Source organism: Zea mays, chromosome 9 (assembly GCF_902167145.1).
Source record: "Zea mays cultivar B73 chromosome 9, Zm-B73-REFERENCE-NAM-5.0, whole genome shotgun sequence".
Classification (NCBI taxonomy): Eukaryota; Viridiplantae; Streptophyta; class Magnoliopsida; order Poales; family Poaceae; genus Zea; species Zea mays.
In genome coordinates this window covers 21,800,286-21,872,374 of record NC_050104.1, presented here as the reverse complement: position 1 = coordinate 21,872,374, position 72,089 = coordinate 21,800,286, and the positions used below count along the sequence as shown (strand labels likewise).

Below are 72,089 nucleotides of genomic sequence, written 5' to 3'. Positions count from 1 at the left end.
AGGCCTTGCCAAAGGCGCCACGGCGAACTCCGCTCCGCCCGACCCCAGGGCTCGGACTCGGGCTAAGACCCGGAAGACGGCGAACTCCGCTCCGCCCGACCCCAGGGCTCGGACTCGGGCTAAGGCCCGGAAGACGACGAACTCCGCTCCGCCCGACCCCAGGGCTCGGACTCGGGCTAAGACCCGGAAGACGACGAAACTCCGCCTCGCCCGACCCCAGGGCTCGGACTCCGCCCTGGCCTCGGCCGAACGACCTCCGCCTCGCCCGACCCCATGGCTCGGACTCGGCCTCGGCAACAGAAGACAGACTCAACCTCGGCTTCGGAGGAGCCCCCACGTCACCCTGCCTAGGGCACAGACCCGCCACGTCAACAGGAAGCGCCATCATCGTCCTACCCCGAATCGACTCGGGTCACGGAGAACAAGACCGGCGTCCCATCCGGCCAGCTCCGCCGGATGGGCAATGATGGCGCTCCACAAGCTCTGTGATGACGGCGGCCCCCAGCTCTCTTACGGAAGCAGGGCGACGTCAGCAAGGACTCGACCGCTCCAACAGCTGTCCCTCCGCCAGGCTCCGTCGCACCTCCGACAGCCACGACATCACGCCAGCAAGGTGCTAAGACCTCTCCGTCTGCCACATTGGCATGTACCTAGGGCGCTAGCTCTCTCTCCGCTAGACACGTAGCACTCTGCTACATCCCCCATTGTACACCTGGATCCTCTCCTTACGACTATAAAAGGGAGGACCAGGGCCTTCTTAGAGGAGGTTGGCCGCGCGGGACCGAGGATGGGACAGGCGCTCTCTTGGGGCCGCTCGCTTCCCTCACCCGCGTGGACGCTTGTAACCCCCCTACTGCAAGCGCACCCGACCTGGGCGCGGGACGAACACGAAGGCCGCGGGACTTCCACCTGTCTCACGCTCGACTCCGGCCACCTCGCCTCTCCCCCTTCGCGCTCGCCCACGCGCTCGACCCATCTGGGCTGGGGCACGCAGCACACTCACTCGTCGGCTTTGGGACCCCCCTGTCTCGAAACGCCGACAGTTGGCGCGCCAGGTAGGGGCCTGCTGCGTGCTGACGAACAGCTCCCCGTCAAGCTCCAGATGGGCAGTCTCCAGCAACCTCTCCGGCCCGGGGCGGTGCTTCGTTTCGGGACTCTTGAGTTCATGTCCTTCGACGGCAGCTACGACATGATACTTCTTCCACCGCTGCGCGACAACGACAATGGCGGCCGACAACCCGCTCGCCGGCGGCGGAATCAACGACACCTTCCCCGCGTGGTGGAAGAACAACATTCGAGCTCGCTCCGTTCTCTCCCCCGCCAACGGAGGAGGAGGCGGGGCCATCAAGGCTAGGCGGGAGGCCGCGCTTCTTTGGCCGTCGAACGAATCGACGCCCCCAGCGCCCCGACGGAAGGCACGCCGGACGTCGACCTCGCGTTCAAGACGAAGGCAAGCGCCGTCCCCCCGCGACACGCTGACCCCGAGCAAGAAGACGACGCCGGCGCGCTCGCGGAAAGCCTGCAGGACGTCGCCCTCGTACCTGAGATGACGGTGCAACCAGTCCCCGATGTGACTACGTCGCTCCTCGTCGACCAAAAGGTACCGACTAACTCCCATCTTACGTCATTTCGACTCGGCCTCAACCCGCCAAACGACCTCGCTTTGGCGGGCGCTCTCATTGAGGTGAGTGCAACCCCACTGGGGTTTCGTATACGGTCGCCTTGGGACCGGCTGACGGACGTCTCGACCTACGGGCCCTCTGGGTCCGAGGAAGATGACGATCCCAGCGTCCGTTGGGATTTCTCCGGACTTGGCAACCCCAGTGCCATGCGGGACTTCATGACCGCATGTAACTACTGCCTATCCGACTGTTCCGACGGGAGCCGCAGCCTTGGCGACGAGAGCTGCGGCCCAAGCCGCGAATGTTTCCACATCGAGCTAGGGGATCCCTCCGAAGGCAACCATCTCGGCATGCCGGAGGACGGTGATCTTCCTAGGCTGGTGCCTCGCACCGACATCCCACGGGAGCTAGCTGTGGTCCCCGCTCCGGCGGGGGGTTACGACCCACAACTCGAGCAAGTCCGCGAGGCGCAGGCCAGGCTCAACGAGGGAACAGGAGCGCTTGAGCCGATCCGTCGGGACGTCGGGCAGGTATGGGCGGGCCAACCCCTGGCCAGAGAAATACGTCACCTGCCCCAAGGTCTCCGGCACCGCGTCGCCAACGATGTCAGGGTCAGGCCGCCGCCCGCATCCAGCGGGGTTGGTCAGAACCTGGCAGCCGCAGCGATGCTCCTCCGCGCGATGCCGGAGCCATCAACCACCGAGGGTCGGCGAATCCAGGGAGAGCTCAAGAATCTCCTGGAAGGCGCTGCGGCCCGACGGGCCGAGAGCACTGCCTCCCGAAGGCAAGGATATCCCTCGGAACCTCATGCCGCGGCTTCCCGATTCATGCGGGAAGCCTCGGTCTACACCGGGCGCACGCGCAACACCGCGCCTGCGGCCCCGGGCCACCTCGGCAACGAGCACCATCGACGCGACCGTCGGGCCCACCTCGACGAAAGGGTGCGCCGAGGCTACCACCCCAGGCGTGGGGGGCGCTACGACAGCGGGGAGGATCGGAGTCCCTCGCCCGAACCACCCGGTCCGCAGGCCTTCAGTCGGGCCATCCGACGGGCGCCATTCCCGACCCGGTTCCGACCCCCGACTACTATCCCGAAGTACTCGGGGGAAACGAGACTGGAATTGTGGCTCGCGGACTACCGCCTTGCCTGCCAACTGGGTGGGACGGACGACGACAACCTCATCATCCGTAACCTCCCCTTGTTCCTCTCCGACACTGCTCGCGCCTGGTTGGAGCACCTGCCTCCGGGGCAGATCTCCAACTGGGACGACTTGGTCCAAGCCTTCGCTGGCAATTTCCAGGGCACATACGTGCGCCCCAGGAATTCCTGGGACCTTCGAAGCTGCCGGCAACAGCCGGGGGAGTCGCTCCGGGACTACATCCGGCGATTCTCGAAGCAGCGCACCGAGCTGCCCAACATCACCGACTCGGATGTCATTGGCGCGTTCCTCGCCGGCACCACTTGCCGCGACCTGGTGAGCAAGCTGGGTCGCAAGACCCCCACCAGGGCGAGCGAGCTGATGGACATCGCCACCAAGTTCGCCTCTGGCCAGGAGGCGGTCGAGGCTATCTTCCGAAAGGACAAGCAGCCCCAGGGCCGCCCATCGGAAGAGGCTCCCGAGGCGTCTGCTCCGCGCGGCGCCAAGAAGAAAGGCAAGAAGAAGTCGCAATCGAAACGCGACGCCGCTGACGCGGACCTTGTCGCCGCCGCCGAGTACAAGAACCCTCGGAAACCCCCCGGAGGTGCAAACCTCTTCGACAAGATGCTCAAGGAGCCGTGCCCCTACCATCAGGGGCCCGTCAAGCACACCCTCGAGGAGTGCGTTATGCTTCGGCGTCACTTCCACAGGGCCGGGCCACCCGCCGAGGGTGGCAGGGCCCGCGACGACGACAAGAACGAAGATCACCAAGCAGGAGAGTTCCCCGAGGTCCGCGACTGCTTCATGATCTATGGAGGGCATGCGGCGAATGCCTCGGCTCGGCATCGCAAGCAAGAGCGCCGGGAGGTCTGCTCGGTGAAGGTGGCGGCGCCAGTCTACCTAGACTGGTCCGACAAGCCCATCACCTTCGACCAGGCCGACCACCCCGACCATGTGCCGAGCCCGGGGAAATACCCGCTCGTCGTCGACCCCGTTGTCGGCAATGTCAGGCTCACCAAGGTCCTAATGGATGGGGGCAGCTGCCTTAACATCATCTACGCCGAGACCCTCAAGCTCCTGCGCGTCGATCTGTCCTCCGTCCGAGCAGGCGCTGCGCCCTTCCACGGGATCATCCCTGGGAACCGCGTCCAGCCCCTCGGGCGACTCGACCTCCCCGTCTGCTTCGGGACGCCCTCCAACTTCCGAAGGGAGACCCTGACGTTCAAGGTGGTCGGGTTCCGAGGAACCTACCACGCCGTACTAGGGAGGCCATGCTACGCGAAGTTCATGGCCGTCCCCAACTACACCTACCTGAAGCTCAAGATGCCGGGCCCCAACGGGGTCATCACCGTCGGCCCCACGTACAAACACGCGTTCGAATGCGACGTGGAGTGCGTGGAGTACGCCGAGGCCCTCGCCGAGTCCGAGGCCCTCATCGCCGACCTGGAGAACCTCTCCAAGGAGGTGCCAGACGTGAAGCGCCATGCCGGCAACTTCGAGCCAGCAGAGACGGTTAAGGCCGTCCCTCTTGACCCCAGTGGCGACACCACCAAGCGGGTCCGGATCGGTTCCGGGCTCGACCCCAAATAGGAAGCAGTGCTCGTCGACTTTCTCCGCGCAAACGCCGACGTCTTTGCGTGGAGTCCCTCGGACATGCCCGGCATACCGAGGGATGTCGCCGAGCACTCGCTGGATATTCGGGCCGAAGCCTGACCCGTCAGGCAGTCTCTGCGCCGATTCGACGAGGAGAAGCGCAGAGTGATTGGCGAAGAGATCCACAAGCTAATGGCAGCAGGGTTCATCAAAGAGGTATTCCATCCCGAATGGCTTGCCAACCCTGTGCTTGTGAGGAAGAAAGGGGGGAAATGGCGGATGTGTGTAGACTACACTGGTCTCAACAAAGCATGTCCGAAGGTTCCCTACCCTCTGCCTCGCATCGATCAAATCGTGGATTCCACCGCTGGGTGCGAAACCCTGTCCTTCCTCGATGCCTACTCAGGGTATCACCAGATCCGGATGAAAGAGTCCGACCAGCTCGCGACTTCTTTCATCACGCCATTCGGCATGTACTGCTATGTCACCATGCCGTTCGGTTTGAGGAATGCGGGCGCGACGTACCAGCGGTGCATGAACCATGTGTTCGGCGAACACATCGGTCGCACAGTCGAGGCCTACGTCGATGACATCGTAGTCAAGACAAGGAAGGCTTCCGACCTCCTCTCCGACCTTGAAGTGACATTCCGATGTCTCAAGGCGAAAGGAGTCAAGCTCAATCCTGAGAAGTGTGTCTTCGGGGTGCCCCGAGGCATGCTCCTAGGGTTCATCGTCTCCGAGCGAGGCATTGAAGCCAACCCGGAGAAGATCGCGGCCATCACCAGCATGGGGCCCATCAAGGACTTAAAAGGTGTACAGAGGGTCATGGGATGCCTCGCGGCCCTGAGCCGCTTCATCTCACGCCTCGGCGAAAGAGGTCTGCCTCTGTACCGCCTCTTAAGGAAGGCTGAGTGTTTCGCTTGGACCCCTGAGGCCGAGGAAGCCCTCGGCAACCTGAAGGCGCTCCTTACGAAGGCGCCTGTCTTGGTGCCCCCGGCGGATGGAGAAGCCCTCTTGGTCTACGTCGCCGCGACCACTCAGGTGGTTAGCGCCGCGATTGTGGTCGAGAGGCAAGAGGAAGGGCATGCATTGCCCGTTCAAAGGCCGGTCTACTTCGTCAGCGAAGTGCTGTCCGAGACCAAGATCCGCTACCCACAAGTTCAAAAGCTGCTATACGCTGTGATCCTGACAAGGCGGAAGCTGCGACACTACTTCGAGTCTCATCCGGTAACTGTGGTGTCATCCTTCCCCCTGGGGGAGATCATCCAGTGCCGAGAGGCCTCGGGCAGGATCGCAAAGTGGGCGGTGGAAATCATGGGCGAAACGATCTCGTTCGCCCCTCGGAAGGCCATCAAGTCCCAGGTGTTGGCGGACTTCGTGGCCGAATGGGTTGACACCCAGTTGCCGACGGCTCCGATCCAACCGGAGCTCTGGACCATGTTTTTCGACGGGTCGCTGATGAAGACAGGAGCCGGCGCGGGCCTGCTCTTCATCTCGCCCCTTGGAAAGCACCTGCGCTACGCGCTGCGCCTCCATTTCCCGGCGTCCAACAATGTGGCCGAGTACGAAGCTCTGGTCAACGGGTTGCGGATCGCCATCGAGCTAGGGGTCAGACGCCTCGACGCCCGCGGTGATTCGCAGCTCGTCATCGACCAAGTCATGAAGAACTCCCACTGCCGCGACCCGAAGATGGAGGCCTACTGTGACGAGGTTCGGCGCCTGGAAGACAAGTTCTTCGGGCTCGAGCTCAACCACATCGCTCGGCGCTACAACGAAACCGCAGACGAGCTGGCTAAAATAGCCTCGGGGCGAACGACGGTCCCCCCGGACGTCTTCTCCCGGGATCTGCATCGACCCTCTGTCAAGATCGATGACGCGCCCGAGCCCGAGGCACCCTCGGCTCAAGCCAAGGCGCCCTCAGCTCGGCCCGAGGCACCCTCGGCTCAGCCCGAGGTACCCTCGGCCCCCGAGGGCGAGGCACTGGACGTCGAGGAAGAGCAGAGCGGGGCCACGCCTGATCGAGATTGGCAGGCCCCGTACCTGCAATATCTCTGTCGAGGAGAGCTACCCCCCGACCAAGTCGAGGCTCGGCGGGTAGCGCGACGCGCCAAGTCGTTCGTCTTGCTGGGCGATGAAGAGGAGCTCTACCATTGCAGCCCCTCGGGCATCCTCCAGCGATGCATCTCCATCGCCGAAGGTCGGGAACTGCTGCAAGAAATACACTCGGGGGCTTGCGGCCACCACGCGGCGCCCCGAGCCCTTGTCGGGAATGCTTTCCGGCAAGGCTTCTACTGGCCAACGGCGGTGGCTGACGCCACTAGAATTGTCCGCACCTGCGAAGGGTGCCAATTCTATGCGAAGCAGACCCACCTGCCCGCTCAGGCTCTGCAGACAATACCCATCACCTGGCCCTTCGCCGTATGGGGTCTGGACCTCGTCGATCCCTTGCAGAAGGCGCCCGGGGGCTACACGCACCTGCTGGTCGCCATCGACAAATTCTCCAAGTGGATCGAGGTCCGACCTCTGAACAGCATTAGGTCCGAGCAGGCAGTGGCGTTCTTCACCAACATCATCCATGGCTTCGGGGTCCCAAACTCCATCATCACCGACAATGGCACCCAGTTCACCGGCAAAAAATTCTTGGATTTTTGCGAGGATCACCATATCCGGGTGGACTGGGCCCCCATGGCTCATCCCATGTCGAATGGGCAAGTAGAGCGTGCCAACGGCATGATTCTACAAGGGCTCAAGCCTCGGATCTACAACGACCTCAACAAGTTCGGCAAGCGGTGGATGAAGGAACTCCCCTCGGTGGTCTGGAGCCTAAGGACGACGCCGAGTCGCGCTACGGGTTTCACACCGTTTTTCCTGGTCTACGGGGCTGAAGCTATCTTGCCCACTGACCTGGAATACGGCTCCCCGAGGACGAGGGCCTGCACCGATCAAAGCAACCAAGCTAGCCGAGAGGAATCGCTGGACCAGCTGGAGGAGGCTCGGGACAGGGCCTTACTACACTCGGCGCGGTACCAGCAGTCCCTGCGACGCTACCACGCCCGAGGGGTCCGGTCCAGAGACCTCCAGGTGGGCGATCTGGTGCTTCGGCTGCGGCAAGACACCCGAGGGAGGCACAAGCTCACGCCCCCCTGGGAAGGGCCATTCGTCATCGCCAAAGTTCTGAAGCCCGGAACATACAAGCTGGCCAACAATCAAGGCGAGATCTACGGCAACGCCTGGAACATCAAACAGCTACGTCGCTTCTACCCTTAAGATGTTTCCAAGTTGTTCATATACCTCGCACCTACGCAAAGTTTAGTCGTCAAGGAAGGGTCGGCCTAGCCTCGGCAAAGCCCGACCCTCCCTCGGGGGCTAAAAGGGGGGGAGACCCCCTCTGCGTCGAATTTTTCCTCGAAAAAGGATCTCTTTTTAGCAGGATTACTTTCGTGCTTCTTGACTACTTCGGAAAGCGGATCCTGGAAACGACGGGGTACACGTAAGCAGCCAAGGCTGACCGAGCCGAGGGACTCCTACGCCTCCGGGATACGGATACCTCACTCATCACCTTCTGTGATAAGTAACTCGCGCTCGGATAAAGCGACTCCGTGGACCGAACAAGTCTTCACGTTCGGAAGCTCTCCTGCCGAAGCAGTCTTTCAAGCTTTCTCGACTAAGTCGGGGACAGGGCCTCATGGACGGGTGAAAGTACGCGTAAGCGGCAAGGCCGACCGAGCCGAGGGATTCCCACGCCTCTGGGATACGGATACCTCACTCGTCCCTTCCGCGAGAAGCAACTCTCGCTCACACAAACATCCCTGTTACCGACAGAGTCCAGATGCTCGAAACAAGAGGAAAAAAGACGCAGCTTCGCGAGCACGGCGAGGGTGTGTTTTCCGGCCTCGGCGGCCGCAGAAGGCACACGCTACAAGACGATCTGATCCTGCAGGCTCGGGTCTTCACGCTGAAGGGAGCCGTAGCACCCTCGGCATCGACGACGTCTTCAGCTAAGTCCGACCCAGCCTCGGACGGCGACGCGGTCCAGGGACCACTCCGGGAATCCGGCCCGAGCAGGCGGCTCGGCCGGTTACCCCTGGGGCCTCGGCCAACCGGCTTCCAAGGGCGCCAGCCCGACCCGAGGCCTCGGCGGATTGACTTTGGCGTCGGCTCCGCTGACGGACAACACGGCTAGGCTCCGGCCAACCAGGTTCCCATCTCGAGCCAACTCCGCCTCTGTTCATACTGATATCGCTACCCCTGGCCTCGGCTCATCGAAGGGCGGCCGAGGGGTCTCTTTAACTAAGCTAGAGGAGCCCCAGACAACAAGGCCGAACGGGCCGAGGGATTCCTACGCCTCCGGGATACGGATACCTCACTCGTCACCTTGACACGGGGCGACTCATGCTTGGTAAAGCGGTTCAGATAATCAACAGGCGAGACTTAGTGCTCGAAAATGAGGAAAAAAACACGGCTCCGTGCCGAAATTACATACATGTTCAGGCCCCGACAGCCGCAATGAACAAACACACCGGCATTCGAGATGCCATTACAAACGGAACTCCGGTTCCCCCTCCGCAGGTACGAACAACCCCACTCCGAGGGGGAAGGCCTGCGGAGCAACGGAAGGCCGACGAACGACGCGCCGTCACCTGCTCCAGCAGCGGCGACGACGACGACTTCTGCTCCGGGGGGTCGAACAGCGGCAGCACTGACCCTAGGGCGGATGCTGCTGCTAGGAGGCCCCCGCCCACGACAAAACTCGTGAGGCAAGGACGGACAGAAGGCCGTAGAGTCGGAGGTCAGTCCGTGGCCGGCCCCGGCTATCGCGCCGGCGGAAGAACCTCTTCCAGCTGCCGTGGCGGACGCCGGCGCCGCGAGCGGCTCCGAAGCCACTCGCGTCTGAAGACCGGGCACGCTGCAGCTGCCAGCGCCACGGACAACAACTGCTCCTCCCCCCCATCACTGAGTGAAGGAGCGGGCCGCCGCCCACGCGGGGGCCGACCTCAACTCGGTGCACTCCCCTCCCCAGCCCTGGTGATGAAAATCCTTGAGGCTGAGGGAGGGGCAGAGGCCGCAGCCCGGCTCGCTTTCCCCCACCATCAAGCCGGAGGTCACCATCTCGGGTGACCGCCGGTGGAGGGGAGCAGCCGGGCTGCATGATGAAAATCCTTGAAGCCGAACGATGGCTAAGAGGTACCAACTCCCATGGGGTTGCGTTCCTCCAACGAGGAGGCGGAAAGGAGGCGGATACCCCCCATCCGGGGGCTTGGAAGATGGAAAGACACGACGCATAAGGGAGGAAGAAGACATGGTTGCCTTCCGAAAGGAGTCTCCCTCCTTTTAAAGGCAACTCTCCCTACGTGCGCCCCCAGACGCCGCGGGCTGAGTCTTCTCCAACACGCTCCAAGGCCCTCCCCTGCGACTCGGGGGCTGGGTCCCGCATGTCATGCAAACCAGCTCAGGGCAGAAGAAGCCAAACCGCCGCGCGTGGTGCGCACGACCGTCCAGCGGTTACAGGCGACCCCCCACTTTTGCCCAGACCAACGGGCGGAAGGGGCAGGCAGCCATGCAGGCGGCATGCAACCACGCCAGGTGGACGCGCTTCTCCGACTTCTGACACGCCAGCTTGGAAGCCCAGGCCCACGCGTCAAGCAACCGGCGCGCCAGTTGCTGCATGCAAGCGACCGCACCGCCACTTGTGCCACCGTCGCGCCTCTTCGGTTGCGGAGCCTATGCCGCGACTCGAAGCGACCCGGCGCGCGACCCAGCAGCACCAGCCTGGCGCGTTGGTCAAAGCGACCGAAAGTGGGCCGGCAGTAATGGCGGTGGCAGGCGGGCGGGCGCAGCAGACACGTCGTCAGCCAGGCTCACGTCTCATCCTGGGACAGCAAGAGAGCCTCCTCCCACGGCGTGAAGATGGTGCACCCGTGACCCGTTCCTCGAACGGATCGCGCACGCGCAACGGCCGCCCCGCCAACCACTCGCTCCGTCGCATTAACTCCGCGGCGGGACACGCTGCGCCTCTGGCGGGAGGAGCGCGCGACGCTTCACCTTCGCCGTAATAACCGCGTCAGAAAAGGTACGCCACGTCGTTCGATTTCGTATCCTTTTCCTTTTTCCTCTTTCTCTATCTCTTGCAACAGGGACCGGGAAAGGGGGATGCCCCGAAAAGGATCCTTTTCCGCGAAGGAACCGGGCTCCGAGCCCCCCCTACTGATCAGGGGTTCGAAGACTGGCCCTCCGAAGGGTTCAACAGTCGCCTCAGATCGCGTGGGCCCGACACCCACTACTGGTCAGGGGTTCGAAGGCCAGCCCCCCGAAGGGTTCCATGGCCGCCTCAGGCTACTCGGGCTCCGCGCCCATTACTGATCAGGGGTTCGAAGGCTGGCCCCCGAAGGGTTCACAGTCGCCTCAGACACCGAGCGAGGGATGACCAGGGGTACGTTCGATACATAACCGAGGCTCGGGCTGCGCTCCCGAGGTACCCTAGGACATTTCCGAGACCAGCGGGAACGATCTTGTAACGAAATCCCATCGGAGGGAGGCATCGAGCCCTCGGACCCCGTCGCCAGGGGACCGGGTCCGGCAAATCACCCGCAGGTACTTTTGGGCGTGCCTCTGGGCCCCTAGCCGACCCCCAACGAACGGGGCACGGACGTCCACTGGATTACCCGCTTGCAGCTCACCGGAGACACCATGTTCGGTGCCCATCGAGGGTAACATGGCGCACTCCCCCCCCCCCCTCCTCCTTGAGGAAAGGCGACGTAGGGGCGTATGTAAAAAGTCGAGTCTGTCCCTGATCGTCCTCTCACCCTGTGCAGAGGCTCGGGGGCTGCTCTCGCAAAAACCGGCTCCGGCCAAACCGTTGACAGCGTCAACATACCAGCCCGAGAGCTTGGGCCCCGACCGTGCACCCGGGCTACGGCCAGTTCGCATAAGGGAACGACCAGACCAGCCGAAGCATTACGCAAGGTATTAAGACCTCGAAGGAGTGTAACCACTCCTCCGAGGCCTCGGGGGCTACACCCGGCGGGTGCGCTCGCGCGCACCCACCGGAACAAAATGCAACCGAGAAAGGCTGGTCCCCTTGCAAAAAAGTGCGACGAAAGCCTCCAAGCGAGTGCTAACACTCCCTTCGAGGCTCGGGGGCTACTGTCGGGGACCATAATTAGGGGTACCCTCAAGACGCCTAATTCTCAGCTGGTAACCCCCATCAGCATAAAGCTGCAAAGGCCTGATGGGTACGATTAAGTCAGGGATCAGTCCACACGAGTGACTCGATCACGCTTCACCCGAGCCTAGCCTCGGCCAAGGGCAGCCGACCTCGAGAGACTTCCGTCTCGCCCGAGGCCCCCCTTTTACGGCGGACACATCACCGGCTCGCCCGAGGCCTTGGCTTCGCTCAGAAGCAACCCTGACTAAATCGCCACACCGACTGACCGAGTTGCAGGAGCATTTAACGCAAAGGTGGCCTGACACCTTTATCCTGACACGCGCCCCCCCCGGCAGAGCCGACGTGACCGCCGTCACTCCACCGCTCCACTGACCAGTCTGACAGAAGGACAGCGCCGCCTGCGCCACTCCGACTGCGGTGCCACTCGACAGAGTGAGTCTGACAGACAGTCAGGCCTTGCCAAAGGCGCCACGGCGAACTCCGCTCCGCCCGACCCCAGGGCTCGGACTCGGGCTAAGACCCGGAAGACGGCGAACTCCGCTCCGCCCGACCCCAGGGCTCGGACTCGGGCTAAGGCCCGGAAGACGACGAACTCCGCTCCGCCCGACCCCAGGGCTCGGACTCGGGCTAAGACCCGGAAGACGACGAAACTCCGCCTCGCCCGACCCTAGGGCTCGGACTCCGCCCTGGCCTCGGCCGAACGACCTCCGCCTCGCCCGACCCCATGGCTCGGACTCGGCCTCGGCAACAGAAGACAGACTCAACCTCGACTTCGGAGGAGCCCCCACGTCACCCTGCTTAGGGCACAGACCCGCCACGTCAACAGGAAGCGCCATCATCGTCCTACCCCGAATCGACTCGGGTCACGGAGAACAAGACCGGCGTCCCATCCGGCCAGCTCCGCCGGATGGGCAATGATGGCGCTCCACAAGCTCTGTGACGACGGCGGCCCCCAGCTCTCTTACGGAAGCAGGGCGACGTCAGCAAGGACTCGACCGCTCCAACAGCTGTCCCTCCGCCAGGCTCCGTCGCACCTCCGACAGCCACGACATCACGCCAGTAAGGTGCCAAGACCTCTCCGGCTGCCACATTGGCATGTACCTAGGGCGCTAGCTCTCTCTCCGCTAGACACGTAGCACTCTGCTACATCCCCCATTGTACACCTGGATCCTCTCCTTACGACTATAAAAGGGAGGACCAGGGCCTTCTTAGAGGAGGTTGGCCACGCGGGACCGAGGACGGGACAGGCGCTCTCTTGGGGCCGCTCGCTTCCCTCACCCGCGTGGACGCTTGTAACCCCCCTACTGCAAGCGCACCCGACCTGGGCGCGGGACGAACACGAAGGCCGCGGGACTTCCACCTCTCTCACGCTCGACTCCGGCCACCTCGCCTCTCCCCCCTTCGCGCTCGCCCACGCGCTCGACCCATCTGGACTGGGGCACGCAGCACACTCACTCGTCGGCTTTGGGACCCCCCTGTCTCGAAACGCCGACATATAGGGACTATGAACGAACGATGAACGATGAATAGGAACTATGAATCGAACAAACGAACGATCGGAATTTCGGCAGCATAACGGCAGGAAAAAGATTATTTGGACGAACGAACGGACGAACGATCGAACGATCGGACGAACGGACGAACGAACCATGAACGATCGGACGAACGATCGAACGATCGGATGAACGAACAAACAAACTAAGAACAGGGGGACGAACGATCGAAGAACGACCGAACGATCCTTGTGCTAGTGTGTGCTTGTGTGGGAGGTGGAGTGGGCGTGTGGGGGGAGTGGAGAGAGTTGCCATGAAATGGCTTGGGGTGGGATGAGAGGAGGCCCTTGCCCCTCTATTTATAGCCATGGTGGGGTGATTAGGGGGACGAATGAGAGGATTAGTGGGAGATTAGCATGTATTTGTCTTATATGAGTGTAATTAGCTTGTAGAGCTCACCGTATGACACCGGAGGCATACATATATGTATGAGCATCAGGAAAGTTATGAAGAAAATATTTGTGGGGACTTGAAAAATGATTCTGAAGGTATTTCTTAGGAAGAAAATACTTGGAGATATATCGGTGGAATATTTGGGCAGTATTTCTAGATAGAATTTGAGGGGGTCACTGGGGAAACATTTGTAGGATATTTTGAGGAGGATTTTGGAGAGAATATAGACCACTATATTTTATTTGTTGATATCAACTTGCAAACAAACATTTTGAAATGAAATTTGAAATTCATTTTGAATTTAGAGCAAGTCTGAGAAAATTTCAAGATTTGAATTTTTTGGATGCTACAAATGGTTACTCTTGTAAGCAAACACTACTGCAAATTATAGGTTCAGTTAGTGGAAATCATAGACAGAGCTACACTATGGGCCAACATGGTAAAGGAAACTATGGATCCGTACAGTTTTCGGAAATCAAAGCTAATTTTGGGATGAAATCCACCAACACAATGGCCGAATCTGAGATCCGAGAACCATGGTTAGGACATACCTTATTTGACGATGGCAAACCCTAACTATGAAAGTAGTTCAAGAACACCTAAACCCTAACTGTGAAAGCAGTTCAAGAACACCTAAACCCTAGTGTAAATCGAAGCGACGTATATTTGGGCAAGGGATTCAATCAGAGGTGGAGACATTAGAGAAGACACGAGTCGTACCTTGGAGCTTGCAGATCGAAAGAAGCAGATCTGCTCAACGTAGATATATGCCCGGATCGATGACCTCCCTTTGGACGAGAGCCCGCAGATGACGTGCCGGCTGACAGAGAACAACGGCGGCGGCGTCTTTGCACGGATCTGCTGGCTCGTCGGTCGGCGAAGATAGACGGCGGAGCCCCGTCGAGGTCCCCCACCGGTGGTCAGCGCCCGGAGCAGGAAAACGGAATCGCGGGAGAAGGCGGCTCGACGGGTACCTTTTCCGGCGGCGGAAATGGCGGACTGGGTTCGCCTCCAACAGTCGCCTCGGAGTATTCCGCACCCGCGGTCGTGCGGGCGAAGGAAGCTGTGCAGGGGGGGAAAGCGGCGTAGAATGCCCCTCCATGTAGCGTGAGAGAGAACGAATTGTTATGGGAGAGGAGGAGGAGGAGGACGCCGGTGAATGGAAGGGGGGACTGTAGCCTCTAAATCGTCTACAGTGATAGGGGAGGGCGAGGGGAGGGCTGCAGCAACCGTTGAAGCCAGTCTTATCTGCTGGAGACACCGGTTATCAATTCTGCTACCGCCGTCCCTCGCGTGGGCCCTCCGTGGTCTTGTCAGCGTTGGTTTTCGTGGTGTCCTAGCCTCGCTGCACTGCTTGCGTCTGTCCTGCTGCGTCAGTTTCCTTGGAGATCGATTCTCCTCTTGCTGCCAAGTACCAACTATTTGATTCTATAGTGAAGATCGTTTTTTTGTGCCGGACACAAGTCAAGTAATCTCACGTGAAGTGCTTTTGGGATTTCGTGTCTGTCCAGGACCATCGCACAAGGGAGAAAATCACTCTTTCTTAGATTGCACGCAGATTACTATTTCACTTCGGATTTCTTTATCTCACATCATAGATGTCGACTAAAATTGATATTCCAAAGTTTGATAGAAAAATCAGTTTTGCTATTTGACAAATTCAGACGAAGGTTGTTTTTACCCAGTTATATGTGAGGAAGGCGTTGCAACCGCGACCTGCTGATATGACTGATGATAAATGGAAAAATCTTGATGAAAAAGCTTTGTCCGCTTTACAACTCAGTTTATCTCCTGATGTTCTGCGTGAAGTAATTGTTCGAACCCAAAATGACCGTGCAGACGGTCCGGCCCGGAGGCCGGACGGTCCGCGGTCCGGACCATCCGCGGTGGTGGCGCGGACGGTCCGCGCGTGCGCAGAGTCAGTTAGGGTTCCTAGTTTCTCGCAGGATTTGTTACCTAAAACCGCGGGATTAACTCGGAAATTAGTTGGAAGCGGATCCAGACCTCCCCTTTATATAGATGAAGGGCTACGGCCGATTGAACCCCCCAACAATCGAACCAATACAACTTCTATCTTGCATTTATTTTCAGCACAATTAGGAGTAGTTCTAGTTTAGCCCTAGTTTAGTATTCTAATCCCCAAATTCTCTGCCTCTCCTCGACTCTACGTCGATTAGAGGAGTCTAGGTCGGCCGGCCCGAGCCTAGACAACTCCTAGGATCTCTCCTCCCCGACGGGGTCCCTCCCGGGAGCGAGATCCAGGCGCCGCCGGCGATCTTCCGCCGTCCCTGCGCACGCGCGGACCGTCCGGCCCTAGAGCGCGGACCGTCCGGCCGTCAGGCAGGGAACCCGAGCTCCTGCACCAGGTCGCGGACCGTCCGGCCCTGTGCCGCGGACCGTCCGCGTCTGACCAGAGAGCACCGCCACGTCGCGCCAGGTCGCGGACCGTCCGGCCCCAAGCCGCGGACCGTCCGCGCCTGACCAGAGAGCACCGCCGCTGGTTCTTTTGAGTGATTGGCGCCTCCGAAAAGGTGTCAACATACTTTTGGCGACTCCGCTGGGGAATAGGTGTCTAGATCTGCTAAAAATCGGCCCATAAATGGCCGGTTCTAAGGATCACACCAAGATCTCCACTACCAACATCATCAAGCCGGCCATGGAGGCGCTCCCGGCTGATGACCAAAGGCCCTTTGAAGACCTCGTAATGCGCGATGAGAAGGAGGTGATGCGGCAATGGAACGAACAACGCGACAAGGAAGAGGCGAAACTGCTGCATAAACTCTCCGAACGGCGCAAGGAGGCGGCGGACAAGTACTTGTCACACTTCACGGTAGATCGCCACCAGAAGATCGTCCGTCAAGGGGAGATCGATATGGAATCTCTCCTACCTCCACTTCAGGGTCCCGCTGTAAGTACTCCAGATCTATCTCTTACGACTTTCATGGATCAACGAGGAGATCAGTTAAAGCAATATGTAGATGAATCTATTAAAATGCATTTACGTGCATACGAGAAATCAGCTGCTCCTAACTTTCCATCGTGAGAGTCTAATACAGTGCCACCCGCGTCAAACACATCGGCTATAAATGGGTCACCCTTGACCCAGCCATCATATGGTATGCCGATGCACGCTTTCGCACCACCACCACAGCCACAACCACTAGGCACGCGGCAAGTACTGGACGCGGCCGGACCGTCCGAACATCATCTCAGACAGTCCGGTTATACCGCGGACCGTCCGGCGTATTTCGCCGGACCGTCCGACCAGATGCAGGCCCGCACACAAAACACTCAGGTCGCACCGTACATGGCCGGACCATCAGGATACAACCCTGAACACTTCGGCCCCATCACGGACCGTCCGGTGCATCACGCCGGACCGTCCGGATATGTTGCAGACCGTCCGCCATCTTACGCCGGACCGTCCGGATATGGCATGAACCGGCCGACGTATTACGCTGGACCATCCGACTCTACACGGGTCCATGCGCAGACTGCCCAAGTCACGCCATATATGGCCGATCCATCCGGGTACAACCCTGGACCATTCGGTCCGATCGCGGACCGTCCAGTTCTTTACGACAGACGGTCTGGGTGCGAGACTACCCATGTAGCACCATATACGGCTGGACAATCTGGATATACCTTCAGACCATTTGGCCAGGTCGCGGACCATTCGGCCTCTTACGCCGGACCGTCCGGATATGCATACGCAGAGCCGAGAGCTGCGCAATACGCACAGTTCCCACATTCATCGCAGCAACATTATGGTGCCCCACCAGCAACACATTATAATCATGCCATACCACCTCATGGACATAGGGCTGAATACTATTCGGCCACAAGAGAGCCTGAGGGGTATAGGGCAGGAGCTGGTGACATTAATAGGACACCTAACACACACCTCAAACATACCTGGGAGGAAAGCCGACAGAGTAATGTCAGGCAACCTGAAATCTCCACCCACAAACTCAATGGATGGTCGCCAGACATGGCAGAGAGGGTCAGAGACGAGGTAGCCGGGATGTTCAGGGACAAACTCGGTGTTAGTGTGTCAGGTACAGGGCAATCGTATCGGAAGCCTTATAGCCACCGATTCGACACCGTGCCATACCCACAGGGAACTAGAATACCAGACTTCTCTAAGTTTTCTGGTGAAAGTGGGAAAAGCACACACGAACATATAAGCCAATTCATAGCACACTTGGGAGAATTGGCTGATGGGGAAGCCTACCGCGTTCGTTTATTCTCGTTGTCCCTTACTGATACTGCATTTGCATGGTACGCTGCTTTGCCACCAAATTCTATTAACTCTTGGGAAGAATTAGAGCAGAAATTTCATGAGCACTTCTTCTCAGGAGAACATGAGTTAGAATTGGCTGACTTAGCTTCAGTCCGACAGGGGCCTGAAGAATCGGTTAATGACTATATCCGGAGATTCCGGGACACTAGAAACCGATGCTTTCAGATTCATGTCGCGGAAAAACAACTAACAGGGCTAGCTTTCAATGGGTTGCGACCCTACTTAAAAGAAAAATTAGATGGCACTCAATTCTTTTCGCTAGTGCACTTGCACCAGCGGGCTATGACATGTGAAAGCCGAAGTAAGGAAACATCAAAATCGGCTAGCCATAAGATGCATCTAGTGGGATACGATAACTCGGACGATGAATCCACGGATGTATACACCGCCGAACTGGTTTGGCCAGGGCAGGCTAAACCTTCACCATGTTCTGCTTTACAGTCGATTCGAAAGAATCGACAAGAAGAAGTTAAGCTTACGTTTAATGTTGCCAAATGCGATAAAATATTTGACGAGTTACTGAAAAACGGCAACATTAAATTAACTCATACTATTCCTCCTCCTGATGAATTAAAGAGGCGTGCTTATTGTAAGTGGCATAATTCCTTTTCTCATGCCACCAATGATTGTAATGTTTTTCGTCGACAGATACAATCGGCCATAAATGAGGGTCGATTGGCTTTTCAGGAGATGCAAGTAGACACACAACCCTTTCCTGTTAATACAATAGAACTCACATGCAAAAAGGTCTTGGTTCGGCCCGAAATGGCCGATAAAGGCAAAGGCAAGGGTATCGTCATTGGCGATCCCCGCATGTCAGATATATCACAAAAGGAGATTGCTCGAAAGGCTTCGGACGAGAAGGCTAAAAAGTCCGAAGACACTGGGGGGCAGGCACAGTTAATGAACCAAACACATCAGCATAGCCCGAACATCGTAGATGGTCCGGCACCTACGTGCGGACGATCCGGTGCTCAGACAAACGGTCCGGCTAACTCAGCCGGACAGTCCCCCTATGACCAAAGGCGTCAACCTCTACATAAAGCAAGAAAAAAGACGCAAGGTCAAAGCACATATAATCGGCTGATCAAAGCCGATCCTACTTTTGATCAGTTGCTCTCCAAAAATGCTAGCAAAAAGACTGTTCCACGTGATCGGTCAACAAAGAAACCCTGGCCACCTGCTAAAACAAAACGGTTAAACAAAACGGCCCAAAAGGCGACACAACAAGCATCGCCTATTCATTCTATGAGACCAGGGTACTTTCCACCTATTTACTCATCGTCGGTATATTATCCTGTTCAAACATGGAATGGCACGATGATGAATCCATGGTACATGTATAATCCCTTCGTCTATCCAGACTGGGGGGCACCTCCATTCTATTCCTTTTGATCCATTGATCAAATGGTCATGGCCGAGAAAGATACAATCCGAAACGGCCTTTATATTGGTGCTTTATTGAATAATCTTCATATCGAAAACCCGGTGACTTACATCAGGTTTAGTTCATATGCTTTTGGTTCGTCAACCTTCACCAAAAGGCAGGGGGGCATATGTTCGAACCCAAAATGACCGTGCAGACGGTCCGGCCCGGAGGCCGGACGGTCCGCGGTCCGGACCGTCCGCGGTGGTGGCGCGGACGGTCCGCGCGTGCGCAGAGTCAGTTAGGGTTCCTAGTTTCTCGCAGGATTTGTTACCTAAAACCGCGGGATTAACTCGGAAATTAGTTGGAAGCGGATCCAGACCTCCCCCTTTATATAGATGAAGGGCTACGGCCGATTGAACCCCCCAACAATCGAACCAATACAACTTCTATCTTGCATTTATTTTCAGCACAATTAGGAGTAGTTCTAGTCTAGTTCTAGTTTAGCCCTAGTTTAGTATTCTAATCCCCAAATTCTCTGCCTCTCCTCGACTCTATGTCGATTAGAGGAGTCTAGGTCGGCCGGCCTGAGCCTAGACAACTCCTAGGATCTCTCCTCCCCGACGGGGTCCCTCCCGGGAGCGAGATCCAGGCGCCGTCGGCGATCTTCCGCCGTCCCTGCGCACGCGCGGACCGTCCGGCCCTAGAGCGCGGACCGTCCGGCCGTCAGGCAGGGAACCCGAGCTCCAGCACTAGGTCGCGGACCGTCCGGCCCTGTGCCGCGGACCGTCCGCGTCTGACCAGAGAGCACCGCCACGTCGCGCCAGGTCGCGGACCGTCCGGCCCCAAGCCGCGGACCGTCCGCGCCTGACCAGAGAGCACCGCCGCTGGTTCTTTTGAGTGATTGGCGCCTCCGAAAAGGTGTCAACAGTAATGAATGAAAAAACTGCGGCATAATTGTGGAAGAAATTGGAGGAGCTATATATATGACTAAGAGTCTTGCTAATAAGCTCCGTCTCAAAGAGCGCATTTATACTATTCGTATGGCGGAAGGTACATCTATTCAATCACATCTCAATGAATTTAATTCTATTTGTGTCGACCTTGAGAGTCTGGATGTGAAGATAGATAATGAAGATAAGGCAATTTTGTTGGTAGTCTCGTTGCCCCCCTCTTTTAAGAATTTTAAAGAAATTATGCTCTATGGAAATCATACTTCACTGACATTTGAGAATGTTAAGTCAAATTTATTATCCAAGGAAAAATTTGATGTTGATTCTCGTTTGGAACCCAAAGGTGAAGGTTTAATTGTTCGGGGATCTGGAGATCATAAATCCAACCTTTATTGCTGTTATTGCACAAAAAATACTTATCATATTTCTCAGTGTCCCAAGATGAGAAATAAAGAGGAGAGAAAGAAAAAAGAATTGGATAAGTCTTCTGCTGAAGCCAGTTTTGTTGAAATTTTGGATAGTGGAGAAGCTCTATTTCACTACAAGAAACTAATAAATGTTCGTGGGTTAATTTAAGAACGTGGGTGTCGACGTTCTTAATTGAGTTAAGTTCATGGGTTTGTTGAAAAACGTAGGTACCCACGTTCTTAGTTTAAATCTGTGCGCCCTAGCTAAAACCGTCGAACTTATCGTATTAGAAACGTGGGTACCCACGTTCTTATATTAAGTTCATGGGCCACGTGGACACCGTCGAACTTAACCTAAAAACCTAAATCCCCAACCCGCCCACATGACTCTCTTCTTTCTCGCCCACTGCACGTACCGCGCGCACTCCTCCACTGCGCCGCCGCCAGCCACCGCGCTCGCCGCGCCTCCGCCACCGCTCCTCCACCTCGCGCGCCGCTACCACCTCGCCCAACCACGCCCGCCGAGTCGCCGCCAGACCCGTGCCCAACCGCGCCCGTCGTGCCCAACCGCGGCCGCTGCGCCGCCGCCAGACCCACCGCTCCTCCACCGTGCTCAGCACAAGGCGGGCCGCATCGCCAAAGACGATCTCGATGCCCTCCTCTCGTTCCTCCCACTCTAGCACGGCGAGCTAGCTCCACCCCGTCGCCCGCGGCAATCGAGCGCTCCGTATTCTCGCCGCGCTTTACTCCCCGTCCGCGCCACGGCCACGGCCGCGACTGAGGCGTAGGACCGGCCTTCCTCCTGCCCGCGCGGGGCTCGTCCTGGTGGAGCCCAAGGCGCGCGTCCTGGTGGCCGGCGGCGGCATCGGCGGCCTGGCCTTCGCGCTCGCCGCCAGGCGGAAGGGGTTCGAGGTGCTGGTGCTGGAGCGGGACGTGAGCGCCGTCCGCGGGGAAGGGAGGTACCGCGGTTCGATCCAGCTGCAGAGCAACGCGCTCGCCGCGCTCACCACGCTCGAGGCTCGGGTGCGACTCCCCGCTCGCCGCCCTCGTGCCTCTGGCTTCTGCACCGCCGTCGGCCAGGGAGACACAGCCGACCTCCCTCTCCGTCAGGTGACCTCTCAATTCCTTCTGCCCGCTAGTGAGGCTCAAGGGGTCATTAGTGATAGAAGCTGCAGCATCCATGGTTATTAGATCGTTACCAGAGAAACCATCGAAGGTGAACTCACCTGATCTATCATAAGCAGAGGCAGACAGCAGCAGAGGCACGAGGATGAGGAGGAGATACTGTAGAAAGCAAGGTTGATGCATGTTCATCACATCAGCTAGACAGACGAGGCCTGCTCTTCTCTGCAATATCGATGAATCGAGTCGAGTCACAGGAAGCTATTCAGCTAAATTAATAAAGAGTACTCTCTGGTGGCGAATTTTAATTCACAGGATTGTGTCATTCTCTGCTCAATCGAATGTAGGGCCCGGAGACTTGCACCAGGTCAAGCAAGTTTGCTGTGTCGCCATCAGGATCTTTTAACAGTCGATGGTTGGAACGGACCGACATCAGGTCAAGCTTTGCATCTCATGCCAGTTCAATGCTATCGCAGCTAGGACTAGCAGACTGGTGTTTTCCAAGTGTAGTTATCTTTGCATCTCAGGTATGTTACTGCTGACAATATGTAACTAGGCTCTTTGCAGACATGAAAAGTCCATTAACAGATGTAGTTCTCTCTTTATTTTATTCACAGAGGAGAGGTCGTGCAGGTCGCGTTCAGCCAGGTTTTTGCTATCGGCTCTATCCAAAGATCATTCACGATGCAATGCCATAGTTTCAGTTACCTGAAATTCTCAGGACACCTTTGCAAGAGCTATGCCTTACCATCAAAAGCTTACAGCTTGGAGCAATATCCTCCTTTTTAGCCAACCTTGTTGACATATTTTGCTCACTTCAGCCTACCTTAACACCTGCTGATGCAATTTAATGCACCCTATTGTTTTTTTTGTATGCTTGAATGCTTCCATTTTAGTTGCGTTTTGAATTTACTGAAACAATATATAAATTGCAGGTTCAAGAGCCTGACTTAATTGGGGTGAGTCATTTACTAGTTGACGAAATTCATGAACGCGGCATGAATGAAGATTTTCTCATCATAATACTGCGTGACCTTCTACCAAGACGTCCAGATCTTCGCCTTGTACTGATGAGTGCAACTATAAATGCTGAACTATTTTCCAAGTACTTTGGAGATGCTCCAGTGATGCACATCCCGGTACTGTAATGTTTCATGAACAACATCAAATTGAACTTCTGATTGATTGTGTCTGTATGTTATATATTTACATTGAGGTGTTCTGAGTAGGGGTTCACTTTTCCTGTTGCTGAGTTGTTTCTGGAAGATGTTCTAGAAAAGATACGTTACAGGATCAATTCCGAACGTGATAATTTAGCAGGTAGTTCAAGGAGAAAGAGGTTTTCATCAGTTAAGAGTGATCCATTGTCTGATGTTTTTGAGGTAAACTTCGTTTTTCAACTTCTTTTCCCCTTAATTTAGCACTGATGAGCATGGATTAGTCTAGCTGTGTACTTCTATATATGCATTGTGTCACACTGATTAAGCACTTCAGCTGCAAGTACAGATAGATAAAAAAATCTAAACTGTGAAAACAATTGTTTCAGAAATCATTTTGCTTTAGTTTTCACACAAAGTGCATTTTGGTTGCTCATTTTTTTCGAGGACATTGACATTACTAAGGAGTATGGAAATTACAGCAGTTCAACAAGGCAGTCCCTTGAAGCTTAGTCTGCTGCTGAACTAGATTTGAGCCTTGTAAGTACTGTGCATTTTTTGTATAATTGAAATGCATACATTAATTCCTCAAGTAGCTGGAAGTCATGTTTTTGTAAATGATTCATTAGAGAACCATAGACGTCCCTTCTCTTCATCATGGAGGATACGTTTCTGCTTTCCTGTTTTGTCATTTCATCCAGTCTTGCTTTGAGATAATACATTATAGTATGGTGCTACCGTAGCACCATGTCCATAAGTTCCATCCAAATACTGTCTTGTGTTAATACCTAAACAATATTTTTTTGTTCTGAGTTTTATTTATTTCATGTTGATCCTTGTTACATTAGTTAACTGCATGGCTGTCACATTTGTGCACCAGAACTATTATTTGAACTTAATACACTGCTAACCATACCCAGGAAAAATAGTTGCTGCTAACACCTCTATGTTGACATTTTAGGTGGAAAGTACAATTGAGTATATTTGTCGCTATGAAGCAGAAGGTGCAATCCTTGTGTTCCTTACTGGCTGGGATGAAATTTCGAAGCTTCTGGACAAGATTAAAGGGAATAATTTCCTTGGCAGTCCTAATAGATTTCTTGTTCTTCCTTTGCATGGTTCTATGCCAACTGTGAATCAACGCGAAATTTTTGACAGACCACCAGCTAATATGAGGTGAGCCAGTTAGCTACCCACTGAGAAAATAGTTGTGTTAGGTTCCTGGGACAATGAGGGATGAGATGGGTCAATCCACTTTCAGCATGTGTTTGGTTGAGGGGTGACGAGGGATGGGTCTGTCTCCTAGTGGAACCCTTAGATTCGGGTTCTCCCTGCCTTCTAAAAATGAGCGGATGGGGTAGATCCTTTTCGACACCGTTGTCTTTCTTGGCGTCTTGGGGTAATCCAGAACACAGGTTGGGATCCAAAACAGGGACAGGACAATTCCATTCCCTCTAGTCCCCAAACCAAACACATGCTACAATCTTCAATGTGTTCTTGATATGATCATCATACATAGCCTTAATGTGTTTGCCTTTTAGACAAGGTTTTCGTTTCTTTTATTTGCATACCTTTGGTATCTTTCCACCACTATGTAGACTACTGGTTTGTGACCCATATCATTATCATCATTAGTGCATTTGATTATAGAACTTTGTTATGTTGCATATGTAGCTCATATATATGGTCAGCAAGTCAACTGTGGAAGTTACAAAATTATTTGTTTTTTGGTCACTAAGCATGTAACGCCCTGAATTTGGGGGTAGAATTTTTTCTTCTTTTCTCACACCAAATTCAGGCGTTACCCTTTCCTTTTCCCTTTTTCTCCTCGCTAAGCCTTGATCTTTTCCAAAAGTTATAGCGAGAATTAGCTCGACATCTTGTATACGCAAAACCTAGAACTATTTTTGGTTGTTGCATCATGCCAGATTATGCACCTTTTTTTTATTTGTGGTTGGGTGAATTGGAGAATTAGGCATATGCGAAATAGGGGATATAGAAAATGGAAAATAGGAAAAAGAAAAAAAAACCTTTTCCTTTTCTCTCTCTCCCCCTTTCCCCATTTTGGCCCAGCCGCCCCCCTCCCCCTTCGCACCGGCCCAGCTGGCGGCCCAGCCGCCCCCTCCCCCCTTTCCCCCTTACCTCCCCGTCGTGGGCCGTCCCGTCCAGCCCAACCGCGCCCCCCCCCCGCTTTGGGCCCATGGCCGGCCCAGCCGCCCCCTCCCCCCTTCCCTCCAAAATTTCCATCCCCGCGGGCCCCGCCCGTCATTCTCCCTCTCTCTCCCTCTCCCTAACCCTAGCGCCGCCGCCGCCCTCCCCTGCCCTAGCGCCGCCGCCGCCGCTCCCTCCCCCGCGCGCCGCCGCGCTGCCCTCCCCCGCCGTGGTGAGGCCCCCCTCCTCCCCTCTCCTTTCCCCCTTCTCCCTCCTCCTTCTTCGCCCGCCCGGCCGCTCGGCGAGCCACCCGGCTCGGCCGCCTCCGGCAAGCCCCGCCCCCATGTCCGGCGAGCCCGCCCCGCCCCGCCGCGCCGACCTCGGCCGTCCCCAGCCCCAGCTCGGGCGTCCCGCGCCGGCCCCGCCTCACCGTGCCCCGGCGAGCCCACCCCGCCCCGCCGCGCCCCGACCCCGGCGAGCCCGCCCCGTGCCCCGGTTCGGCCGCCCCCCGGCGACCCGCCCGCCCCCGTGCTCGGCCGCCTCTCCGGCGAGCCGCCCCGCCCGTCCCCGGCCATGGCACCCTCGCCCGGCTCGGCCGCCTCCGCCGCGCTCGTCCCCGGCGAGCCCCGCGCCTGGCCTGGCCGCCCTCGCCGTCGTCCGTGTTCGCCTGCCCACCCCGGCGTGCCGCCGGTGTGCCTTGCTCGTGTCGTAATGGCCCCGGCGCGGCCTCGAGCTCGGCCCAGCGTGCCTTTGGCGCGCGGCCCCGACGCGTGCGCGACTCGTTCGCGGCACGTTAAGCGTGGCTTTGCGCGTGCGCGTGCCCGCGCAGCGCCTTGGCGTAGCTCATCGTGCCTGCGACGCGACGCATAGCGCCCTGTCGCGTCCGCGACACGATCGTCTACCCCCCAGACGCCCCGTCTACCCCCCCCCCCCCCGTATCCTATGCGCGCTAATCACGTTGTTTATATTAATAAGATAGGAGTCTCAATTTGGAAATTGGTTACATTAGTTAATTTGTATAGCTAATCGTCTATCTCATTCAATGTTAATCTACTAAAAAGGATCACGTTTACATTAGTGCATGTAGCTAATCCTTTTGTTGAAGCCAAGTAGAATTAGAGCACGTAACATGTAGTTATTCGTCTACCCGTAGTGCACCTCAAGCATAAGCTTTAACCCTCGCGAGACCTTTCCCCGCCTCTTTCTAACCATGGTAAATTCATTATCGTATGTGATATTCTATGCATATTTACTTTATTTGTTCTCTTGTATGGTGTAATGTTTGTTTCCTAATTTGAATGGATGGATGTATGTATGCTTGCAATCGCATAGAGAACAATTCGGTCGAGGAGCCCGAAGAACTCGCAGGAGAAGCCCCTGAGCAGCAGTCGGTTGGTGGAGGCAAGTGTCCCTTGACCTATCTCTGTCCTATTCATTCTTTAATTCACCTCCCGCATTACACATTTATGCCTAAGGATTGACTAGCTTTGTTATCCATGTCCTTGTTTACCTATTTGGGTTGGATTATTATTGTTTAGCTTTATGCTATTGCTCAAACTCTAATCAATGAACATGATGAGATTATCTATGATACGTTGTTTTCCCTTCTCTTATTATGATGTTGTACTTGTGGCCTTTAAGGGGGCTCGAGCGGTTTCTCGAGTGCCTCTCCGTAAGGACCTGTTCTTTGGATGACCGCCCGGGAAAACAGTGCAACCATGAGGGTGGAATGGGGTACCCTTAGCTGAATAATTAGAGGATCCGGGGTGTAGTTCGCTTAGCCGTCGTGCCGTCAATGGGGCTCGGTGTATGCGGCTCGCTCTGCCAAGCTTGGGTTCGCCCCCTTGGGGAGGAGTGCGGTGCATTTAGGAAACCTAACGGGCGGCTACAGCCCTGGGGAATCTTTGTAAAGGCTACGTAGTGATGCCCTGCTAGGCCACCTAGGTAGTGGTCAATGGGGAGTAGCTCTCTCCGGGCCGAAAGGGAATCACAACTTGTGGGTAAAGTGCACAACCTCTGCAGAGTGTTTGAAAACTGATATATCAGCCGTGCTCGTGGTTATGAGCGGCCAAGGGAGCTCCAGTGATTAGTGGTACTTGATCAGAGACATTTTGGTTTACAGGTGACAATGAGATTGATGGTTCTGGTTATGATTATGGTACTGGTAAGTGGTACTCTTTCCGTTTGGAAAGGGTACATCGGGCTAATAACTTGGCTTAATGTTAAAACCTGGCTTTCTATTAGTAAATAATAATCTGACCAACTAAAAGCAACTGCTTGACTTATCCCCACATAAAGCTAGTCCACTACAGCCAAACAGGATACTTGCTGAGTATGTTGATGTGTACTCACCCTTGCTCTACACACCAAACCCCCCCCCATCCCCAGGTTGTCAGCATTGCAACCACTGCTCAGGAGAAGATGAAGCTATGGAAGGAGACTTCCAGGAGTTCCAAGACTACGACGAGTTCTAGGCGTGGGTTAGCGGCAACCCCCAGTCGGCTGCCTGTGAAGGCCGCGTTTATCTACGTTTCTTTTCCGCACTTTGATTTATTGTAAAGACTATGTGGATGTCTCAGACATATGATGTAATCGACTATTATTTCCCTTTTTAATACTATTTGAGCACTGTGTGATGATGTCCATGTTATGTAACTGCTGTGTACGTGAATTGCTGATCCTGGCACGTACATGGTTCGCATTCGGTTTACCTTCAAAAACCGGGTGTGACATAAGTGGTATCAAAGCCGTGCTGACTGTAGGACCGCTAACCTAAAGTAGAATGGTCGTTCTATGGACTATAGACCTCTGTCCCTGCCTTGACTTTGATATCCCTTCAAAAGTTGGTCATATCGACCAAAACCTATGTTCTACTATATATTATACCTCGCTGAAAATTGTGTTTTATTCTAATCCTTCATTTATTTATGGTTCATTACTTGCTGGTCATATTAATTCTGTTCTCACTCTTTTGCTTGCGGTGTCTTTTGTAGATGGCTCGTCTTAGACACACTGCACGAAAGTCTGTCATCCCCTTCTTACCCTCCCGCCTTGCTGAGCGTCCGCTTCGCCGTCCCGTGGCCGAACAGTCCAGCCACTTGGAGCGGCTGCACCACCGCCTGCATGAGGAGCAGGAACGTCGGCGACAGGAGCAGCAGGGCTCTACTTTCTCGCTCCACCAGGAGATAGAGTCCGTGAGGAGCTGCTCCCCTGTGCTTCCTCTGGAGGCGCCCCAGCCTCTGGATTAGCTGCTGGAGGAGACCCAGACGACGGAGGTGGCGACGACAGCTCGAGCCACGACACCGACTTCTCTGCTGACCAGGAGCCGGAAGGATGGGTTGCTCGACCCATCACTCGCGACGCTGCTCGCGGGTGTCACTTCCATGACGCGCTCGACACCCTGCTACGTCGGGCACTTAATCGGCGTACTTGGTCCATCGAGTATCGCTGTGTGGTCTACCAGCATAGTCGCGGGGTCTACCCGGACCGCTGGGAGGCGACCTGCTTGGTGCGCCGCCCGGAGAACAGTCTCCAGGGTGCGGAGGCCTGCTCAGAGCACTATTCTATCTCTGAGCGGGACTCGGCTGAGGCGGCCATGCAAGATGCTGCACGGCGTGCGCTTTCGCACTACTGCTCGGTTCTCGGTGGGGTAGCTGACGGTCTCAACCTGAAGTACTACCCCCGCCGTCCATCTGGCAGCACAGGAGGCGTGATTGTTTCACCTGTCGGTGAGGACAATCCTAGGTTGAGCAGCACAGTCAACCTAGCCGACGTGCTAAACACGGAGCTGGACCATGCGCTAGACGAGCTGAGTAGGGCTTGTGCTGAGATCGCCCTGCTGTGGGCCGAGCGCGCGAAACGTCGTCACCTGGATGATGGTTCCCCCGCTCCCGTCGGGACTCAGCACCCGTACCGCTCACCTCGGCGTGGACGCCAGTCTTATGGCAATCCCGACTGCAAGACCAAGATAAATCTAGAACCATAGCTCGTTAGAGTTGGATCTTGTAATTAATACAAAATATATACTTAGAAGCTACAGTCTTAGCGTTAGTCTCGCTCTTAGTTAGTCTTAGTTAGACATGGTAGTTTGCTATATCCTGTGCATTTATGTTTGTCATGATGAACTATGTTTGGTTTGGATCTTTGTAATGACTGTCACCAGAGTGTGGGTATCCCCTGCATTTTGGTTTACCTATTATGTTAATGGAGTTAGTTATATAGTTGGGAAACCTTTTATTCCACTTTCCTCTTTATCTGAGAAGATGTGTGGTCTGTGTTGGAGATCAGTGAGGATGCTCATCTGTTCAGTGCTGTTGAAGGATTCTATACTCTTTTCTTATGCTGCAAGATTGGCCAGATCAGTTCTGATGTGTGGTTGCATTATGCAGATGTCAGAGAACAGGCGCAGAGGAGGAAGGCGTGCTCAGCAGGAGCGAGCCGCTCAGCAGGATGAGGTGCCCCAGCAACAGCACCTGCCGCCCCCGCCCCCGATATCGATCGAGCAGATGTTTCTGATGCAGACTCAGGCAGTTCAAGCCATCGGTCAGACTCTGGCCGCCATTCAGCAGCAGCAACAACAACAACAGCAGCAGGCACCACCTCAGCCTCAGATGCCTCAGATGCCCAGAGACAAGCGTGCTGAATTCATGAGAGGTCATCCACCAACGTTTGCTCACTCTTCTGATCCCATGGATGCTAAAGACTGGTTGTGCACTATGGAGCGGGAGTTGCATACCGCTCAGTGTGACGACAGGGAGAAGGTCCTGTATGGTCCCCGTCTGTTGAGAGGAGCAGCTCAGTCATGGTGGGAGTCTTATCTCGCCACCCATGCCAACCCCGACACCATCACCTGGGAAGAGTTCAGAGGTAGCTTTCGTCAGTACCATGTTCCTGCAGGTCTGATGACAGTGAAGAAGGAGGAGTTCCTGGCCCTCAAGCAAGGGTCATCGTCTATCAGTGAGTACCGGGACAGGTTTCTGCAGTTGTCTTGCTATGCTCCTGAAGATGTCAACACCGACACCAAGCGACAGTACCGTTTCCTAAGAGGCTTGGTTGACCCTCTTCAGTATTAGCTGATGAATCATACCTTCCCGACATTCCAGCACCTGATTGACAGGGCAATCATGACAGAGAGGAAGCGTAAGGAAATGGAGGATCGTAAGCGCAAGATCAGTGGACCCCAGCCTGGAAGCAGCAACCGTCCTCGTTTCTCAGGCAATCAACCTCAGCAGTTCAGGTAGAACCAGCGTCCACCTCAGCAGCATCAGCAGTTCCAAAGGCAGTATCCTCAGCACCAGTATCAGAACTGTCAGGGCAATCAGTCAAGAGGTCAGTTTCAGAGGCAGAATCAGCAGGCACCTTGTCTTCCTGCCCTAGCAAACCAGCAGAACAGTCAGGCAGCACCAGCTCAGGTTGGAAACAGGGCATGTTTCCACTGTGGAGAGCAAGACCACTGGGTGATGCAATGTCCGAAGAAGGCAGCCCAGCAGCAGTCAGGCCCCAATGCCCCAGCAAAGCAGAATGTGTCTCAGCCTGGAGCAGGCAACCGCTCTCAGCCGCGTTATAATCATGGAAGACTGAATCACTTGGAGGCTGAAGCAGTTCAGGAGACCCCCGGCATGATAGTAGGTATGTTCCCAGTCGACTCCCATATTGCAGAAGTGTTATTTGATACTGGAGCAACGCATTCTTTCATTACTGCATCATGGGTAGAAGCACATAATCTTCCAATTACTACCATGTCCACCCCCATTCAAATTGACTCAGCCGGTGGTAGAATTCGAGCCGATAGCATTTGTTTGAATGTATGTGTGGAAATAAGGGGGATAGCGTTTCCCGCCAACCTCATAGTAATGGGTACTCAGGGAATAGATGTCATCCTGGGGATGAATTGGCTAGATAAGTATCAGGCAGTTATCAGTTGTGATAAGAGGACAATCAGGTTGGTGTCCCCACTAGGAGAGGAAGTGGTGACCGAGTTAGTTCCGCCTGAGCCAAAGAAAGGAAGTTGTTATCAGATGGTTGTCGATAGCAGTGAAGCAGACCCAATTGAGAGTATCAAGGTTGTGTCCGAATTCCCAGATGTGTTTCCAAAGGACTTACCGGGTATGCCATTAGAGCGGAAAGTTGAGTTTGCCATAGAGCTTCTTCCTGGAACCTCCCCTATCTTTAAGAGAGCTTACAGAATATCTGGACCAGAGTTGGTTGAGCTTAAGAAGCAGATTGATGAGCTGTCAGAGAAAGGTTACATCCGGCCAAGCACCTCGCCTTGGGCCGCCCCTGTCCTATTTGTGGAAAAGAAAGATGGCACCAAAAGGATGTGCATCGATTACCGAGCTTTGAATGAAGTCACCATCAAGAATAAGTACCCTTTGCCCAGAATAGAAGATCTGTTCGACCAGTTGAGAGGAGCCAGTGTGTTCTCCAAGATTGATCTGAGGTCAGGTTATCATCAGCTCAGGATTCGACCTTCGGACATTCCGAAGACGGCATTCATTACCAAGTATGGTTTGTATGAGTTCACTGTGATGTCTTTTGGTTTGACCAATGCACCGGCCTTCTTCATGAACTTGATGAACAGTGTATTCATGGGTTATCTTGACAAGTTTGTGGTGGTATTCATTGATGACATTCTGATCTATTCTCAAAGCGAAGAAGAACATGCAGATCATTTGAGGATGGTATTGCAGAGATTGCGAGAGCACCAGTTGTATGCAAAGTTGAGCAAGTGTGAATTCTGGATCAATGAAGTCCTGTTCTTGGGTCACATAATCAACAAAGAAGGATTGGCTGTGGATCCGAAGAAAGTGGCAGACATTCTGAACTGGAAAGCGCCAACAGATGCTCGAGGAATCAAGAGCTTCATTGGAATGGCCGGATATTATCGGCGATTCATTGAAGGGTTTTCGAAGATTGCGAAACCAATGACAGCATTGCTAGGCAACAAGGTTGAGTTCAAGTGGACCCAGAAATGTCAAGAGGCCTTCGAAGCGCTGAAAGAGAAGTTGACTACAGTGCCTGTCCTAGTCTTGCCTGATGTGCACAAGCCCTTCTCGGTGTATTGTGATGCTTGTTACACTGGTTTGGGATGTGTGTTGATGCAATAGGGAAGAGTTGTGGCTTACTCATCCCGACAGCTGAAGGTTCATGAGAATAATTACCCAATCCATGATCTAGAGTTGGCAGCAGTGGTTCACGCACTGAAGACATGGAGGCACTACCTGTATGGACAGAAATGCGATGTTTTCACATACCACAAGAGTCTGAAGTACATATTCACTCAGTCAGAGCTGAATATGAGGCAGCGAAGATGGTTAGAGCTGATCAAAGACTATGAGTTGGAGATCCACTACCATCCAGGCAAAGCGAACGTAGTGGCAGATGCTTTGAGCAGGAAGAGTCAGATCAACCTGATGGTCGCTCGTCCGATGCCTTATGAGTTGGCCAAGGAGTTCGACAGGTTGAGTCTCGGATTTCTAAATAATTCGCGAGGAGTCACAGTTGAGTTGGAACCTACCTTGGAGCGGGAAATCAAAGAAGCACAGAAGAATGATGAGAAGATCAGTGAGATCCGGCGACTGATTCTAGATGGCAGAGGCAAAGATTTTCGGGAAGATGCAGAAGGTGTGATATGGTTCAAAGACCGCTTGTGTGTTCCCAATGTCCTGTCCATTTGGGAGTTGATCCTCAAGGAAGCTCATGAGACAGCCTATTCGATTCACCCTGGCAGTGAGAAGATGTATCAAGATCTGAAGAAGAAATTCTGGTGGTACGGAATGAAGAGGGAAATCGCAGAGCATGTGGCTATGTGTGATAGTTGTCGATGAATCAAGGCAGAGCACCAGAGACCAGCTGGATTGTTGTAACCGTTGCAAATCCCTCAGTGGAAATGGGATGAAATCGGTATGGATTTCATAGTCGGATTGCCTCGCACTCGAGCCGGCTACGATTCCATTTGGGTAGTAGTGGACCGCTTGACCAAGTCATCCCACTTCATACCTGTCAAGACCAACTACAGCAGTGCAGTATTGGCAGAGTTGTATGTGTCTCGGATTGTTTGTCTTCATGGTGTGCCAAAGAAGATAGTGTCAGACAGAGGAACGCAGTTCACCTCTCATTTCTGGCAGCAGTTGCATGAAGCCTTGGGCACACATCTGAATTTCAGCTCAGCGTATCATCCACAGACAGATGGTCAGACCGAAAGAACCAATCAAATTCTTGAAGACATGTTGAGAGCCTGTGCGTTGCAAGATCAGTCCGGATGGGACAAGCGATTGCCTTATGCAGAGTTCTCCTATAACAACAGTTACCAGGCTAGTTTGAAGATGTCACCATTTCAAGCGCTCTATGGAAGGAGTTGTAGAACTCCGTTGCAATGGGATCAGCCTGGAGAAAAGCAGGTGTTTGGGCCAGACATTTTGCTTGAAGCCGAAGAGAACATCAGGATGGTTCGAGAGAATCTGAAGATAGCGCAGTCAAGACAGCGAAGCTATGCAGACACAAGAAGAAGAGAGTTGAGTTTCGAGGTTGGAGACTTCGTCTATCTGAAAGTGTCACCGATCAGAGGAGTTAGAAGGTTCGGAGTCAAAGGCAAGCTAGCACCCCGCTACATTGGTCCGTACCAAATTCTCTCAAGGCGTGGAGAAGTGGCCTATCAGCTCAGTCTGCCAGAGAATTTGTCTGCTGTGCATGATGTCTTTCATGTGTCTCAGTTGAAGAAGTGCTTGCGTGTGCCGGAAGAGCAGTTGCCAGTGGAAGGTCTTGAAGTCCAGGAGGACTTGACCTACACAGAGAAGCCAGCGCAAATCCTTGAGACCGTAGACAGAGTCACCCGAAGGAAGACCATCAGAATGTGCAAAGTCAGATAGAATCACCACTCTGAGGAAGAAGCAACCTGGGAGCGTGAAGATGATCTGATGGCCAAATACCCTGAGCTCTTTGCTAGCCAACCCTGAATCTCGAGGGCGAGATTCTTTTAAGGGGGATAGGTTTGTAACGCCCTGAATTTGGGGGTAGAATTTTTTTCTTCTTTTCTCACACCAAATTCAGGCGTTACCCTTTCCTTTTCCCTTTTTCTCCTCGCTAAGCCTTGATCTTTTCCAAAAGTTATAGCGAGAATTAGCTCGACATCTTGTATACGCAAAACCTAGAACTATTTTTGGTTGTTGCATCATGCCAGATTATGCACCTTTTTTTTATTTGTGGTTGGGTGAATTGGAGAATTAGGCATATGCGAAATAGGGGATATAGAAAATGGAAAATAGGAAAAAGAAAAAAAACCTTTTCCTTTTCTCTCTCTCCCCCTTTCCCCATTTTGGCCCAGCCGCCCCCCCTCCCCCTTCGCGCCGGCCCAGCTGGCGGCCCAGCCCCCCTTTCCCCCTTCCCTCCCCCGCCGTGGGCCGTCCCGGCCGGCCCAACCGCGCGCGCCCCCCAGCTTTGGGCCCATGGCCGGCCCAGCCGCCCCCTCCCCCCTTCCCCCCAAAATTTCCCTCCCCGCGGGCCCCGCCCGTCATTCTCCCTCTCTCTCCCTCTCCCTAGCCCTAGCGCCGCCGCCGCCGCTCCCTCCCCCGCGCGCCGCCGCGCCGCCCTCCCCCGCCGTGGTGAGGCCCCTCCTCCTCCCCTCTCCTTTCCCCCTTCTCCCTCCTCCTTCCTCGCCCGCCCGGCCGCTCGGCGAGCCACCCGGCTCGGCCGCCTCCGGCGAGCCCCGCCCCCATGTCCGGCGAGCCCGCCCCGCCCCGCCGCGCCGACCTCGGCCGTCCCCGGCCCCGCCGCGTCCGGCCCCGGCTCGGGCGTCTCGCGCCGGCCCCGCCTCACCGTGCCCCGGCGAGCCCGCCCCGCCCCGCCGCGCCCCGACCCCGGCTCGCCCCCCCCCCCCCCCCGGCGAGCCCGCCCGCCCCGTGCCCCGGCTCGGCCGCCCCCTGGCGACCCGCCCGCCCCCGTGCTCGGCCGCCTCTCCGGCGAGCCGCCCCGCCCGTCCCCGGCCATGGCGCCCGAGTCCGGCTCGCCCCCCCCCCCCCCCCCCCCCCCCCCCGCGCTCGTCCCCGGCGAGCCCCGCGCCCGGCCCGGCCGCCCTCGCCGTCGTCCGTGTTCACCCGCCCGCGCCGGCGTGCCTTGCTCGTGTCGTGATGGCCTCGGCGCGGCCTCGAGCTCGGCCAGCACGCGGCCCCGACGCGTGCGCGACTTGTTCGCGGCACGTTAAGCGTGGCTTTGCGCGTGCCCGCGCAGCGCCTTGGCGTAGCTCATCGTGCCCGCGACGCGACGCATAGCGCCCTGTCGCGTCCACGACACGATCGTCTACCCCCCCAGACGCCCCGTCTACCCCCCGTATCCTATGCGCGCTAATCACGTTGTTTATATTAATAAGATAGGAGTCTCAATTTGGAAATTGGTTACGTTAGTTAATTTGTATAGCTAATCGTCTATCTCATTCAATGTTAATCTACTAAAAAGGATCACGTTTACATTAGTGCATGTAGCTAATCCTTTTGTTGAAGCCAAGTAGAATTAGAGCACGTAACGTGTAGTTATTCGTCTACCCGTAGTGCACCTCGAGCATAAGCTTTAACCCTCGCGAGACCTTTCCCCGCCTCTTTCTAACCATGGTAAATTCATTATCGTATGTGATATTCTATGCATATTTACTTTATTTGTTCTCTTGTATGGTGTACTGTTTGTTTCCTAATTTGAATGGATGGATGTATGTATGCCTGCAATCGCATAGAGAACGATTCGGTCGAGGAGCCCGAAGAACTCGCAGGAGAAGCCCCTGAGCAGCAGTCGGTTGGTGGAGGCAAGTGTCCCTTGACCTATCTCTGTCCTATTCATTCTTTAATTCACCTCCCGCATTACACATTTATGCCTAAGGATTGACTAGCTTTGTTATCCATGTCCTTGTTTACCTATTCGGGTTGGATTATTATTGTTTAGCTTTATGCTATTGCTCAAACTCTAATCAATGAACATGATGAGATTATCTATGATACGCTGTTTTCCCTTCTCTTATTATGATGTTGTACTTGTGGTCTTTAAGGGGGCTCGAGCGGTTTCTCGAGTGCCTCTCCGTAAGGACCTGTTCTTTGGATGACCGCCCGGGAAAACAGTGCAACCATGAGGGTGGAATGGGGTGCCCTTAGCTGAATAATTAGAGGATCCGGGGTGTAGTTCGCTTAGCCGTCGTGCCGTCAATGGGGCTTGGTGTATGCGGCTCGCTCTGCCAAGCTTGGGTTTGCCCCCTTGGGGAGGAGTGCGGTGCATTTAGGAAACCTAACGGGCGACTACAGCCCCGGGGAATCTTTGTAAAGGCTACGTAGTGATGCCCTGCTAGGCCACCTAGGTAGTGGTCAATGGGGAGTAGCTCTCTCCGGGTAGAAAGGAAATCACGGCTTGTGGGTAAAGTGCACAACCTCTGCAGAGTGTTTAAAAACTGATATATCAGCCATGCTCGCGGTTATGAGCGGCCAAGGGAGCTCCAGTGATTAGTGGTATTTGATCAGAGACATTTTGGTTTACAGGTGGCAATGAGATTGATGGTTCTGGTTATGATTATGGTACTGGTAAGTGGTACTCTTTCCGTTTGGAAAGGGTACATTGGGCTAATAACTTGGGTTAATGTTAAAACCTGGCTTTCTATTAGTAAATAATAATCTGACCAACTAAAAGCAACTGCTTGACTTATCCCCACATAAAGCTAGTCCACTACAGCCAAACAGGATACTTGCTGAGTATGTTGATGTGTACTCACCCTTGCTCTACACACCAAACCCCCCCATCCCCAGGTTGTCAGCATTGCAACCACTGCTCAGGAGAAGATGAAGCTGTGGAAGGAGACTTCCAGGAGTTCCAAGACTACGACGAGTTCTAGGCGTGGGTTAGCGGCAACCCCCAGTCGGCTGCCTGTGAAGGCCGCGTTTATCTACGTTTCTTTTCCGCACTTTGATTTATTGTAAAGACTATGTGGATGTCTCAGACATATGATGTAATCGACTATTATTTCCCTTTTTAATACTATTTGAGCACTGTGTGATGATGTCCATGTTATGTAACTGCTGTGTACGTGAATTGCTGATCCTGGCACGTACATGGTTCGCATTCGGTTTACCTTCAAAAACCGGGTGTGACAAAGCAAGAACTGACTTCTGCCATGTAGGCATGTCCCTTCCGGTATCCTTTTGAGCAATGTGTGCTGCTTCAAAGTATTTGTTCTTTTCTACAATTTTTTTCATTTCTCATTATTTCTGGGTTTTGCTCAATAGCTATTCTGTTTGTTCTGATTTCTGAATGTTTTCTCTATGCATATTGTTTTGTTTGAACTAATTGCAGCTCTTTATAAATGGTTAACAATTCCTTTCAGATCTTATCGAGTAATTTTAGATCATTTTACTTTTCTTATTGTCTATTAACAGTTTGTTTGTAATTTCAGAAAAATTGTTTTGGCAACCAACATTGCGGAGAGTAGTATCACTATAGATGATGTTGTCTATGTGATTGATTGTGGTAAGGCCAAGGAGACAAGCTATGATGCCTTGAATAAGCTCGCATGCCTTCTTCCATCATGGATATCAAAAGCTTCTGCTCATCAGGTATGTTACTGCTGACAATATGTAACTAGGCTCTTTGCAGACATGAAAAGTCCATTAACAGATGCAGTTCTCTCTTTATTTTATTCACAGAGGAGAGGTCGTGCAGGCCGCGTTCAGCCAGGTTTTTGCTATCGGCTCTATCCAAAGATCATTCACGATGCAATGCCATAGTTTCAGTTACCTGAAATTCTCTGGACTCCTTTGCAAGAGCTATGCCTTACCATCAAAAGCTTACAGCTTGGAGCAGTATCCTCCTTTTTAGCCAAGTCACTGCAGGCACCAGATCCACTTTCTGTTAAGAATGCTATTGAGCTTCTTAAAACCATTGGCGCACTGGATGATACAGAGGAGCTCACTTCTCTTGGTGTGAAATTTTCTAGCTAACCTCCATATAAGGTTTTTTGCACATTTATTCCAGTTGTTTGCATAAACCTCTCAAATCTACTTTGGTTTTGTGCAGGGCGACATCTCTGTACTCTCCCACTGGACCCAAACATCGGGAAAATGCTGCTTATGGGATCTGTATTCCAGTGCCTAGATCCAGTATTGACAATTGCTGCTGCTCTCGCATATCGAAATCCATTTGTGCTCCCAATAGATAGAAAAGAAGAACCTGATGCTGTCAAAAGATCGTTTGCTGGTGACTCATGCAAGTAATTATTATAGCAATTCTGCCACTTCGATATTGATCCCAAGGACTGAGGGAACCTATAAGGATTGTTTTTTCGAGGCACCTGATTAGTTGATATTTCTGCAACCATAGATAGTCATAGCTATGATTTGATTGTTTCATGCCTACTTGAATGTAGCAATTTGTTTCCTACTCTTTCAGTTTCAAATCGTAAGTAGTTAGCTTTTGCTACGCACCTAGATATACATTATGTATACATAGTAAAAGCTATGTATATATAGAAAAGCTAAAACCACTTAAATTGGAACGGAAGGAGTACGATTTCCTTAAGTGCAACACTAGGGTAAACACCTACTGTGGTAGCTATATTATTGTATGTACAAAAAAACAGTACAAAAACTAGAGACCAAAGAAGAGAGAGATGTTGTTAGATACAATTACAAAGGGAAACTGCAGGAGGCTATCTAGCCAAGCCATGTCTGAGGTTCTAGAAGTATCTAGCGATCTACATCATAAGAGAAGCCTTTCTTTCAAGACAAGGCTGTGATGTTTATTGCTCCCTCTCTTCCAAATTGTATAAGTTTAGGTTTGTGTTACATAAAGCTTCTCTAACTTTGACCAAGTTGACTTGTCTACTTTAAAACCTTGTTCTTATATATTGCCAACATGCTTTACTTACTACTGCTGATGGGGCTTCACTTATAGCATCTGTAGGATAGTTCCTTTGGTTGCTAGAAAGGTTCAAAAAGGAGCTAGGCGCTAAGCCATCGATTAGCACCTAGGATGTCTCAATGTAGATCAAACGTGATAAGTGTTTATACACTATAACTACATATCAACAGATCTATAGTTGCACAGATGTGACAAAATAAATAGAAAAGGAAGAGCAATGCCATAACAGCCCATTGAGGCCACTAGGGGAGGAACTTGTGAATGAACGAGGAACTTCCATGAAACCATCTTTCCTAGCTGTCAAGTGCAAGGTCTTTTCCTTTATCTGCCCTTTCGTCTCTTTCTATTGGTAATGTTTTATCAAATGTAAAATACAAAACAGGTCCTACTACACAAAGTACATACAAAGTATAGCAATTTCGATCTATTTTCACTCTCATGTTCATGTTCATGCACAAATATGGAAGCCACATTTTGTGTTTATCATGCTTTCCTATATCTTTGTGTACATGTGATTTAATGCGAGATGTATATTTATGAGAATTTTGGTTTATTTTGTAGGATTCCGGCTCTCATCAAGTGACTCCTCCCCCTCACGATGACTTTGCAGACAGATGTCTCAATTCTAGTGGTGGAGCTACGAACAACAGTCTGATGTCCTGATCGAGAGCGATGGAGCTAATGTTTGAACTTGTGTGTTTGAACTTGTGAACTAAAAATGTGAACTATGGATGTGAACTTGTGTGAATTTGTGAACTTATGTATTTGGACTTATGTGAATTTGTGAACTTATATATATGGACTTGTGTGAATTTGTGATATGAACATATATATATCAATGTGTTTGAAATCTATATTGTATGTGATATTCTGTGTTGCATGTGATATTATGTGTGTCTAATTTTTCATTTCTATATTTTTTATTTTTTTCTAAAAAAGGGTTAAGAACGTGGGTACCGTCGAACTTAATGTGCAGCCCTCGCAGACCCACGCAGGACACATAAGTTCGACGACCACGTGGCCCCGTCGAACTTAACCGTAAGAACGTGGGTCCCGTCGAACTTAGGGGAAAAAATTTGACGGCCCCCGTCGAACTTAAAAACACACGTTCTTACTGTTAAGTTCGATGGTACCCACGTTTTTAATGTTAAGTTCGACGGTACCCACGTTCTTAATGTTAAGTTCGACGGTACCCACGTTCTTACTTCTCTAAGTTCGTCCAAAAATCGTCGTCAGCTATATTCGTCGGTAAACCCACGTTCTTACAGTAAGTTCGACGGCTTATTACAGTAAGTTCGACGGTTTGTCACCCACGTTCTTTAACCAGTTTCCTGTAGTGTTTGTTGCCTCTCCTGAAAAGTGCTCTTCTTGGATTCTCGATTCCGCTTGCACTTTTCATATTTGTTCGCATACAGATTGGTTTTCTGATTATGTTCAGTCTCATGCTGGTGAGGTTGTTATTAGAGATGGATCCACATGTGAGATTATTGGAATTGGCTCTATTTATATCCAAGTTCATGATGGCAGTATTAAGAAACTTATTGATGTCCATTTTGTTCCAAAATTGAAGAGAAATCTTATTTCTTTGAGCACTTTAGAAGCAATGGGATTCAATTTTGCTGCTATTGATGGTGTTCTTAAGGTTTCTTGTGGCAATCGTATTATCTTGAAGGGCAACCATTTGAATAATCTCTATTACTTGCAATGTTCAACAGTTGATGCTGAAGCTGTTTCTATTGCGTTCCAGAAGAGAGGTTATTTTGATGATAAGCCTAATGATTCTTTAGACTTGGTTGATATTCAAATTTAGCATCCTAGTGGTGTTTGGGGAAACAATTTTATAGATTTAGCGTCAAGGGGAGATTTGTTGGATAAGATCATGTGACCCTATCTCTATCTTGTTGGATAAGATCATGTGACCCTATCTCTATCTCCTTTGCCTATATAAATAGGCCCCCTTGTACCCTATACTTGAACAACATATAATAGATCTGTTTTCCCGTGGTTTTTTCTCCTCCATATTGGAGGAGTTTTTCCACGTTAAACTCTGTGTCTCCTTTTTCCCACCTGCGATCCTAACAGTTTATGTAAAACTTTGTTGATGATCCTTTGTGAGACTGGTTTTGCAAGGATCGTGTGATCGAAGACGACTAGGCTTATTACCAGGACGACTATGTGTTGTGTCTCTTTCTATCATGATCCTCTTTAAGGAAAACATGTTTAGGTGTGTAAGCAATTAGGTCATTCCTTCACCACAGCAAGTATGTATTCATGGTTCTCATTGGTCGATCTTGGATATACATACATATGCGTTAATTACTCGAACAATTTCATTATCCCTCTACAATATTCCACATTTTTTCTTGACAGATAGACAGAAGTCGCAGAACTCTATTGGAGAAAAGAAAGCAACATATAGACAAACTCGAATTAGCTAGGCATATCTGATATGATCATCCAGAATGCAGTGAGAAGACAACAGGTTAGAAAACGATGGCAAGTGTTGACGCCTATTTCGGGTGCCAAACACTCAACAAGAACCAGCGGTGGTGCTCTCTGCACAGGCGCGGACGGTCCGCGGCCAGGGGCCGGACGGTCCGCGATCTGGCGCAGGGCTAGGGTTCCCTGCCTGACGGCCGGACGGTCCGCGCCCTAGGGCCGGACGGTCCGCGCGTGCGCAAGGGCGGCGGAAGATCGCCGGCGGTGCCTGGATCTCGCTCCCGGGAGGGACCCCGTCGGGGAGGAGAGATCCTAGGTGTTGTCTAGGCTCGGGCGGACCGACCTAGACTCCTCTAATCGACGTAGAGTCGAAGAGAAACGGAGAATTTGGGGATTGAGAGGCTAAACTAGAACTAGACTAGAACTACTCCTAATTGTACAAGAAATAAATGCGAGAAAAAGTGTTATTGATTCGATTGATAATTACAAATCGGCCGTATACCTCTCTATTTATAGAGGAGGGGGCTGGACCCTTTACAAACTAATCTCCCGAGCTAATTCCGCGAATCTAACTAACAACCGTAGCACAAAACTCGGAACCCTAATCTGCTCTGCGCACGCGCGGACCGTCCGGCCCACAGACGCAGACCGTCCACAGCTCATTTTGGAGCTCAACATATGCCCCCTGCCTTTTGGTGGAGCTGAGCGAACCAAAAGCAACTAACTCGATGTGATCACATCGGTTTTCTTAGGCATCTTGCCACATACTAGGATGGTACTTTTTGAGGAAACGTCCATTCAAAGCCTTGGGTAAATCCTTGCCTTGTAATGTTTGTAGTAAATAAGCGTTACCAGACATTACCTATTTTACTTTATAAGGACCCTCCTAGCTTGGCGACCATTTCCCAAACTTCCGGTCTTTATTCCTTAGAGGCAGTATGGTCTTCCACACCAGGTCCCCTACTTGAAATGACTTTGCTTTGACCTTCTTGTTGTAAGCCTTGGCTACCATGATCTTGTCCTTTTCTATTGCTCCCAAAGCTATCACCCTCTTGTCGGTCACCTCATCAATATTATCCATCATTGAATTATAATAATCAGTGACGGTTAGATCATTTTGTCTAGCGAACCTGACAGCATTCAAACTTATTTCCATAGGCAACACTGCTTCCTACCCATAGACAAGCTCAAAAGGAGATACTTTAGTAGCACTATGTTTAGATATTCTTTGAGCCCATAAAGCTTCAGACAAAATCTTATGCCAATGCTTAGGATTATCGGATATCTTCTTTTTTATCAAGTTAATCAATGTCCTATTACTAGACTCGGCCTGTCCATTGGCCTGAGCATAATATGGAGATGAATTAAGCAACTTAATCCTATATAATTCGGCAAATTCATGTACCTCCTTTGACATAAAAGAAGTTTCTTGATCTATAGTCAAAGTCTGGGGAATGCCGAATCTATGAATAATATGCTCAGTTATGAGCTCAATTACCTCCTTGTGTGTCATGTTCTTCAGAGCAACGGCTTCAGTCCATTTGGTAAAGTAGTCAGTGGCAACTAACACGAACCGATGCCCATTTGATGATGAAGGATGAATTTCTCCTATAAAGTCTAATCCCCATCCTCTAAAAGGCCAAGGCTTGATGATATGATGTAATTCGGCTGCAGGGACCAACTGTAGGTCGCCGAATTTTTGACACACTTGGCATCCTTTATAGTACTTGAAACAATCAGCTATCATGTTAGGCCTTGTAATGTTTGTAGTAAATAAGCGTTACCAGATATTACCTGTTTTACTTTATAAGGACCCTCCTAGCTTGGCGACCATTTCCCAAACTTCCGGTCTTTATTCCTTAGAGGCAGTATGGTCTTCCACACCAGGTCCCCTACTTGAAATGACTTTGCTTTGACCTTCTTGTTGTAAGCCTTGGCTACCATGATCTTGTCCTTTTCTATTGCTCCCAAAGCTATCACCCTCTTGTCGGTCACCTCATCAATATTATCCATCATTGAATTATAATAATTAGTGACGGTTAGATCATTTTGTCTGGCGAACCTGACAGCATTCAAACTTATTTCCATAGGCAACACTGCTTCCTACCCATAGACAAGCTCAAAAGGAGATACTTTAGTAGCACTATGTTTAGATATTCTGTGAGCCCATAAAGCTTCAGACAAAATCTTATGCCAATGCTTAGGATTATCGGATATCTTCTTTTTTATCAAGTTAATCAATGTCCTATTACTAGACTCGGTCTGTCCATTGGCCTGAGCATAATATGGAGATGAATTAAGCAACTTAATCCTATATAATTCGGCAAATTCATGTACCTCCTTTGACATAAAAGAAGTTTCTTGATCTATAGTCAAAGTCTGGGGAATGCCGAATCTATGAATAATATGCTCAGTTATGAGCTCAATTACCTCCTTGTGTGTCATGTTCTTCAGAGCAACGGCTTCAGTCCATTTGGTAAAGTAGTCAGTGGCAACTAACACGAACCGATGCCCCTTTGATGATGAAGGATGAATTTCTCCTATAAAGTCTAATCCCCATCCTCTAAAAGGCCAAGGCTTGATGATATGATGTAATTCGGCTGCAGGGACCAACTGTAGGTCGCCGAATTTTTGACACACTTGGCATCCTTTATAGTACTTGAAACAATCAGCTATCATGTTAGGCCAAAAACCAGACCTTCGCAACAACCACTTCATCTTTGGAGCCGATTGATGGGTACCACAAATTCCTTCATGTACTTTGGCCATGGATAATATAGCATCATCTGGGCCCATGCACTTAAGCAGGACATCGTTGACTGTTCAGCGGTAGAGTTTATCACTCATCAAAACATACTTGAAAGTTGTACGCCGAATGTTCTTATTTGTCCTGATATTGGGATTTCGTAAGTAATTAGTTATGGGTGTCCTTCAATCATTTGCATCGGCTTCATTATCAGCCGAATCAATTAGGAGAACTTTCCTGGTAACCCCGGACAGTCCGGAGTCTCTACTCGGACGGTCCGCGACCTGGGGAATTGGCCCTGCACCGGTTATCAGATTTTCAGTGTTGTGAAATCTCCTTCGCTTTATTCGATAACCTGATGCATCTTGTGCCAAATTGTTAGCTCTATGATTCTCAACTCTAGAGATATGCCAAATACTGAATTCGTCAAAAGAATGAATTATGCCCCAACATTTTTCAAGGTAACTATTTAGAGTACCATCAAAACATTGATATTCTTCTAACACCTATTGGACGACCAGCTGAGAATCACCAAATGCCTTCACATGTTTTATTCCCATACAATTTAAAAGTTCCAAGCCGAACAAAAGGGTCTCATATTCGGCTTGATTGTTAGTGCTATAACTTTTCAATTGGCTAGAGAAGTCGAAGGAGACATCACTTGGTGAAACAAGTACGATGCCAATTCCTTGCCCTTCATTGCAAATCGATCCATCAAAATATAAAGTCCAAGGAGTAATAGTGAGGTATGACATGTCTAGTTTATGAGTATCATTAATCCGATGTTCTACAATAAAATCCGCTACGACCTGGCCTCTCATAGATTTCAATGGTTCATAGGCCAAGTCATATTCTATGAGTGCATAAGCCCACTTACGAATTCTACCACTCATAATTTGGTTATGCAACATGTATTTGATCACATTGGCTTGACCAAAACAGTGCAATGACTAGACAGTAAATAACATCTACACTTGGTGCATGCATAAAACAAGCATAAGCATAACTTCTCAATAAAAGTGTACCTCGTTTCAGCATCCACCAATCTCCGACTTAGATATGTCACCACATGCTCCTTTCCTTTAGTTTCTTGTGTTAGAATAGCCCTAGTGACCTTATCTTTAGGTGCAATGTATAATCAGAATGGTACTCCTGCTTGTGGTGCTTTTAATACGGGAGCCGAAGACAAGTATTTTTTTAATGAGAACAAATGCTTCCTGCTGCTCTGCCCCCAAGCGAATTCGGCATCATTCTCAAGTCGAAGGATAGGGGTGAAGGCATCAATCTTCCCGGCTAGGTTAGAAATAAACCTTTGTAAATAATTCACCATGCTGAGAAACTTCTGCACTTCGAACTTACAGGTCGAAGGTCCCACATTCCGAATAGACTTGATTCGGTCGGGGTCTATCTCTATACCATGTTCATGGATGACAAATCCTAAAAACTTACCAGCCGACACTCCAAAAGCACATTAACGTGGGTTCATTTTCAAACCATACCGACGCATCTTATCAAAGGCTTTGCGCAAATCAGCTAAATGAGAACTAAACTCAGCCGATTTTACTATAATATCATCAATGTAGACTTCCACAGTGTTTCCCAACAGTTCGTGAAAGATCAAATTCATAGCTCTCTGATAAGTAGCACCGACATTTTTTAGACCAAATGTCATGACAACCCACTCAAATAAACCAATGAAGCCTGGACATATAAAGGCCATTTTAGACGCATCCTCTTCGGCCATGAAAATCTGATTATATCCAGCATTACCATCAAGAAAGCTAATAATTCTATTTCCTGATGCATTATTGATTAATGTGTCGGCTATGGGCATGGGATACTCATCTTTAGGAGTTGCTATATTCAAATTGCGAAAATCAATGCATACTCTAAGCTTACCTGACTCCTTCTTCTCCACCGGCACAATATTGGAGACCCACTCTGCGTATCTGCACGGTCTAATAAAATTAGCTTCTAACACCTAGTGAATTTCGTCCTTGATTCATGGGAGAAGATCGGGACAAAATGTTCTAGCTCTCTGCTTGAAAGGTCTGAAACCAGACTTAATGAGCAGTCGATGCTCTACGATCTCTCGGCTTAATCCCAACATCTCAGTGTAATTCCAAGCAAAGCAATTCGAATATTACTTCAATAGACCAATCATCTCATTTCTAGGATCGGTCTCCAGGGTCTTGTTTACAAAAGTCGGCCTCGGAGTTTTACCATCTCCTATGTCAATCTCCTCCAAAGGATCGGCCGATGTAAACCCCTGTCCTAGTTTATCAAGATCTCTGAATTTCTCTATCATGTCCTCCACAGAAGAATCAGATGATCTTTGTGTCATGGCGGACTCTCCGGTCTCGGGGGCCGGATTATCCGTAATACTGTCTTTACGCTGTGGTAGATGTTCGGTCTTAAAGTCCAAACTATTTTATGAAAGACCAGACCATCCGGCCTTAGAAGCTGAACTGTCCGTGACCAAGGACTCATGAATTTTGTGTGTACTCATCATTTAAACTTTATTTAGGATTTAGCCGATTTTCCATCGGCTCTAGCATTACAGGAATGAAACCCTTCTTATCTATACTTATGAACTGATAATCAGAAAAATCTACTCCTGTGAGACATGTAGCAGTCTCATAAGTCCAGAGTACAGGGGCATCGGCCACAGCGATACAGGCTGATACATCAGCATGTACTTGTTCTATATCATCGCCTACCCATTGTATTAACATTTGATGTAATGTAGAAGGTATACATTGGTTGGCATGAATCCAATCTCTGCCTAGGATTAGACTATAATTTCCTTCTACATCAGCGACGAAGAATGCAGCAGCAAGGGTCTTAGTCCCGATGGTTAATTCAACGAACGTGACTCCCATGGCTTTGATCGAACTATCAGTTCCAACACCGTTGAGGGTCATGTTGGTCTTGACAAGTTCGTCATCTTGTTTACCTAATTTTCTGTACAATGAATAAGGCATTAGATTTACATCCGCTCCTCCATCTACCAACATTTTAGCAATCGGTATCCCATCAATGTGACCGCACACGAAGAGCGGCTTTAAATGATTTACTGATTCCTTTGGTTTAGTAAAGGCGGCTTCTTTAGGACCAAAATCAAACTAGGCAACAACAGGTTCATTGTCACCGACAATAGTACAATCGGCGGAAAATATAATAACATTTACATCCATACCTGGGCGCTCTGGAGAAGCTTCGTAGTCGACCAGGTCTTCTCCCAGTAGGTCGTCCTCCTCCATTGATGTCGGTACGTCATCGGAGGCGTCCTGGTGTGGTGCGGACGATCCGGACTCAGGGGTCGGACGGTCCGCGCCTTCTATAGCTGGTCCAGCCTTTTTAGCTGGGCTGTGTGCCATACCTGCAGGGTGCTGCACAAGTGCTGTTTTATTTTCTATTTTTATGGTCGTTTGCTTTTCCTCAACGGCCTTTGGTCTCCATTTCTTTTGCGGTGGTGGGTACTGTGGATGTGTGTCATTGAATATCTTTTCTGCCTCCTTTTCCTGGCTCTCTTTTGCTCTTAGGCATTGAAATTTTCGCTTTTGGGACCGTGTCAATCCCGCTGGGCACCATCGAGGCATGAAATATTTTGGATCGGCTGTTTTGATGGTAGCCGTATCTTCTCTTTTGGTTGTGTTGGCTGCTTCACCAAAAATCATCGGCCCTTCATTATCTTCCTGTATGATAACATCTGCAGTACCTATTTTGATGATATCATTTTTTGTTGTTCTTTCGATCGCTGCAGGTATATGCCCCCTGCCGGATTGGTCGGCCTTTGAGGCCGAGCACTCCGGCAATCTTGTTGGGCCTATGCCTGGTGACCGGATTGAGCAACGCTCAATCGGTCTTGTACTGGAGGTGCCAACCTGTTGAATACAGATGTTTGGGGTGCCCCCCAAGTGGGGTACTGTGGCATCCCAAATGGATATGGTGGCATGCCCCACATTTGATTTGGGACATATGGTGGAGGTAAATATGTGTATGGATATGGCATAGGTGGATAAGGGGGTGGAGGTGTCCATGTAGGTATGTTAGGTCTCAATTGCATAGTATGACCTTCCATTTCTTCCGATTGGTGGGGTGGTCCAATCGGTCTTACCTGACATTGCTCACGAATGGGCGAGCGAGGTCGCTTTGCTAGCCGGTCATTGGGGCCGGCCTTCTTTTTCACATATTTAGACAATAATTGATCGAAAGTCGGGCCAGATTTGACCAGCCGACCAGCTGCTTTAAATGTATTTGTTTTCCATGTACCTATCTCTGGTTGTCGTGGTTTGAAGGTACGTGGTCGTCGCGGGCCTTGAGTGTGATCGGACTATCCGCTGGAATTCTCCGGACCATCCGGTGTGGTCCCGGACCGTCTGCGCCTGTGCGTCGGACCGTCCGAGATGTGCAGCACGGGCTCCTGCTCCTTGGTCTGCGCTTGCCCCCTAGCGCTGGAGGTCGTGATGGTCTCCTTATGAGTCTCCCCTCCATCGGGAGTCTTCTCGACCACCACTTTCCTGCAAGAAATTTTATGATTGCCATCAACCTCTCTTGTGTTGCCAATGATTATCTCTTTGTCTTTGCCCTTATCGGCTGTGTTTGGCCAAACCAGGATCCTTTTGCCCTCAAAATCGACCATGTTCATCGAAAAGGGCTCCGTGTCTACCTGCATTTCCTGAAATTTCAATCGTCCTTCGTTAATGGCCGATTGAATCTGTCGATGGAATACATTACAATCATTAGTGGCATGAGAAAATGAGTTATGCCACTTGCAGTATGCACGACGTTTCAGCTCGTTGGCGGATGGAACAGTGTGATTTATTTTAATGTTGCCTTTTTTAGTAATTCATCAAATATTTTATCACATTTACCAACATTAAATGTAAATTTAACCTCCTCTTGCTGTTTCTTTTGAACTGGCTGCAAGGAGGAACAAGCCGAAGATTTGGCCTGCTTTGGCCAAACCATTTCAGCAGTGTATACTTCTGTTGATTCGTCGTCCGAGCTACTTTGGTCGCACTCTACTATATGGACATTGTGACGAATGGTTTTGGCAGTCTCTTTGCTTCGGCTTTCACAGTCCAAAGCTCTCTGGTGTAATTGTGCTAGCGTGAAAAATTGGATGCCTTCTAATCTTTCTTTTAAATAATATCGCAGTCCATTAAAGGCTAATCCTGCTAGCTGTTTTTCTGCTAAGTGTATTTGGAAGCATCGGTTTCTTATATCCCAGAACCTCCGGATGTATTCATTAACCGATTCATCCTTCCCCTGTCGCAGGGCCACTAGGTCTACTAATCTAACTCATAGTCACCAGAGAAAAAATGGTCATTGAATTTTTGTTCTAACTCCCCCCATGATGAAATAGAATTAGGAGGTAAAGTGGCATACCATGCGAACACAGTTCCTGTTAAAGACAATGAAAATAAACGCACGCGAAATGCTTCTGTGTCGGCCAATTCTCCTAATTGTGCTAAGAACTGGCCTATGTGTTCGCGCGTGTTTTTTCCTTGGTCACCTGAAAATTTTGTGAATTCGGGTATCCTGGTTCCCTGGGGGTATGGGTGGTGATCAAATCGGCTGTCATAATGTTTCCGATATGATTGCCCCTATGTACCATGCTTACTTCGAGCTTATCCCGGAACGCCCCGGCTATTTCCTCCCTCACTATATCGATGGCAGCCGGTGCGAGACCACCGGCTCTCTGGTCAAACATAGGTGGGGTTGGCTGGATATTAGCGTGTTGTCTTCCCCCCCCATTGGTTTGAGCTATGTGGTGCATTGCCATTTTCCCTATATGACTCATAGGATTGATCGTTCCTTTCCGGCCTTCTAGGCGGGGCCGGAAAGCTTTCCTGGGCTCAGGATTTTGTATTAATGGGCTGATGCATCGCATAGTGTGATGGGAAATGTTGCTGGGACGGGTGAGGATTCAGGTAAGAATCCTCCTCAAAAAAGTCATGCGCGGACTGTCTGGACATGTGCCCGGACCGTCCGTGATTATATGTGGATTGTCCGTCGTTGTATGCGGACCGTCCGACTGGGTAGTTTAGATTATGTGCCATATGTGGTGGCTCGGGTGCATGTCTGGGTAACTCATTAAAAATGGGCCCGACTGTTGCTGGCCCGGACAGTCCGCGCTCACGTGCGGACGGTCCAGGCATGTGCAGATCGGCTGATTTATTGCCGATTTGCGGTTGCTCAGGGTATGTGTCCATCGGCATCCCATAAAGGGGTTATGACTGGTCGTGACAACCTATAGCCGATGTATTACGCATGTTACCCCCTAATTCAACCTCGTGCGATGGAAAATTTGCAATACTAGATTTATCGAATGCACGTACTAGTCTCCTATAATCGTTTTGCATACCCCCTATGATATTCTGCATTTGTTCTTGCTGTTCATCTACATAATTCTTAAGAGATTGTAGCCCGTTCGTATTACTTACATTGGGGATATCTGGTGTGGGTCGGAGCGAAGCCGGATCCGTTGCCCGTTGTCGGACGACTTTATTGTTCCTATCCACCTTGAAGTTGGCCAGGAACTTTGCTCTCGCCTCTTGAATCAGCTGCTCCTTATGCTCCTCGAACTGGAGCTGTTCGTCAGCCGGCAAGGTTTCCCAAGTCGGCTCTATGATGTTGCTGGGGGAGACTTCAGAACTATCCACCGGCCATTGAGGGCCGATTTGATGGGTCTAGATGTGTTGTCCCCAGCGGAGTCGCCAAAAAGTATGTTGACGCCTTTTTCGGGCGCCAAACACTCAACAAGAACCAGCGGTGGTGCTCTCTACACAGGCGCGGACGGTCCGCGGCCAGGGGCCGGACGGTCCGCGACCTGGCGCAGGGCTAGGGTTCCCTGCCTGACGGCCAGACGGTCCACGCGTGCGCAGGGGCGGCGGAAGATCGCCGGCGGCGCCTGGATCTCGCTCCCGGGAGGGACCCATCGGGGAGGAGAGATCCTAGGTGTTGTCTAGGCTCGGGCAGACCGACCTAGACTCCTCTAATCGACGTAGAGTCGAAGAGAAGCGGAGAATTTGGGGATTGAGAGGCTAAACTAGAACTAGACTAGAACTACTCCTAATTGTACAAGAACTAATGCGAGATAAAAGTGTTATTGATTCGATTGATAATTACAAATCGGCCGTATACCTCTCTATTTATAGAGGAGGGGGACTGGACTCTTTACAAACTAATCTCCCGAGCTAATTCCACGAATCTAGCTAACAACCGTAGCACAAAACTCAGAACCCTGATCTGCTCTGCGCACACGCGGACCATTCGGACCGTCCGGCCTCAGGACCGGACCGTCCGCAGCTTATTTTGGAGCTCAACAGCAAGCAATGCTATCTGATCTCATAGACTAGCTTAGCTCATGTTGTATGCATGTTCACCATGCAGACCAGCATGGACATCCTCCTTAATTACTACCACTAAACACTATCGGACACATCTGTTTTGTATGAGTTCGGAAAACACTCGACAAACTCTTAAATGTGGCTCGCTTTCGATAAATTATACATCAGTCTTGGTAAACTGTGCATCGACCAACTGTGCAACCCATTGAAAAAAGGACACATGCGGATAGAATGAAGATTGTGCTAGCGCAACTTGGGCCGCGTTATTAGATGTCTATCCACCACCACACACACAAAAATCAGCAGCGAGAATTGGCATCCAATTCCAAACAGCCTTTCTTCTCCGTCCTAGCAATTCTGTAATTATTAGACTAGAAACAATTGGCGGGCGCGGCAGCAGGGGCAGGAAGGAAAGAGAAGATGTGGACAAAACGGGAGAGCATCCGCGGCCCTTGGGTTCTTCGCGGACTCTGGCACTATTTTATGAACCTGATGGGCGCCAACAGCGACGTTCTAGCTCTTCGCGCTGCATGCCGCAGACTGATGTGTATTTCGGAAGGAATGGATTGCACTTGCACACCAGTGAGGACGCAGCAATGTTTGGTGGTGGGGACTACGACTTGACACTAGCTTAAAATATATACATTATTTGCATGCATGTCATAATACAGAAGAAGAAAAAGAAATCCTTTTTTTACTCTTTTTTCTGAATCAGCAACTGACCTAATATAACTTCACGACGGCTAAAACCATCCAAGTTGTAAAAACGGATGGTATTTTTAATAGGAACTTGGACTCTCGCGCAATCTGGCCACAGCTGAGAAAGATGAGAGTGACCTTTCCCACCGTGAGAAATTTGTGCAGTAATTCCGCGCAAACAAACAAAAAAAAACAGCGCAGTGATCGTCAGAGAAAATATACAGGCCCAACCCAAATGGCCATCGGCGACTCTCGCGATAACATAGAGGTGGGCCCAAATCAGTTCAGGCCCAAAGCCTGTAGCCTAACGGCCGACCCTTTCTTTTCGTTATCGGCATAATTAAGAGCTAGTTTGAGAGCCACAAAACCGAAGGAGATTATAGATGTTAAAAGGGAACGTATCTGGTGCAAACCAATCTCTCTGTGCAACCGTACAAACTTCTAATCTCAACCACATGATAGTGATCTAAGGGACGCAGGGGCGTGGATAATTTTATACTTAACCGCCCGCTGCTAATCACACTTTTTCAAATCTTTCCTCACACTCCTCCGCAGGTCCCTTAGATCAACATTATATGTTTCAGATTAGAAGTTTGCATGGTTGCATAGAGTAGTTGGTTTGCAACAGATACATTCCCATGTTAAAATCCCTTTCTTATTCAACACTGAATAAGGAGGAGATTTTATTCCCTCCAATCCTCTCCGGTTTTTAGACTACCAAACTAGCCCTAAAGTTTGAGGCGGTTGAGGAAAAACTAACCCTGGACGGAAGTAATCCCCATCACCGGACACGAAAATGACAATACTTTGGTGTGACTCGCGAGAACGGCCAACTTCAAAGAAAGCTAGAAAATCTTTTCCCTATATTCTGCAAATGGGCTGAGAAGATGCATCAAGTTCGTCGTTATATTCTTCTCGATGTCAACCTAGGTTTTTCGTGTTTCTCCCACAGGACACAATCCGGCTGTTTGGTTCGCATCTCTACAGATACAGCTGCACGCGGGGAGTCTTAAAGCATCTCATGTTTGGTTCATGTGTGTAGCGGTGCAGGATCAGCTGATGCAAACTCGCTTTTCCATCCAGGCTCCCCTCAGACATGCGCCGTGGGCATCTCCACGCATGCAAGATACAGACATGCAGCACCACATGCAGGCACATAATACACATAATACGGAATGTAATTAAATTTTGTTTTTTTATTATATTTTCTAAGTAAAAGATTTTATATTTGTGTATCTAATTTTTTTTGCAAACAAAACTAGACCACACATGCTATATAATATTTGAAGATTTATTTATGCACTCTTCTCTAATACATATATCGGTACAACTAACCAAACAAAGTCTGTACCTAGTCTGTTGAGTCTGCGAAAGCAACCAAACAAATATGTCTTGCATGAGCTTAACCTGATGCTATTTATCCTGGCTCCTTTCGGGCATCCTGGTTAGATTATTGATACGGCAACCAATTAGACACAATATGAATCATATAATTTTTCTTTAGTCAGGATAAATTTATCTATCCAATTAAAAATCTGACATATTTTTTGAAGCATCAATTCGTCATTAATAATTAAATCGATAATTTCGGTTCAAAGTTGTCACCAGATATTTATTGTGTGCGCGACGATTTTGCCGTGCACCTACGCAAGCTAACGGATTATTACCTTGATGTATACAGCTTATCAAAAACACATCTACGAAATAAAGTGAGAGATGATTTTATGTGGAATTATTTGATCATCTGTATTGAGATAAAATTGACAGCTAAGATCAACTCTCATGATATAATCGAAGCTTTTAATTTGGCCGATCAACGTAGAGGTAAGTTATTTTGATCTTTGTTAGAGCTAATCAATATGTAATTATATGGTGCAACTTTTTTCTTGATAAACTTGTTATCTATTCTATACCTAAATTAGTCCTACAATATTTTGTCACTTTATTGATGAATTGTTCGGCCCCTCTTATGTCATAATTCTGGCTCTGACCCTAGTGCACCAGCAATCAGAATCTTCAGAAATAGAGACATTATCTTTACACTGAAACGAAGATGAGTATGGCTGGTCGTACAGACGAGTTGATTGGAACGCAATAGTCAACATTCTTCTCCAAAATGTATGGAAAAGTTTATTAAACACACGATATTTTTTACTGTATCAACGTGAAAATAATGGCAGAAACAAGAGCTAGCATATGTCGGAGGGTGAAAAAAGGGGACAGGAGGGTTACGACATTTTACATTTTTTTTTCTTTTGCATTTTTCTTGTTTCTATTTACCAGTTCAACCGACACAAATTAAGTCAGGTGATTTCGTCCCAGCAATTCTTTAGAAGCGAAAATGCATTTTAACTTCTTTTTCTGTGTTCTGAACTTCTGACTGATTCCTTTCAGCTCGTGCCGTGCCTTACAGAACCAGTCCTTTCACTTTTCTTTTTTATTTACTTTCTCATTTGCATGGAGGCTTTTAGATAAGCACATGGACTGTTTGGAGATGGTTTGACCTTTTTCGCATTATTTGTGTGGTTATAAGTTTTGATTCCTCAAATGTTTAACACCCAGTTGTCACCAATGGGGACTTAGCTTTAATATTCTAACTGCAAGGAGCCAATCTTACTTTTATGTGATGCAGCCTAAATGGAAATAAAGAAGGACGTCTGTGTTCTTGACATGCACACAATTCAATCCTTGATGACAGCATTGACTTGCGCCATTATTGTATGGGTTATATGGCTTCCCGCAAAGTACTGTGATGATATCTTGACAAAAAAAAAACTTTTTTTTTCAAAGCTTGGACTTGCCGATATTTTTCCCAGTTCTCAATTGCATCTGGGCGTCTCTGTTTAAATTTGATCGCTGTTGAAGTTTACGGATAATAATTCTGATCACATGGAGCCTCTACTGTTTTTGTTACATGTTGCTCATTCTTGTTTGTTGTCATCTTCAGCCACCATCCTTTTAGTGCTAAGCTTTCGTCAAGTCACATGCATACGATTTGTTTATGTAAAACTTTGTTGACGATCCTTTGTGAGACTGGTCTTGCAAGGATCGTGTGATCGAAGACGACTAGGCTTATTACCAGGACGACTATGTGTTGTGTCTCTTTCTATCATGATCCTCTTTAAGGAAAACATGTTTAGGTGTGTAAGCAATTAGGTCATTCCTTCACCACAGCAAGTACGTATTCATGGTTCTCATTAGTCGATCTTGGATATACGTACATACGCATTAATTACTCGAACAATTTCATTATCCTCTACAATATTCCACATTTTTTTCCTGACAGATTGACAGAAGTCACAGAACTCTGTTGGAGAAAAAAAAAAGCAATATAGACAAACTCGAATTAGCTAGGCATATCCGATAATGCAGTGAGAAGACAGCAGGTTAGAAAACGATGGCAAGCAATGTTCTCTGATCTCATAGACTAGCTTAGCTCATGTTGTATGCATGTTCGCTATGCAGACCAGCACGGACATCCCTCGTATTACCACTAAACACTATTAGACATAGATGCTTTACCGAGTGTTTTAAATATTAGGTAAAACCTGTAAAACACTCGGCAAACTCTTTACCGAGTGTAACTCTCGACAATTTTTTTTGACGAACTCAGCTAACTGTGCACCCATTACTTCCGGTAGTGAAAAATGACACATATGCGGATAGAATGAAGATTGAGCTAGCGCAACTTGGGCCGCGTTATTAGATGTCTATCCACCACACACACACACACAAATCAGCAGCGAGAATTGGCATCCAATTCCAAACAGCCTTTCTTCTCCGTCCTAGCAATTCTGTAATTATTAGACTAGAAACAATTGGCGGGCGCGGCAGCAGGGGCCAGGGGCAGGCAGGAAAGAGAAGATGTGGACAAAACGGGAGAGCATCCGCGGCCCTTGGGTTCTTCGCGGACTCTGGCACTATTTTATGAACCTGATGGGCGCCAACAGCGACGTTCTAGCTCTTCGCGCTGCATGCCGCAGACTCATGTGTATTTCGGAAGGAATGGATTGCACTTGCACACCAGTGAGGACGCAGCAATGTTTGGTGGGGGGGACTACTTGACACTAGCTTAAAATATATACATTATTTGCATGCATGTCATAATACAGAAGAAGAAAAAGAAATCCTTTTTTTACTCTTTTTTTTTTCCGAATCAGCAACTGACCTAATGGCTAATATAACTTCACGGCGGCTAAAACCATTGTTGAAAAAACCATCCAAGCTGTAAAAACGGATGGTATTTTTAATAGGAACTTGGACTCTCGCGCAATCTGGCCACAGCTGTAAAAGATGAGAGTGACCTTTCCCACCTTGAGAAATTTGTGCAGTAATTCCGCGCAAACAAACAAACAAAAAACAGTGCAGTGATCGTCAGAGAAAATATACAGGCCCAACCCAAATGGCCATCGGCGACTCTCGCGATAACATAGAGGTGGGCCCAAATCAGTACAGGCCCAAAGCCTGTAGCCTAACGGCCCGACCTTTTTTTTCGTTATCGCTATAATTAAGGGCCATTTTGGGAGCCACAAAACCGGAGGAGATTAGAAGGGCTAAAATCTCTTCCTTATTCAACATTGAATAAAGAGAGGATTTTATCCCCTCCAATCCTCTCCGGTTTTTAGACTACCAAACTAGGCGGTTGAGGAAAAACTAACTGGACGGAAGTAATCCCCATCACCGGACACGAAAATGACAATACTTTGGTGTGACTCGCGAGAACGGCCAACTTCAAAGGAAGCTAGAAAATATTTTCCCTATATTCTGCAAATGGGCTGAGAAGATGCATCAAGTTCGTCGTTATATTCTTCTCGATGTCAACCTAGGTTTTTCGTGTTTCTCCCACAGGACACAATATATGAATCATAGAATTTTTCTTTGTCAGGATAAATTTATCTATCCAATTAAAAATCTAACATATTTTTTGAAGCATCAAATTCGTCATTAATAATTAAATCGATAATTTCGGTTCAAAGTTGTCACCAGATATTTATTGTGTGCGCGATGATTTTGCCGTGCACCTAAGCAAGCTAACGGATTATTACCTTGATGTATACAACTTATCAAAAACACATCTACCAAATAAAGTGGGAGATGATTTTATGTGAAGTTACTTGATCATCTGTATTGAGATAAAATTGACAGCTAAGGTAAACTCTCATGATATAATCAAAGCTTTTAATTTGGCCGATCAACGAAGAGGCAAGTTATTTTGATCTTTGTTAGAGTTAATCAATATATAATTATATGGTGCAACTTTTTTCTTAATAAACTTGTTATCTATTCTATACGTAAATTAGTATACGCATGCATATATATATCCTACAATATTTTGTCACTTTATTGACGAATTGTTCGGCCCCTCTTATGTCATAATTCTGGCTCTGACCCTAGTGCACCAGCAATCAGAATCTTCAGAAATAGAGACATTATCTTTACAGTGAAACCAAGATGAGTATGACTGGTCGTACAGACGAGTTGATTGGAATTGGAACGCAATAGTCAACATTCTTCTCCAAAATGTATGGAAAAGTTTATTAAACACACAATTTTTTTTACTGTGTCAACGTGAAAATAATGGCAGAAACAAGAGCTAGCATATGTCAGAGGGTGAAAAAAGGGGAAAAGCCGGTTTACGACATTTTACATTTTTTTTCTGTTGCATTTTTCTTGTTTCTATTTACCAGTTCAACTGACACAAATTAAGTCAGGTGATTTCGTCCCAGCAATTCTTTAGAAGCGAAAATGCATTTTAACTTCCTTTTCTGTGTTCTGAACTTCTGACTGATTCCTTTCAGCTCGTGCCGTGCCTTACAGAACCAGTTCTTTCTCTTAATTTTCTTTTTTATTTACTTTCTTATTTCCATGGAGGCTTTTAGATAAGCACATGGACTGTTTGGAGATGGTTTGACCTTTTCGCATTATTGTTGTGGTTATAAGTTGATTCCTCAAATGTTTAACACCCAGTTGTCATCAATATATAGCAAAAGAGCCAATGGGGACTTAGCTTTAATATTCTAACTGCAAAGGAGCCAACCTTACTTTTATGTGATGCAGCCTAAATGGAAATAAAGAAGGACGTCTGTGTTCTTGACATGCACACAATTCAATCCTTGATGACAGCATTGACTTGCGCCATTATTGTATGGGTTATATGGCTGCCCGCAAAGTACTGTGATGATATCTTGACAAAAAAAAAACTTTTTTTTTCAAAGCTTGGACTTGCCGATATTTTTCCCAGTTCTCAATTGCATCTGGGCGTCTCTGTTTAAATTTGATCGCTGTTGAAGTTTACGGATAATGAAATGCTTCAGTAGCACCGCAAGTACATGGCGACGACAATTGTGTGGGCTTACATCCCTCCTTTTGCAATTAATCCTTCAAAGTCAAGATATGCTTACAAATGTAAATAGTGTTTCAGATGTTAACCTTTATTTTTCAACCCCGCAGCAGCATTGTTGCGTTCTTTTTGGATGAATGCTTTGAAATGAAAACAATTCTAGTTGACATCGGGCTGAGCATGGTGTGTGGGAGGGAAAAGAAACAAGCAGTTCGTTGGCTGAGCATTGTTGACCCTTATATTATTAGCTAGGTTAGCAGGGGTTGTACGAACCAAGGGTTGAAAATTGAATGAGTGCCGGCTGGCTTCTGATTAAGTAAAAGATGACAAATGGTGATTCTTGTTAAGTGCTGAGGCAATGGTTCTGTTTACACACAAGTTTTGGAAATCATATATATTATGTTGCTATTAAATCATAGAGTCATGGGGGATGTCCTCATCTCGAAGAAACTAGCTAGCAGCGAAAATCTTTCTCTGTTGTACACCAGATATAAGGAGGCATGAACTGTCCTTTTGGTCATGCATGTGTCATCTACTTTGCCGTTTTCCATTATGAGCTACTTCTTTTCTAAGGGGTGCTCTGTTTGGATGCTTTGAATTCCATTCTAATAATCATAATTAAGTCATAGATCAATTAAGTTAATACAGTTTTATGTGGAAAATATTTGTGCACTAGTGTTTATTACTATACGTGAGAGATATTTATGTACTATATTTCACTACACCAAAATAAGCAACTTCCGAGAGGCAAATAACTTTCTACGGTTTTTTTTCGAAACCGTAGGAAATTAATAATTTCCGAGTGGCGACTAGTGCCTCTCGGAAGTTAAGTTAACTTCCGACGGCCGGCCAAGAGCCTTTCGGAAGTTAAGTTAACTTCCGACGGCCTCTCGAAAGTAAGTTAACTTCCGACGGCTTTACACCGCGCCTCTCGGAAGTTATGTATTCAGCGTTGACCGATCCGGGTAAGGCTTAACTTCCGACGGTTTTACACCGCGCCTCTCGGAAGTTAACTAGTTTATGCTAACGGCGCGCGCCCGTCTCACATTTTGGAACGTCCGCTCTCGCCGTCTAGCCGCCGCGCCTGCTCGCCTGCTCGCCGCCGCGCCCGCCGCGCCTGCTCGTCGCCGCGCCCGCCGCGCCTGCTCGCCGCCGTGCCTGCTCGCCGCCGCGCGCTCGCCGCCGCGCGCTCGCCGTCGCGCGCTCCCCGCCGCGCCCGCTCCCCGCCGCGCCTGCTCGCCGCCGCGCGCTCGCCGCCGCACGCCTGCTCGCCGCCCGCGCGCCACGCCGTCTCGCCGCCGCGCCACGCCTGCTCGCTTGCTCGCCGCCCGCCTGCTCGCCGCCGCACACCACCGCCGCCTGCCTGCTCGCCACCGCCGCCTGCCTGCTCGCCACTGCTCGCCACCGCCACCTGCTCGCCACCGCCGCTTGCCTGCTCGCCACTGCTCGCCGCGCGCCTGCCTGTACGCTCCACCGCCGCCCGCCCGGCGGCTCGCCGCGCGCCCGCCTGCTCGGCCGGCGCCCGCTCGCTCGACCGTCGTGCTCCACCGTCGTCTGCTCGTCCGCCGGCGTGCCCGTCTGCTCGGCCGCCTCCCCGTCGCCGGGTGCACAGCCGCCCCACATCCCGTTGTCTCAGGTAACTACTTCCGAGTATTTATATTATGTTAGTCTCTTGTAATTGAATTATGTTAGTCTCTTGTTTGTTGTGTGTTAGTAATATTTTTTGCAAAATTGTCGTAGTGTTGTGAAACATATGTGTCGCCCATTCCGGATAGGCACGAGTCACATGATATATACACATATGACTCGTATTGGTCCGAAATTGTCTCTTTTTGGACAGCCTGTTAGTGGATGATAGAGCTATGGATTTATGACGATGACGGGTCCGAACGAGATTTCGGTGACATAACCCTGTTGTTCTCTATTGCACCATTTATGGGCATGTAAATGGAGAACAACGGGGTTATGCTGCTGAAATTTCGTTCGGACTCGTTGCTCGTCATAAATCATTGCTCTACCGGTCACTCATGGGTGGGTTTAGGAACTATCTTTTCCTATAGATGTAGTGACACGATCGATATGCGTTTAGTACCGGAAAAAATTTATGAATCATGTGTTCTACTATTTTAGAATCAAATATGGTGGGCGAGGACCGTCGATGGATGTATGAAGGTTGGCGTATGAATGATCCCTCAGCAGATTGGATAAGAAAGACAGAGGATTTTATTGATCGTGCTTTTGCTATATCAAGAACCGGCACGGATGTGCGTTGTCCATGTAGTATGTGTCGGATTTGTAGATGTCAAGACAAGAGAACTCTGTCGGGGCACCTTTGCAAATATGGCTACATGCCTAACTATGAAGTATGGGTGTATCACGGCGAGGACTTTCCCCGCGAAAATTTGCCGGAAGCCAACAACACTGACGACGTGGAGTACGATAGAATGGACGAGATGCTTGAAGATTTAAGGGAGGATCTTGATTTGGTGTTTCCACCAAATCATGAGGAGCCGCCTCCTCCAGAGGTTAAAAAGTTCTTCGACCTCCTTAAGGCTGCAGAAGAGCCATTGCATGAACACACAACAGTTTCAATCCTCGCTTTCGTGACTCGACTTATGGCTATCAAGTCCAAGTTCGTGTTCTCGAACAATTGTTACAACGAGCTCTTGAACTTAATCAGTGAAGTGTTTCCACCAAATCACAAGATGCCGAAAGACGTGTATCAGTGCAGGAAACTGCTCTCAGGTCTAGGTATGGACTATCAGAAAATCGATGTCTGTCCAGATAATTGTATGCTGTTCTGGAAGGATCATGAGAATGATAGTAAGTGTCTAAAGTGTGGCAAGTCGAGATATGTAGAGGTTAAAAACGATGATGGTGAAATGGTCATATCAACTGTAGCCCAAAAGCAACTACGTTATATGCCTCTTGCGCCTCGTGTTAAGCGTTTGTTTCTTTCGAGGAACACAGCTAGGCACATGAGATGGCATAAAGAACGTGAACGAGGGGACACTCATGTGATGACGCACCCGTCTGACAGTGATGCGTGGAAGGCTCTAGATGACTTTGATCCAGAATTTGCTAGTGAAGTGAGAAATATTCGAATTGGGTTGGCGACAGATGGTTTCACACCTTTCAATACGAACGCAGCATCATATTCTTGTTGGCCTGTATTTGTTATTCCATACAACCTTCCACCTCATCTGTGCATGAAATATGATTACATGTTTCTTTCCCTAATTATTCCTGGTCCAGACCATCCTGGGAAAGGGCTGAATGTGATGATGCAACCCTTGATCGATGATCTCAAAAAGTTATGGAAAGGAGTCGAAGCATACGATTGCTACAAAAACGAGAAATTCACACTTCGAGTTGCATATTTGTGGTCCATTCATGATTTCATGGCATACAGTTTATTTGCTGGATGGAGCTGCCATGGAACTCTGACATGTCCAATATGTGGCAAGGATACAGATTGTTTCCGCCTTGAGTTTGGAGGGAAGATCTGTTACTTTGACTGCCACAGATGCTTCTTGCCCCAAAAACACCCGTATAGGTTCGAGGTTAACACCTTTAAGAAGGGCACTATCGTGACAAAGGGACCGCCCAGGCGTCTTAGCGGAATAGAGATTGAGGCTATGCTTAATAATTTGAAAGAGAATGAAAGTGGTGATGGATACATAGGTTTTGGAACCGAGCATAACTGGACACATAAATGTGGTTTATGGGAACTACCTTATGTTAAGGCATTGATTCTAATGCATAACATTGACGTCATGCATCAGGAACGTAATGTTGGTGAAAGCATTCTAAGTACCTGCATGAATCTAGGTGACAAAACAAAAGACAATATAAAGGCCAGAAAGGACTTAGCAAAACTTTGTAACCGACCAAGCCAGGAACTTGACGAAAATGGAAAAAAGCCACGTGCTCAATTTTGTCTAAAACCTAAACAGAAGAAAGAAGTAATGGAATGGTTGAAAATTTTGAAATTCCCAGATGGTTATGCGGTCGGGTTTAGGAGAGCTGTGAACTTAAAGACAAATAAAATAACTGGATTGAAGAGCCATGATTATCATATAATGATGGAAAGGCTCCTCCCTGTAATGTTCCGAGGGTATTTGAAAGTCAGTATCTGGCAGGCTTTAGCTGAGTTAAGCTACTTTTATAGGCAACTTTGTGCTAAAGAAATAAACAAAGATGTGATGGAGAAGTTGGAGACAGAAATTCCTGTCCTTATATGCAAGTTGGAAAAAATATTCCCCCCAGGATTCTTCAATCCAATGCAACATCTACTTGTCCACCTTCCATATGAAGCTAAGGTTGGTGGTCCTGTGCAATACAGGTGGATGTACCATATTGAAAGGGCATTAAAGAAGCTTAGTTCAATGGTTGGTAACAAAGGAAGAGTTGAAGGGTGTATAGCTGAAGAATTCAAATATAAAGAGGTAGCAGCCTTCACGAGTGTATACTTTGCAGACGAGCACAATATCAATGCCCCTACATTGAGGTATCATGATGACAAAGTAGGGACCCGAAGCAATCTCCAAATTTTTGAGATTGAGGGCAAGACTGTTGGGGCATCCACAGAATATCATCCTGAGCGCGAAGAAAAGTTGGACGCTTTGCTCTATATGTATGAAAATATGGATGAAATGACTCAATATTTCAAGTAAGATGACTCCATATTTCAATTTGTTTACTTGTAGTAATCATGTTCCGCACCTCATTTGTTTACTTGTTGTAACAGAGAATTCCAATCGCATCTTAATGAGAAATTGTCCTCGAGGCAGTATGAAAACGCGCTTCGAGGAAGACATGGGAAGCCCAATTTCATTAATTGGTTTCGAAATTATGTAAATAACCTAACACTCTTGTTATACTTTATATATTTTGTTTTATAAATCTAATTTCACCATCTGATTGGCAGTGTGACAAAATTCCAAATTTAGACGAGGACTTGCTTCAGATGTCTTACGCAATCGTAAAAGTCAGAAGCTACGGTCGTTACGACATTAAGGGGTTTCGTTTTCGTTCGACCAAATTTGAATGTACTCGTCCATTTGCGGCGACAAAAAATACTGGAGTTGTATGCAGGGCAGTCGATGATCGTGGAAGAGAGATGAATTATTATGGAGTTATTAATGACATACTCGAGTACGACTTTGCCGGGAGCAAAAATCTTAAGGTGGTGTTTTTCAAATGTGATTGGTTTGATCCCAATCAAGGGACTGTAGAAAACCAATTTGGCATGGTAGAAGTCAAACATGAGCTCAAAACAAGTGCATGTAGCAAATTTGTTCTTGCTCACCAAGTTGACCAGGTGTACTACATACCGTATCCATCTATAAAGCTGGAAGCCACATGGGTAGTGTACAAAGTGAATCCTCGTGAACAGTTACACACCAAGGGTGAATGGTTCGAGGCGGAAGTTGAAGAAATTTACCAAGAAGATGAACTTCCGACCAATTTTAATATAGATACTGAGGTTTTGCCAGAATCATTAGTGGGAGATCCTGAAGATGTAGTAAGTCCCAAAAAACGGAAACGGAAGTCAAAGAAGAAAACATCGAATCGTAGAAAACAATTTGATCCTGATTTTGAATACGACTAAAAAGTAATTATATATTTATTGTTCATTTCAATACATTATGTTCAATTACATTATGTTCATTTCAATACATTATGTTCATTTACATTATGCTCAATTACTAATTTGATTTTGTTTTAATAACAGGATGTCTAAAAAGGTCAAGCAGCTCGCTAAGGGACTAGCGAGGAGAGCCTCAATTTTTGGGAGAAAGGAGGACTTAGTGTTCCAGGGCACTAGTTCAAGCTCGAGCAGGCGTAGAGCTTTGTTGGAGCATGTTCCAGAGTTGCAGGGTCAGGCAGTCGGCGTACAGAGGAATGAGGTAACCAATATATTTGTTTTGTAATGTAATATTTGTATGAGTTCGAATAACTAAATTATCAATTTTGATCTATAGGATGAGCCTGAAGATGAGGAAGAGACAGAGGAGTGGAGACAAGTGGAAGATGAGGAAGAGACAGGGTGGGGTGAATGGCCCAATGATGGAGGGTCGGGAGTTGGGGGAGCTAGTGGGTCAAGGGAAGGAGAAGCTGGTGTTTCAGGTGGAGGTTCTGGAAGCGGGGGAGTTGGAGGGTCTTCACGGGTCCGGAAGCCGCGGAAGACTAGTTGGGTCCCCCCTCCTAAAGAACCAGTTAACAAGGTTGAGATAATCCCGAGTGGAGATGGGTAAGAGCATATTTGCTTTGTTCTTATGTCTTACACATTGATGATAAATAATTATTTTTGAATTTGACAATTGTGCTTGTGTTGTTAGGGCTTGGCTGGATAGTAGTTTCACCGGCAAAGATCGTGTAAGGCAAGTAAATAAAGTGTTGGGCAATATCTGTCGTATGAGATGGCCTGGATTGGTGATTGAGAATGGTATTGAGGTCCCTGTCACAAGATGGGATCAATACGGCCTTGCGGTTAACGCGCAACATGGGAATGCGCAAGGTGCAGTTTGGCACGACTTCTGGGTATGTTTATCTATCTTCTTGCGAAGTTATCAGCTCAATGATTGATTCATATTATGGATTCTTGACTATGTTTCTTTTTCAGAAATATTATAAGTTGCCTGATGGAGATACTCATACCGAGCATGCACACTCTGTGTTCCATAAGAACGCGGCAGATGTTGTTGCGGATATGATGTACTATGTTCGAATCCAGGTGATTAATCAAGCTATGTTGAGTAGTGAAGGACGACGAGCAACCAGTAAGAGCGAGGCGTCACAATATGGACTTTCTATGACTGAGCAAGATTTTCTTCAGGTAATTGATGTTTTTGCTTATGTTGGAAAAAATTGATGTTTTTGCATATGATGTACTGTGTTCCTTGTATATGTTATAGTTACTTATAAATGAATTGTGTTTCCATAGCATTCGATTCCATGGATAGCCGCCAATGATGCTGCTTGGCGTGCCTTATGCCGTTATTGGGCTTCGGATAATTTCAAGGCAAAGTCTATACGACAAAGTTCCAATCGTGGAACCGAGTCGTATCACAAGTATGGAGGTGATGATCACTTTCGTTTGGCAAAACGAATGGTAAGTACAGGAAACTAGCAGTGGTGTAGTTTTGTTGATTGTATATGACTTGATGTCATTTCTGATTATAATGTTTGTCAAATGTACGTACAGGAAGCTAGCAGTGGTGTAGTGCCCAGTGATGTTCAAATATACCTGAGGGGGCACAGAGGACCAGATCCTGCAAATCCAGATGTGTTGTGTAGCCAAAAGGCAACAGATCGTCTGGTGAGTGTTTTCAAATGCTAGGTAGATTTATGTGTTGTTCATATGAATTTATGTATGTGCCCAGTGATGTAAGATTGCATTGTTCTTTTGTATGGAGGCTGCATATGCTGAGGCGATGTCTAGTCAGCACGGATCGGACTACGACTGGAGGACCGCACCTATTGATCCTCAGGCTGTGTATGCAAGTGGTGGAAAACCCCATGGAAGGTGTGGACTCTACATACCTTATCTTGTTTCATCGGTTTAAGTACAATAGATTATTTTTTAATCTGTCGTGATGTTACTTGTTTGAAGGTACTCGATTTTTGATAACGTCATCGACTCGAGCCAGGTGACGGTTCAGAGGGGAGGTTCGTCGAGGTCTGCTGCTCGTAGCTCCCGTCGCTCTACTCAGGATACTGCAGAAGTTGAGCAACTACGAGAAGAGCTTAGGCAACATCAGGAGCGACAAAGGATTCAGGAGGAATACTTGAGGCAGCATGCTGCTCAACAAGAATACTATGCTACTCAGTTTCAACAACAGCAAGCACTGATACAAGTAAGTTCAAAAAGATTATTCATTTTAAGTTATGTATTGATTTAAGACACTGACATTAATGTGTTCGGAAATTTGGTAGCAACTAGCACAAGCCCAAGGGATACAGTTTCCGATGCCCCCCCCCACCTCCACCTTCCATACATTTTCCTTGGACTTCACCTCCACCTCCACCTACCGAACATCAGGTATGCAAATTTATCATAATTTACTTGTTACATTACGATGTAACTCCGTGAATGTCATTTGTATAGGTATATGAGACTCCTCCAGCTACCTTGTCGGCGCAGCAACAAGATGATGGGTTAGACTTTGTCAATACGCTCTTCGCGAGTGGAGGTAGCGAGCATCACTCTTCGATATTTCCTGATGTTGATCGACAATAGTGGGCTTCCATTCGATGTGTTTTGTGAGACTTCAAACTTATGTCTTGTGAGACTTCAAACTTATGTCTTGTGAGACTTGTGAATTCTTATGTCGAGGTGGATTTGACTTGTGTCTTGTGTTATTATTATGTATGTGAGATGTTATATGTGATATGTTGTGTATTGTGGCTGTTATATATATTTGTTACTGTTATATATATTTGTTATGTATGCAATGTGTTGAATTGCCAAAAACAAATTGTATATTAAGTGCTGGTCAATTTAACTTCCGAGAGGCGTCGAAAACTCTCGGAAGTTAGTGGCTAACTTCCGACGGCCTCTCGGAAGTTATCCCGCGGACGGCGTTAGTTCGTGATGGACGGTGTCAGTACCTAACTTCCGACGGCGTTAACTCCTCTCGGAAGTTAATCAACAACTTCCGAGAGGCTGATGTCCCTCTCGGAAGTTTCTTTAACTTCCGAGAGTCCGTCGGAAGGAAGCCTAACTTCCGACTAATTTGTTCCGACGGGCTAACTTCCGACGGTTTTGGCTAACTTCCGACTGTTTCAGTTACTTCCGAGAGTTTTGCGCTAACTTCCTACGGTTTAGCCCCTCGGAAGTTAAGTATTTTGGTGTAGTGTTTATATTATATATAGGATGAATTCTGTACGTTGGACTATGAATTCAGCCAAGTCTTGGTAGTAGACCTAGTCTACTCATGCAAATGTTATGAAACAAGCCCTGCATGGTTTTGTGCTGTAGCTTGGAGGTTAGTAGAGAGATCAGATACTGATGGTTTTTTTAGAAAGAAAAAAAAATGCTGAGATAGAAGGCGCTAAATTCTCTTCAAGGCCAACGAGTTTATTTGTGACAGCGATGCTTCATCGGTTTAATTTCTTGTTAAAGAAAAAGCATGCATAGAAAAAAAAGGCAGGTTCAAAATGGGCTAGCTCTCCTCGATCATATATGACCTTGCCAAGAAGTACGAGAAGTTTTTTTTTTATTGACACCATGGAAGTGGATGCGGTGGCACGGCGAGGCGAGAGGTGCCTGTACCCGGCCGCAGAAAGTATGCGGTCCTATGCGGCTCTGCCCAAATCGAAATTCAGATTCAGACTGCATATATGCTGATGGGACGACCTCCTCCCTACTACACAGCTCAAGGTTCTCAGACCAAACTCATTGGTTATTTTCTACAATTCAACACAGACTATATATAGACTCGGTGGTGTACAGGAAATTTCGAGGCAAAGATTTTTTTTGATTTTTTTTCTTACCAGCACAACTAAATGGAGTGCCTTTTTTCAACTTGAGAAATATTAGAACAATCGTTGGCCCCTCTGATAATTATTACTGCTAGGAAGGAAATCTTGTCATGCATGCATGTGTGTGCCTACAAGTCTACAACCACGCGACACCACTTGCACGTACGTACGTAGTTCAACAGCAATTCAGACGTTTCACTTTCATAACAAATACGGCAACACGCACGCGTATGTAGATCTCCATGTAATTCCATTAAAAAAAGAGAGAGATGGATGATACCGCTTGCTCACAGTTCAAGGTTAGGACAGAGGACTCTCGCAGTACCGAATCGACCACGAAAGTTGACGGAGGGAGAGGGAAGCCGCTGCTGGATATTTCTGATAGATTTAGCCTCCCTCTTTATTTCAACCAACGGCAGTGAGCAGTCTCACCATGTGGATTGGATTATTAGGCACCCTGAGACCAGATGGTTGAAAACCTCGGCGCCAAATGCTGCATGCATGCTTCATGCATGCATGAATGACCACACTGCAAATCACATGCTATTTGTTCGGTAAAAATATATGCTATTTAATTGTTTTTTTTATACACGCAGCTAGTTTAAAACTACTAGCGAGGACAAAGCAAAAGCACAAATCTACATCTACGTACTATGGCAACAAAGACGACAGCTAGTTTTGATTGGCCGTACATACGTTAGTTGGATTAATTATTTCATGCATGGCGCCACACATAAGCATGACACAATTCGGACGTCGAGTTGACGCTTTCGATCACCTGCACTCTCTTGTCGTTGTGGTCGCCGCGTGATCGATCTAACAACCCTATTTCGTGATATAATTGCCAAAACTGTTGGTGACCTAAACCGCCTAATATTTCAAGAAATTAATCATGTGAGCCAGACACTATAGGTCCTAGCTAGCTAGCAGCCGCATGATCGTCGACAAGGTTATTTCCTTAAACATTGGACAGCCGCCACTGATTCCAGCGTGTGTGTGTGTCTGTATATATATATATATATATATATATATATATATATATATATATATATATATATATATATATATATATATATATATATATATATATATATATATATATATATATATATATATATATATATATATATATATATATATATATATATATATATATATATATATATATATATATATATATATATATTAGTATACGTCAACTACTCGTCTGGTGGGGTATCCGTTGGCACACTAGATACATCTGGTGTCTTGTGGATTTTTCCAAACACATCATATTCTTGTATGGGTGTTGTATCTAATGCACACCTGCATGTCTAAAGTATTCTATTTCATTCACACTTTTCAGTACAGTAACACTCGTATCTTTAGTTTAATTATCCTGTGCCTCTTTAGACATATCTGGTGCTGTTAAGTTGTTTTTTTCTGTCTCCATATGTCTTCGTCTTATCTTGTACCCTTGCATAATTGTTTAGATTTTTAATAAGTCTTCTAGTGTCTTTCTTGAGCCGTTGATCTTCTAGATCACCTCTTTGCCTTCATCTAAGTTCACACCCGAGCATCCTTTGAACTATATCTAAAACATTAGGAAATAATGTTAGCTCAAATGGTCACATTGATCATCAAACATCAAAACTCGACTATCAATGGCCCGAGTCTATTTTTCCTATAATATCTCCTTTTTAGTGAATGACAACACAATCAAAGCAAGCAAATAATTTTGTGAACCTAAAAACTTCTCCCCTTTTGATTTGAAGGTTCTCCTATTTTATAGGAGACTGATCATAAAATCGACTCTCACATTATATAGACTAAGTTCCCACTATATGTATGCATACACATTATGAATAGTAAACCTTATGCGTAGCAATTCCCACATGAAGATCCTGATACCGAATGAAGGACTACACAATGACATTGGTTTAGAGACACCACATGTAGAAGTTCATGATACCATTTGTGCATGATAACACTTGTTAGTTGAAGTATATTGCTTTACTCTACGAACTTTTTTTCTTTTAGTGAATCTCCTACATACATGATAGACTTGAAAAAGATGTTAGTCTCAGAGATATCAATGTATAGGGTGACCAGCCTTAAAAGTTTGCACACAAGTTTGAATATTTGTAGGATAAATGCACTTAGACTATTAAGGCCAAAAAACCACTTGACAAGGAAATGCCACACGAGTGCAAGCATTACTTGTAGGTGATATTAGGAGTAAGTTATCTATAATTTGGAATTTAGCACATATTATGTAAATCAAATGATACCACTTGTAAGTACTAGATACCACTTGAAAAGATTAAAAAGCTATATGTCACACTTCTTAACATTTTAAACCATGTTAAGTGAAAGTCGCCTAGAGGGGGGTGAATAGGGCGAATCTGAAATTTACAAACTTTAAGCACAACTACAAGCCGGGGTTAGCGTTAGAATTATAAACGAGTCCGAAAGAGAGGGCGAAAATGAATCACAAGCAAATAAGGCGGATGACACGATGATTTGTTTTACCGAGGTTCGGTTCTTGCAAACCTACTCCCCGTTGAGGTGGTCACAAAGACCGGGTCTCTTTCAACCCTTTCCCTCTCTCAAACGGTCACCTAGACCGAGTGAGCTTTTCTTCTCAATCAAACGGGACACTAAGTTCCCACAAGGACCACCACACAATTGGTGTCTCTTGCCTTGGTTACAATTGAGTTGAACACAAGAAAGAAGGAAGAAGAAAAGCAATCCAAGCGCAAGAGCTCAAATGAACATAAGTCTCTCTCTCACGAGTCACTATTTGATTGGAATGATCTTTGGACTTGGGAGAGGATTTGATCTCTTTGGTTGTGTCTTGTATTGAATGCTATAGCTCTTGTAAGGTGTATGAAGGCTGAAAACTTAGATGCAATGAATGGTGGGTGGTTGGGGGTATTTATAGCCCCAACCACCAAACTAGCCGTTTGGTGGAGGCTGCTGTCGCATGGCGCACCGGACAGTCCAGTGCGCCACCGGACACTGTCCGGTGCGCCAGCCACGTCACCCGACCGTTAGGGTTCGACCGTTGGAGCTTCTATCTTCTGGGCCACCGGACAGTCCGGTGGTGCACCGGACAGGTCCTGTAGACTGTTCGGTGTGCCTTCTGGCGCGTGCCTGACTTCTGCGCGCACAGTAGCGCATTTAATGCTGTTGCAGGCGACTGTTGGCGCTGTAGTAGCCGTTACTCCACTGGCGCACCGGACAGTCCGGTGCTACACCGGACAGTCCGGTGAATTATAGCGGAGCGGCTCCCAGAATTCCCGAAGGTGAGCAGTTTGGAGTTGAGTTCCCTGGTGCACCAGACAGTCCGGTGGCACACCGGACAGTCCGGTGCGCCAGACCAGGGCACACTTCGGTTGTCTTTTGCTCTCTTTGTTTGAACCCTTTCTTGGTCTTTTTATTGGTTTGTTGTGAACCTTTGGCACCTGTGAAACTTATAATCTAGAGCAAACTAGTTAGTCCAATTATTTGTGTTGGGCAATTCAACCACCAAAATTAATTAGGAAAAGGTGTAAGCCTATTTCCCTTTCAATCTCCCCCTTTTTGGTGATTGATGCCAACACAAACCAAAGCAAATATAGAAGTGCAGAATTGAACTAGTTTGCATAATGTAAGTGCAAAGGTTGCTTGGAATGAAACCAATAATCATTTCTACTAGATATGCATGGATGACTTTCTTCTAATTTAAAAATTTTGGACCACGCTTGCACCACATGTTTTGTTTTGCAAATGTTTTGGAAATTCTTTTCAAAGTCTTTGGCAAAATAGTCAAAGGTAAATGAGAAGCATTTTCAAGATTTGAAATTTTCTCCCCCTGTTTCAAATGCTTTTTCTTTGACTAAACAAAACTCCCCCTTAATGAAATCCTCCTCTTAGTGTTCAAGAGGGTTTTAGATATTAATTTTGAAGAGGGTATACCAATTTGAAATTATATCAATAATAAGATACCAATTTGAAAACACTACTTTAAAAACAAATCGAAAGACTAAAATTTTTGAAATTGGTGATGGTACGGTCCTTTTGCTTTGGGCTAATACTCTCTCCCCCTTTGGCATGAATCGCCAAAAACGGAGTCATTAGAGCCCTTTTAACTACTTTCTCCCCGTACGGTAAATAGCATATGAGTGAAGATTATACCAAAGTTGGAGAGTGGAGTGACGGCGAAGGATGAATAATTCGATGGAGTGGAGTG

At 48.8% G+C, this 72,089-nt stretch overlaps 1 pseudogene; it reads left to right on the top strand.

Moving 5' to 3' along the window:
- Nucleotides 1–23,629: 23,629 nt before the first annotated feature.
- LOC109942486 (uncharacterized) lies at nucleotides 23,630–65,047 on the top strand (annotated as a pseudogene).
- The last annotated feature ends 7,042 nt before the right edge of the window (nucleotides 65,048–72,089 follow it).